At 38.3% G+C, this 55,970-nt stretch overlaps 5 protein-coding genes across 6 annotated transcripts in view; 2 read left to right on the plus strand and 3 right to left on the minus strand.

The window, feature by feature from the left end:
- Window positions 1–13,308: 13,308 nt before the first annotated feature.
- LOC107585134 (intermediate filament protein ON3-like) lies at window positions 13,309–18,219 on the plus strand. Its single transcript, XM_016272013.1, has 9 exons — window positions 13,309–13,854; window positions 15,489–15,697; window positions 15,790–15,850; window positions 15,954–16,049; window positions 16,148–16,312; window positions 16,402–16,527; window positions 16,615–16,835; window positions 16,948–17,012; window positions 17,111–18,219. The coding sequence occupies exons 1-9, from the start codon at window positions 13,435–13,437 to the stop codon at window positions 17,245–17,247; spliced, it is 1,500 nt and encodes a 499-aa protein (XP_016127499.1). The 5' UTR covers window positions 13,309–13,434; the 3' UTR covers window positions 17,248–18,219.
- Window positions 18,220–18,456: 237 nt separating this feature from the next.
- LOC107585133 (uncharacterized) lies at window positions 18,457–22,951 on the minus strand. Its single transcript, XM_016272012.1, has 8 exons — window positions 22,909–22,951; window positions 22,352–22,402; window positions 21,061–21,393; window positions 20,659–20,970; window positions 20,115–20,450; window positions 19,676–19,803; window positions 19,375–19,555; window positions 18,457–18,832 (listed from the first exon to the last, which is right to left on the minus strand). Exons 1-8 carry the CDS (start codon window positions 22,928–22,930, stop codon window positions 18,642–18,644), a joined length of 1,554 nt encoding a protein of 517 aa, XP_016127498.1. The 5' UTR covers window positions 22,931–22,951; the 3' UTR covers window positions 18,457–18,641.
- Window positions 22,952–23,738: 787 nt separating this feature from the next.
- Window positions 23,739–28,280, minus strand: ankrd33ab (ankyrin repeat domain 33Ab). Its single transcript, XM_016272014.1, has 5 exons — window positions 28,093–28,280; window positions 27,136–27,555; window positions 26,467–26,596; window positions 26,058–26,198; window positions 23,739–25,717 (listed from the first exon to the last, which is right to left on the minus strand). The coding sequence occupies exons 2-5, from the start codon at window positions 27,406–27,408 to the stop codon at window positions 24,891–24,893; spliced, it is 1,371 nt and encodes a 456-aa protein (XP_016127500.1). The 5' UTR covers window positions 27,409–27,555; window positions 28,093–28,280; the 3' UTR covers window positions 23,739–24,890.
- A 1,453-nt stretch (window positions 28,281–29,733) lies between these two features.
- On the plus strand, window positions 29,734–38,942 carry arhgef25b (Rho guanine nucleotide exchange factor (GEF) 25b). Its single transcript, XM_016272011.1, has 16 exons — window positions 29,734–29,829; window positions 31,400–31,526; window positions 34,485–34,828; window positions 35,298–35,372; window positions 35,462–35,586; window positions 35,688–35,754; window positions 35,832–35,935; window positions 36,025–36,094; window positions 36,224–36,313; window positions 36,404–36,496; window positions 37,488–37,538; window positions 37,636–37,713; window positions 37,928–38,119; window positions 38,193–38,373; window positions 38,477–38,661; window positions 38,825–38,942. Exons 1-15 carry the CDS (start codon window positions 29,734–29,736, stop codon window positions 38,656–38,658), a joined length of 1,875 nt encoding a protein of 624 aa, XP_016127497.1. The 3' UTR covers window positions 38,659–38,661; window positions 38,825–38,942.
- Window positions 38,943–43,952: 5,010 nt separating this feature from the next.
- Window positions 43,953–55,970, minus strand: part of LOC107585207 (beta-1,4 N-acetylgalactosaminyltransferase 1-like) — a 39,822-nt gene continuing 27,804 nt past the window's right edge. For both annotated transcript variants that reach the window (XM_016272117.1, XM_016272116.1), the window contains exons 9-12: window positions 54,700–54,887; window positions 54,470–54,610; window positions 46,996–47,233; window positions 43,953–44,594 (exon numbers count right to left, since the gene is read on the minus strand). In XM_016272117.1, coding sequence (XP_016127603.1) covers window positions 44,380–44,594; window positions 46,996–47,233; window positions 54,470–54,610; window positions 54,700–54,887 — 782 coding nt within the window. In that variant the 3' untranslated portion in view covers window positions 43,953–44,379. The remainder of the gene's footprint in view (window positions 44,595–46,995; window positions 47,234–54,469; window positions 54,611–54,699; window positions 54,888–55,970) is intronic.

A 55,970-nucleotide genomic window follows, 5' to 3' on the forward strand; every position in this document is an offset into this window, starting at 1 on the left:
CCTGGGCTGAACTGGGGATCGGGAGCCCTTCCTGGGCTCCATTCGTAATCGGGAGCCATTCCTGGGCTCGACTGGGGATCGGGAGCCATTCCGAGGCTCGACAGGGGATCGAGAGCCATTCCGAGGCTCGACAGGGGATCCAGAGCCATTCCGAGGCTCGACAGGGGATCCGGAGCCCTCCCTGGGCTAAACTGAGGATTCCGAGGTCTCTCGGACACTGAACTCCCTCCTTGTTCTGGCCCTTATGTTCCGCTATAGTCAGCTCACCCTCAGCCATGATGCAGGGGGAGGAGCTCCTCTCCGCGCTCCCACCGTCCACGGCTTGCTCCCTCGTGGTGGGCACTATCACCGGCTCTCGCACCTGGTCTGACGGGTTGGGCTCAACATCCGAGGCGATCCTCCTCTCAGTCGCTTGGTTTCGCTCTGGCTCATGGATCGCGTGGTCCCGTATAAACGTAGAGGACTCAATGACTTTGCTACTACTTCCATTTGAATACTTCCTGCATTACTTACCTCCTGTGTTCCTCCTAGTGTCTCCTCGTCTCCAAGTGTCTCCTGTTCCTCCTTGTTCCCGGATCGCTGAGGTGTGTGCTCCTCCTGCCTGCATTCCACCTCCTGCACAGCCAAAGGCCCGGATTACCCCGATCACCATATCCTTCGAACCATTCCCTCACCATCACATCCTCTGAACCCTACCCCAGTACTCTCTGTGACCCAATAAACCAATTTGATTTATATTAACCTGTTGCGTCAGACCTCTTCCGTTACAGTCTGTATGCACGTACAAATAATTAACTGCACTTGAACCTTTCATCTGGTCTGACGGGTTGGGCTCAACATCCGAGGCGATCCTCCTCTCAGTCGCTTGGTTTCGCTCTGGCTCATGGATCGCGGCGGGAAATGGCTCTCCGTCATCGGTGGGCTCAGGCTGATGCTCCGTACCGCGGGGAAATAGTGGGCTGGGCTCTGGGTCCGAAGTGGCTCCGGCGAGATCATCCACGGGGGCCGATGGTGAGTGGCGACCCGTTTCTCGCCAGAGTCCACTCCACGAAGGCAGCAAATTCCTCCCGAGGACCATCTTCGGACGACCGCGTTGTCCGGATAGCTGGTGACGTTAGCGACCATCAGGAACAGTCTGGTATGGTGCTCGAGAGTCCTGCCCTCCTGCTCCAGCAGGAGAAGGAGGAATTCGGGGTGCGTGAAGGGATCCATGGGGTAAACACAACGGAGAGAAAAACACTGAGGAAAAACTGGAAAACAAACAGAGGGGAGAAAACTAACGTGACCTGCCAGAACTAAAGCTACGCTTGATGTTTATACGTGAAATTCCGGAGGGGACGTCGGATGGCGTCACGTAGGGACGTAATGACGTGTGCCATTAATCAAACTACTATAACATGTAAAACGGGAACATAAAAGGAATATTCTAAAAGCAACTCATCTAAACACAATTGTCACGGTCTTGCTGTGCGAGAGAACAGGCAGGACGACGAGGATGCAGGATACAAGAACAATTTATTAAAGTCACAATAGGAGCGCACGCACAGGGTAACATTCACAATAACTGACAAACCGTAACAATGGACAGGAACTGTTAAACTGTTTTTGGGTCGGTTATTCTGTCACGGGCAGGGTGTTCAAGAGAGCAGGCAAGATGACGAAGATGACGAAACCAATAACATTTAATAAATTGACAACGGGACATCCAGACAGGGTAGACATCAAACATGTAAAACGGGAACATAAAAGGAATATTCTAAAAGCAACTCATCTAAACACAATTGTCACGGTCTTGCTGTGCGAGAGAACAGGCAGGACGACGAGGATGCAGGATACAAGAACAATTTATTAAAGTCACAATAGGAGCGCACGCACAGGGTAACATTCACAATAACTGACAAACCGTAACAATGGACAGGAACTGATATAGGGTGGATAACGAGGGGCAGACAGGTGAGCACAATGAGGTGATTAACTAATAATGAGAACAGGAACAACCAAATAAGAACACAGAGGGAGAAACCACAATCTACCATCCACAGGGGTGTGACAATAATCATAATATTGGCTTATTTAGAATTTATTTATTTATTCAGTAATGTCCTAACTAATAAGAAAAATGTGTGTGCACAAATAGAAGTGCAACAGATTAGACAGAGTACAACAGCTAACAAACAGCAGATGCTTCAGTGGCATTGGGCAAGAAAAGCTCGAGTTTGTATGTTCCACTGTGAGGTTGCTATGGTGAAAGTGCTTGGCATATGTTACCAAGGGCAGAGTGTATGTGAATTGTGACTGTATGTCACCATGGAAATAGAAGACAACTTGAATCATTGGTTTTAGATACACATAATTCACCACACATTAATGCACTAGTAACAGAAAAAAACCTACAAGTGAGCTAATGTCTGTTTTTTCCCTTGCGTAGTTCTAGCAGGAAGCCCACCCCCTTTAACAGAAGAAGGTGGAGCTAGAAGGCTGTAGTTACATAACAAAACGTCAGCAGTAGTGTACTACTGTTACCTAATTTTCTCTATATGTATATTACTTATGAAAACCACAATTGAAATACATAATTTATTTTAAATTATGCCTCTATATTGCAAAAGCGAGTCAAAATGTTTAAAAAGTGCAGTTCACTACTGTTTTTAGACTTATGAATGGAACACATGAAGTGAATTAAATGAAGAGGACGACTGAATCATAGCTCACTGTAGTAGGGCAGTTGCTAGGCACTGTAAAAACAAAAAGCAACAGCAGTTAATGTTACAAGAATACCGTCTTCTGACTGTTCTGAGACAAGTCCGATCTAAGATATTTTATCCTTTGTAAACAAATGTGATCTCACTGCTTTATGCTAACACTTCAAAATAGGAATCCAAAACTAATTTTAGAATAGACCAGCACTTCCATGGGAAAAACACTCTGTGGTCATGTTACTGTTAGCTGCTAGATTAAAGGGGCATTACCATAATATGGGAAAATATGACTATCCGCTAATGATGTAGAAATGAACAATTGTACACCACCCAGCCGCCCTTCTCTGACTTCATCTCTCTGACTCTGTCACTGCCTAAAAGACTATCAGGACTAGTCAATACAGCTTGGGTAGTCTCCTAGGGTTTAGCTGGTTAGCATCTGCTGGTTGATGACGTAGCTACCATCTGGGTGTAAAAGCTTTTCTGAATTGACAGCCTTTAAAGTCATTAGAAAAATAATATTTTTTGCAAGCAAAATCCATCCATCCATTTTCAAAACTGCTTGTTAACTGCTATGTAGATTTGTGGAACGCTGGAACCTAGTGTTGCATTTAACATAAATTGTAAATATCTCATTGTTCAAAAATTAATGTTTGCTTTATGGATGTTTGTGATCGACAGATTGTGACAGAAATGTTCAAGCTGAATTCAATTCAATATTAGTATTTTAAAATATTTAAATGTTTTTATTACCTAGGCTATGTAAAAAATGAAAACTATGAAAACACATGATTTTATAAAAAATAGTAAATAATCAGGTAATTTAATTATAGCCAAAAATTGTGGTTATTTGCTTAAAGGTAGGTTAGGCGATTTCGGAAAGGCTAGAAATAGAAAGCTAAAGTAAGATCCCACCTTCCCTGCATAGCTAATCACTCTGCAAAGCCACGCCTCCTCCAAAACACATGGATCTGGAGATTTGAATGCAACGCTGTCAGATTACCTTATGTCTCATTCACCGGTGAGAAAACATTACAGTAGCCTACAAAGCGCATAATATTACAATAATAACGTCTTCCACTCGGTCTGCAATAGCGTAGGCCTAATGAACCACGCTGATGACGTATTATGTCTGCGCGAACAGGTTGCCCAGAGTTATGTAAATACATACATGCAGGTAAAACAGCCTATCGTAATGTTCGGAACGAATTATTTACTTGGTCAAACAACTTGGTCCTACACCTTCCACAGATGATATACATTTAGACCACTTAACTAATTGATTGCTATATAGGGATGTTAAGCTACTTAACAAAGATGTTTTTGAACCAAATCACCTACCCTGTCTTTAAAATCTCGGTGGAGTTTTCACTGAAACTTTATAGGTCATAGAGAGCATATTAGCCTACTCAACATTGGTAATTGTGTGCTGATCAGTACCGCCGCTCCCTACGCAGTTTGCGTAGGGCACCAACTCCCAGTTGCTAAAAAAATCTAATAAATAAATACGTGACTCGCCAAGTGCCATTCCGCATCCGCACTCGCGACCGCTCGCACCTCATGTCTGCAGCTGAATGCAAATGATCATATTTGATGGACAACTATGCCCATGAAAAGACATCGGCAATCTGGCGCCAAGAAAAGAAAAAAAAAGTGAAAACGAAGCCCATGCATCACTTTCAGGCACATTCATAAGCCTGTGAAACTTTTTTGGCTGTTGACGTTAATAACGTGTTTTAAAGGGGTCCTATTATGCTTTTCCACTTTTTTAATTTTAGTCAGTGTGTAGTGTGTATGTTTGGGAATAAAAAAGATCTAGAAAGTTACAAATCTCAAAGTCCACTCCAAAGGGAGATATTTAGTTTAAAAAAAATCCCTTTTCAAGAACTACAACGAACGGCTCGTTTGGACTACAGCGTTGGTTTCCGGGCTTTGTGATATCACAAAGCGGCCCATTAGAATATCATTAAAAATAATTCTCGCCTACAGAAATTCGAATGGTTGGGGGGTGGGGAGGCGCGAGGTTGTGGTTAGAACGCTTGGTTGAGTGAGTGCATCAGACGAGATGACGAAGAAGAAGTGCTGCTGCAGAGTTAGTGCTTCAGAGAAAACGAAGAAGAAGAGCTGCTGTGCTGTAGCTTCAAATTTTCGGCATGTCTAGAACAATTCTTACAAGTACAACACGACGTAGCTGGGTGCCACGGAGAGACGCCGATGTGCCTACACTCATAGAAAATAATGTATTTGAATTTTGAAGATGTGGCGACGCTGCGCTTCTCGTCCGGTATGCCTGAAACACTGTTTTTTTCACCTCCGTGCCCAAACGTCTTTGTTTGGGCTTCCGAAAGCGGATGATGTCAGGAAACAGTGGTTGCAATTTATTTTTTAACTCTGTCCCTGAGCATTATAACCCCAATTTGCTATTGTGTGCTGCGCATTTTACTGAGGACAGCTTCCACAACATGAGGGAGTACAGTGCCTGCCGGATTCGTCAAAAAGCTTTTGTTGAAAGACAGAGCAAGGGGCGTGGCAGTATTGAAACACCGTCTAAGCTGTTCGCCAATCACAACGCACTGGGACAGCTAACCAGTCACAACACATTTTGTTTTTCGGAAGACGGACCTTCATCAAAGCCGGAACTAATCGAGCCGTTTGTGCCAGAATGGGGAGAAAGGTATTTTAATAATGTAAATTATGTGAAAAATAATGCGTTTTTCGAACCACCAAGCATGAGAGCATGTTCTAGTACACTCCCAAAACAAAATCAAGACTTTGTAAAAGAGCATAATAGGACCCCTTTAATGTCGATAATAATTTAACCACCAACAACGAATCTAATATTCTACCTGAGTTTCCATGTTCCCTTACGAAAATTAACCATGGTTTTAACAGGAATAAAACCAAAAATCATGGTTCTTGTAGCCATGGTAACCACAAATAACCATGGTTTTGTTACTTCAAATAATAATTTACAAAGAAGTATTAAGATGATAATTTTTTTGAGGTAATAAAAACAGACCTAAGCCAACAATAGCCTTTCAAATGCCTAAAAATGCATTATATAAAAACAATGAGGCAATAATGATGGTTAATTAATAATTATATGGTTTCATTGAATAACACTGTTAAAATCTATAATGTAATACAAAATAAACAATTGATATACATTACATGTTATTACAAATGCCTGCTAAGGGAGCCAAAGGCCATGTAATTGCTGCTGCTACACATACAGGGTGATCAAATCCTTGTTTAATAGGCTATTGACCAAACATTTAATTTAAATATCCACTTAATCTTACATTTTTGGCCACCTTTTTGCTATATACAGATGACACAGCCTCTATAATTTCTTCAACAAAAAACATGTGGACATCACAACCCTTACAAAAATTAACCATGGTTTTTTATCATAGTAAAACTGCTTAATTTTCTTTTGCATGATTTCTGAATGCTTGAGACTATAAAATCAATCAGACAACTGTATTAATAAAATCATAACCATAGGTAACTGTCTAGATTTGTAATTTGTAAATAATACAATTTATTTACTTTTATATTTCATTAAAGTTATATTTTGACCCCTATAGTAGGTTTTTTTTTTTTTTTACTGCCATAATATTTGAGGGAGGGGGGCACAACAATACAATCCTGCTTAGGGCACCCATTTGACCAGCAGTGGCCCTGGTGCTGATGCCTTGAGCTACTGTATGTGTTTAATTAATGTCTGCTTCACACCAGCGGATCACACCTGCTGTCAAGTGTGTTTTTAAAGCTCTTAGTTCATTCAAAGTTTAAGTATTATGTTTTATTACTTAATTTTTTTAACTGCACCTTTTTAGGCTTACACTTGTCGAACTATCATAATATGGACAGCTCTGAACCTGTTTCATTTGGAAAAAGAACTGACTTTATGAATGAGTAATTGCTCAACATGATGTTGAACAAGTAGGTAATTGCTGTCTGTAGTAATGATATCCGAATGAGTAGTAAATGGCCATGAGCAACTGGCAATGAACTGATGTATCTGCCGTATTAAAGCCTTTCATTCACAAAGTCTTAATGTCCTGCCTGGAGCTGCAATAATATTCAAGCACCCATAAATCTCCATCTCGCTTTTTAAAATCCTGCTCTTCCTAGTGTCTGTCTTGTACATTTTTATAGAATGAATCACATATTGTGAAAAAAGTTAACCTTGTCACGTAATGTCTTTTGGTCAGATTTTGTTGCTTAACCATTCCAGCTGTTTTTAATTCAGTGGTCTTTTGAAATGGTGTATAAATGTCAGAAATGCTCATAAAATAAAGAAAAAAGTCCTGCATTTTTAAGGGTAGATTTACGCAGTTTCTGTATTCTGTACTTTAAAGCCTAAAAACTTTATTGTGCAGAGGAATAATTAAACAAATGTTGACGGGACATGTTATCACATTCATGTGGCAAGTTGTCACAATTGGAAAATGCATTTTTGATCATTATTTTAAATAGTTTTAATACAGAATGTGCAATTTAGTACAGAAGTCCTCAAATATCTCTTTTAATGGATTGTCATTAATATTTAAGCAGAAAACACACAAAACTGCATTAAATAGTTATGATTAACATAAATGATAATTACTGAATTGCATGAAATAGCACAATATAAAACATATAACAACTTGCCCCTGACATTTTTGCTTCTGTTTTTTTCACCTCCGTGCCCAAACGTCTTTGTTTGGGCTTCCGAAAGCGGATGATGTCAGGAAACAGTGGTTGCAATTTATTTTTTAACTCTGTCCCTGAGCATTATAACCCCAATTTGCTATTGTGTGCTGCGCATTTTACTGAGGACAGCTTCCACAACATGAGGGAGTACAGTGCCTGCCGGATTCGTCAAAAAGCTTTTGTTGAAAGACAGAGCAAGGGGCGTGGCAGTATTGAAACACCGTCTAAGCTGTTCGCCAATCACAACGCACTGGGACAGCTAACCAGTCACAACACATTTTGTTTTTCGGAAGACGGACCTTCATCAAAGCCGGAACTAATCGAGCCGTTTGTGCCAGAATGGGGAGAAAGGTATTTTAATAATGTAAATTATGTGAAAAATAATGCGTTTTTCGAACCACCAAGCATGAGAGCATGTTCTAGTACACTCCCAAAACAAAATCAAGACTTTGTAAAAGAGCATAATAGGACCCCTTTAATGTCGATAATAATTTAACCACCAACAACGAATCTAATATTCTACCTGAGTTTCCATGTTCCCTTACGAAAATTAACCATGGTTTTAACAGGAATAAAACCAAAAATCATGGTTCTTGTAGCCATGGTAACCACAAATAACCATGGTTTTGTTACTTCAAATAATAATTTACAAAGAAGTATTAAGATGATAATTTTTTTGAGGTAATAAAAACAGACCTAAGCCAACAATAGCCTTTCAAATGCCTAAAAATGCATTATATAAAAACAATGAGGCAATAATGATGGTTAATTAATAATTATATGGTTTCATTGAATAACACTGTTAAAATCTATAATGTAATACAAAATAAACAATTGATATACATTACATGTTATTACAAATGCCTGCTAAGGGAGCCAAAGGCCATGTAATTGCTGCTGCTACACATACAGGGTGATCAAATCCTTGTTTAATAGGCTATTGACCAAACATTTAATTTAAATATCCACTTAATCTTACATTTTTGGCCACCTTTTTGCTATATACAGATGACACAGCCTCTATAATTTCTTCAACAAAAAACATGTGGACATCACAACCCTTACAAAAATTAACCATGGTTTTTTATCATAGTAAAACTGCTTAATTTTCTTTTGCATGATTTCTGAATGCTTGAGACTATAAAATCAATCAGACAACTGTATTAATAAAATCATAACCATAGGTAACTGTCTAGATTTGTAATTTGTAAATAATACAATTTATTTACTTTTATATTTCATTAAAGTTATATTTTGACCCCTATAGTAGGTTTTTTTTTTTTTTTACTGCCATAATATTTGAGGGAGGGGGGCACAACAATACAATCCTGCTTAGGGCACCCATTTGACCAGCAGTGGCCCTGGTGCTGATGCCTTGAGCTACTGTATGTGTTTAATTAATGTCTGCTTCACACCAGCGGATCACACCTGCTGTCAAGTGTGTTTTTAAAGCTCTTAGTTCATTCAAAGTTTAAGTATTATGTTTTATTACTTAATTTTTTTAACTGCACCTTTTTAGGCTTACACTTGTCGAACTATCATAATATGGACAGCTCTGAACCTGTTTCATTTGGAAAAAGAACTGACTTTATGAATGAGTAATTGCTCAACATGATGTTGAACAAGTAGGTAATTGCTGTCTGTAGTAATGATATCCGAATGAGTAGTAAATGGCCATGAGCAACTGGCAATGAACTGATGTATCTGCCGTATTAAAGCCTTTCATTCACAAAGTCTTAATGTCCTGCCTGGAGCTGCAATAATATTCAAGCACCCATAAATCTCCATCTCGCTTTTTAAAATCCTGCTCTTCCTAGTGTCTGTCTTGTACATTTTTATAGAATGAATCACATATTGTGAAAAAAGTTAACCTTGTCACGTAATGTCTTTTGGTCAGATTTTGTTGCTTAACCATTCCAGCTGTTTTTAATTCAGTGGTCTTTTGAAATGGTGTATAAATGTCAGAAATGCTCATAAAATAAAGAAAAAAGTCCTGCATTTTTAAGGGTAGATTTACGCAGTTTCTGTATTCTGTACTTTAAAGCCTAAAAACTTTATTGTGCAGAGGAATAATTAAACAAATGTTGACGGGACATGTTATCACATTCATGTGGCAAGTTGTCACAATTGGAAAATGCATTTTTGATCATTATTTTAAATAGTTTTAATACAGAATGTGCAATTTAGTACAGAAGTCCTCAAATATCTCTTTTAATGGATTGTCATTAATATTTAAGCAGAAAACACACAAAACTGCATTAAATAGTTATGATTAACATAAATGATAATTACTGAATTGCATGAAATAGCACAATATAAAACATATAACAACTTGCCCCTGACATTTTTGCTTAAAATCCACCTTCAAAATATAGCTGAACCTGGCTTCCCCAGTCTGTATGTGTGTGTGCATTTTTATTTCTATTGAGTTCAGTAGTAAATCTGTTAAAATTATGGGTGTGCCTGAAACACATAAAAAGCGGCTCTGTGAATTGGCACACTAAGAGGTATGATAGCAGCTGTTTATATATGAGCACCCTCATTGTTAGAAGGTATTCTCCATTGGTTCACAGCATTTTCAGAAGTTGCCAACTCACTGACAGTAAATAATAAGATACTCGAGTGAGTTTCTCTAAGTTCTTTAAGCCAACAACCTATTCACTATAAGAAGGCATACTCATGTTATGAGGTAGGAGAAGGAGGAGAAAAAAGGCATGTAGAGACAGAGCCGTTTATACACTTCTTCCACTCCTTGGCCTTTGAAACAAAAAACAAATCAAGGAAGAACGGAAAATAAACAAAAGTATCTGGCTCAGTGCTGCACACATAATCATAATAACCAAGTTTTTCTGCAGTCGCTGTTGTCGTTAAAAGAATTTAATGGCATGACATCTGATAAAAATAAAAAAAGTTTAATTAATTAAATAAATAAAAAAAGATAACCACAACCTAAAAGTTCCATCTAATTTTTTGTTGTGTGAAAAATCAGAGGTGATTTAATGAAGTTTTTAGGGTGTTTCTGGATCCACCTATTACACATTGATGGTCACGATGAGTGTTGTAAGAAAAGGCCTGCCTGTGCAGATGCAATTAAGATTTACTTTTGTATAAGTGTTGCTTGTGTGTCTTGTGCATGGAATATCTGGTACATATCTTGATCACCTTCAAGAGAAAAAGTTAGACAATAGCAACTTTGGGTGGATGGAATGTGTTTAATTTGTGACATTCAATTTTTATTTGTTGCTTCTTAAGAAGGCAAGTTCTGCCGAACTGGGACGGGTGTAGCACATCATGGGAGCGGGCTTCAGTCCACCATAGTCTGGAAATACAAACCCGACTGGTTTCATTCTCCTGAATTCTTAGAATTGAGTTAATTGAGTCTCTTCTCTTAAAACCTGGGCTTGTTTATTGGGTAAGAAGATTTACTTCACGCAGTAAATGTGAGTTGGAGCCAGTTTGTTGAGGCAGGCCTTCCTTCTTAAGAAGCCCCTTTCTTTTCTAGTCTCAAACATGTCTTTACAAAACAATGTCATTTTGGCATGATACTGTCTAAATTTCAACATACCTCATTTACCAAATACAAGACGTATAAAACCTGCTGATCCTGGCCTGGAAGCTTCAAGGCAGTCTTACACGCAAAACAGACATACCACAGCAAAGTCTGTGCCTCTAAAAGGCATGTTAATCCAGGTGTGCAACATTTAGCAGTAGATGATCTCGTTGTTTAGTGATCAGTTTTAAAAATGTGAAAGATCTAATTGTAGAGTTTTAAAGTAATTATTTCTGTATATTGCTGCAAATGCTTAATGTGAAAGAACACCTAAAATAACGATTCCTTTTCAAAGTGGTTTGAAATGGAAATACTGAATGTATCGTCAATGAAAAGGACAATGAAAAAGTAATAACAATCCCATCCCCCCATGCATTATAAAAAATTCTAATTAATGAATGTACTGTTCAGTTGTGGTTTTCTTCTGTTGACTTTTGTTTTGCATGCTTTTAAAATGCAAACAGCTGTTTAGTATGTTTCTCTTGTTAATCCCCTTCAGAGATACTACTCTAACTGGGCTAAATTGGATTAAAAACAAGATTTCAGCTTCATTCTATCACATCTAGACTATTGGGTACCATTAAAATACATATCAGAAGATGTTCTGTTCTTCACCGCCACTGTTTGATCTGCAAATACGGTGCAAAAATGATTCCACCGTCGTGACTGACAGGTGGCCTGGCCGCATACCTTAGTCTTTTTTTTGTGTGTGAAGAATGTGACAAAGTAGATCTGAACTGCTCTTACTCAAATAAAACCGCATTGGAAAAAGTATTCAAGTGTGGGTCCAGTCAGTTTTTAGTATTTTAAAGCATCATTTCAAAGGTTTTTTTCAGTGAGGTAAGTCAGTTGATGATCCAAATAAAGGGTGTGTCCGTTCTTGTCATCAGTTCTTAAACTAGGAATGTGCCAGACGCTACAGATCTTTATCTCTCATCATCAAACCTGCACTGAAAAAAATTATTCATTGAATTTACAAATTTTTTTAAGGTAAGTGGTTGCAATCAATTTCTTTTAGCTACATTTAAATAAACTAATTTAAATGACTAACTCAACAAAATTTGTTTATTTAAACTGATTGCAACCACTTAAATTGTTGTTAGGAGCAAATTACATACACTTTGGAAAATACGCATAATACACCTTAACATCAGATCAGATAAACTCAGATACAAAAACATGCATGCACCCTAATATGTGTGCACATGAATAATGCCCAAAATCATACTGCAGACACTCCGGCCAAATCCCTTGCCAAATCCTTATCTGATTACTGTAATGGTTTGCTGCAGTAAACCCTCTCCACAATGTCCCGGAGATCCAGCCCAGACATGCATTTTCTTGCCTTTCCTTCCCTTGTATGTCTGACGTCTTTAAAGGAGCTTGTGCACGCCATTACTAGAGACATAGCTGGAGCTTATTACTTATCACAAACACTCATCACAAACATACAAAGTGATGATTGCCGTGCAATGATCTCACACCTTTCACACCTGCTTTATACTATCATAGTGTCATGATAGTTGTAGATGCTTGTGTAATACTATGAATACCCATCAGCGCTGGCTTTGACACCCAGCAGTTGGCTTATCATGTTGACTTGAACTGCAAATAAGAAATGGTCTGACTATGCAGGACGTGGAAAGAATCCTGAAGAAGTTTCCAGGTAGAGCTAAGTGTACTGTATTTTTGTGGCAACGTTTCTCGTTGTTTTTCCACAGCTCTATCACACCATTTTGCTCCACCTCAAACACACATATGTACACATGTATGGTGGAGTTTAGTGCCATAGAACACATTATCTGCGTTAGCTACTTTGCAGAAGTGTGTGTGCACATTTTCCAACATCAGTACAGACGGAAACTGAGTTGCCTGTTCTTTTTTCCCCTTGTTAATCTCAACAATGCAACTCTTCAGATCTTGGGGGGTGGGGGGAAGGGTGAAGCCCTGCTTGTTCCAAACACTGGCAAAAGTAGATGGAAAAAAGCCATTCATAAATGTGAAATTTGCTTCAATCCCCACCCTGCTGAAAAGAGCAGAGGTTAACTCGCTCTCTATGGCTGCTCAGCCAACCAGATACTGAGGCAGAAACACACCCGCTGGCAGCCTGTGAGAGCTACACTGTCTTCTCTTAATTTTTCTACGGAGTTTCTACTAAAATGTCTGTCTTCAAGTCTCTGCCTCTCCTCCTGTTTTCTCACTCCACCTGAGGCGAAGCCCGGGGCTGGGTGTGACACCATTTATCTTGCCACTTTTTCTCTGTACCTGTCTAACAGGTAGGGTGTGAGTCAGAGTGCATCTGTATGCGAGTGTATGTGTGTGAGCAGGCGGCTCCACCTCCTGAGCGTGTGTATAAAACGGGTCAGCCAGCTGCAGAGAGACACGCAGAGGGAATTTGACTCTCCTTTGTGAGCAACCTCCTCCACTCCTCTCTCAGAGAGCACTCTCGTACCTCCTTCTCAGCAACTCAAAGACACAGGCACCATGTCAAGCACCAGGTCTATCAGCTACAACATCGGTGGTGGTGGTGGTGGCTCCATCAGGAAGTCTGGCTACTCCAGCCAGTCAGCCTACGCACTTCCCGCCGGCTCTAGCAGGGTCAGCACTGTGTCCAGTGTCAGGAGATCTGGTGTGGGTGCCGGTCCAGGCTTCGGTGCAGGATTCGGTGCTGGAGGTGGCAGCTACAACTTCAGCAGCAGCAGCATGAGTGGAGGCTACGGTGGTGGTCTTGGTGGAGGTCTCGGTGGTGGCTTCATTCCACCTCCCATCACCGCTGTAACCGTCAACCAGAGCCTGTTGGCCCCCCTCAACCTGGAAATTGACCCCACGATTCAGGCTGTCCGCACTCAGGAGAAAGAGCAGATCAAGACCCTTAACAACCGCTTCGCCTCCTTCATTGACAAAGTGAGTATTCGAGTCTCTCTTAAAATAACACTGACTTTTACATATCATGCAAATATGCATAATGATATTGCTGTGCACTCTGCCTGTAGTGCATTCAAATACAGAGTTCTCATTTTATTACTAGGTATGACCTTTGAACGAGTGACTCTTAACACTGGATGCCTTTAGTATTACTACACACTATAATAGCTTGCAGCTGTAAAAAACTGAGTGACACTTAAAAATGTGTTCTCTTGCACAACAGCTTTCTTTCAGCATATCTGCAAGCTAAGTATTTTTCATAGATGTAAAAGTTTCATCTGATAACACCAGAGCTAGTATCTTTACTAATCAGGCAGTACAAGCAAAACAGTAGTAATAGGCTAATCAGCTAAAGTAAATGTTAAATCATTTGTACTAGATCTTTCTAAGTATGGCTTTAGCCTTGGAAAAAAGTCCTCAGAAACCCATGACTGAGGCTATCCAAATATGGGTGGAGTTTAATAACCTAGCAACCATGTGAGTCATAGATACACACATATTGTATATAGAGTGTGCTAGATGAATCCAGTGAGTGTAGTCCAAAGTCTAGAATTTATTACGCCACAAAAATTGCACACAAAATTGAAATTGTCATTCATATCCATTTGTGTCATATATTTTTTATTTCATTCTCTTTAAAAAAAAAAAAACCTTAGTCAACTGTATGTTACACCCATATTTGGCTGCAAACAAACACTTCACAACTTTCTGAGCAAATGTGGACAGAATACACACCCTGAAGGCCATGCAGTCAGCACATACACACACACACACACCTTTATTTTTTATTGCCTGTGGAAGAATTTGCAGTAGGCAGTGTGTGACCAGAATGAGTCATCAGGACCATAGCCACCAGACGCTCCAAACTTTTACTCTGCTTTATAACTTTCTAGCAGCTTACAGGTCAAAGACTATGCCAATAAATGCCTTTGAACTTTTTCTGAGGTTTAAGATAACAGGGAAATGTAAATCATTGTTAATGTAAGATAATTAAATGAAGAAGTCTTAAGGAAAAGTGCACTAATATTTCCATGGTACATCAAGGTTGCATACATCAAAAAAAAAATGTATGAAGACAAGTTTAGTAGATTATGAGCTAGACAGGTGCTGTCATATATGGCTGATCTCCAAAGACCACACACAAAACCTGCCTTAAGGTGTTACAGGTATGTTTTGTTTCTCTGATGTTGTTGCTCTGTTTTATCTGTGAAGCAATGCAGGTTTGGGGCGAGGCCATTACTGGAAGTTTTTTCCAGTCTAGGAGTTTGTAGCTTGTGCGCAGCACTGCCACACCCAGTCAGTCCACTTTCACCTTCCCTTCCCCCCTTCCCTCACTCCACCCTGCAGAACAATGCCTGCTAAAATGACTCATGGTCATTTGTATTCCCTTAAACAATGCTTCCAGAGAGAGAGCACAAAGAGACTTAAAGAGCTAGGACTACAAAGGAGTCATACAAGACAGACAAAACCATCAATCCACTTCATTTATTCATTCATTCGCTACTTTTTTTTTTCAAAATGCAGTCTTACTCAACTACATTGTTAACCTCCAAGGAGCTTGAAAATGAAAATCTTCAAATAAAAAACACAAAATTCTTTCTTTGTTTCCATAGGTGCGTTTCCTGGAACAGCAGAACAAGATGCTGGAGACCAAATGGAGTCTCCTCCAGGAACAGACCACCACCCGCTCCAACATCGACGCTATGTTTGAGGCCTACATTTCTAACCTGCGCAGACAGCTAGATGGCCTGGGAAATGAGAAGATGAAGCTGGAAGGAGAGCTGAGGAACATGCAGGGCCTGGTTGAGGACTTCAAGAACAAGTGAGTTGTAATTTTGAAATTGAATGATCTGATGGAAAACAAACCCCACTGAAAACAGAATAGATTTACTCACATTTCCTTTCTTTAAACAGGTACGAAGATGAGATCAACAAGCGCGCTTCAGTAGAGAATGATTTTGTTCTGCTCAAGAAGGTGAAAACCATTTAGCTTTTTTTTTTAAAAGACTTACCTTTTTCACTCCATTAAGGTTTTTTGTAACAGCAATAGGGTATAATGTCCTCTCATTTTCTTTTAGGATGTTGATGCAGCCTACATGAACAAGGTTGAGCTTGAGGCCAAGGTTGATGCTCTTCAGGATGAGATCAACTTCCTCAGGGCAGTCTATGAGACTGTAAGTTCAATTCTGTTGTGTTTGGCCAACCAAAATTTGTTAGTAGTGCTGCTTTGTAAGGGTAGGTAATTTATTGATTGTTTGGTCTGCATTTGCAGGAACTGCGTGAGCTCCAGTCTCAGATCAAGGACACATCAGTTATTGTGGAGATGGACAACAGCAGAAACCTGGACATGGACTCCATTGTGGCTGAAGTTCGTGCTCAGTATGAGGACATCGCCAACCGCAGCCGTGCCGAAGCAGAGAGCTGGTACAAACAGAAAGTCAGTCAAGCTCTCATAGCTTCAACTCTTGAAGATCACCTCATCTGTGGCCATGCAAGTGCTCATTTGTGTCAATATTTATGTTACAGTTTGAGGAGATGCAGTCCTCTGCTGGTCAGTACGGAGAGGACCTCCGCTCAACCAAGTCTGAGATTGCAGAACTCACCCGCATGATCGCCCGCCTGCAGAACGAGATTGATGCCGTCAAGGGACAGGTAATGATGAGCAAGGGTTGACACATAAATGGTTCACATACTGTTTATGTAAAGAGGCTGACTTTATGTATGTTATTGTCACTTTAGCGTGCCAACTTGGAGGCTCAAATCGCTGAGGCTGAGGAGCGTGGAGAACTGGCAGTGAAGGACGCCAAGCTCCGTATCAGAGAGCTCGAGGAAGCCCTCCAGAGGGCCAAGCAAGACATGGCCCGCCAGGTGCGTGAGTACCAGGAGCTCATGAACGTCAAACTTGCCCTGGACATTGAAATTGCCACCTACAGAAAGCTGCTGGAAGGAGAGGAGAGCAGGTAGGAAGTTTTAAAAGAATATTTCATTGATATTTACACTCTCAAATCTTTTCGACAAACCTTAAGGTTTGAAAAAACATCACTAAGCAAATCTGTTGTCTTCTTTACTCAGACTGTCCAGCGGTGGAGCTTCAGCCACCATTCATGTACAGCAGACCTCTGGAGGTCTCTCGTCTGGTAAATAACTCTCTCTGTTTCTCTGAATCTCTCATCTTTTTAGAATCTCATTCTCCAGGTCTTGTTGGATACGTGTCTAAACTTTCTTTCTCCTGCAGGTTTCTCTGGTAGCGGCGCTGGATTCGGCTATGGCGGTGGTTACGGTGGTACTTCAGGATTTGGTGGTGGATCAGGATACGGTGGTAGCTCCATCAGCAAAACCAGCGTCACCAGTGTCAGCAGTAAACGCTATTAAGGAGAAGCGCCCCCAACTCAACCCGGCATCCTATCTTCCTTACCTGCAACTAGATCACTCTGAACCTTCTTACAACTCAAACAATCTATGGTGCTATATTCTAGCCAGACAGATTTCCCCTGTTAAAGAGGAGATGAGGACAATGATTTCTTAAACATAAAATAAGTTTTAGGTTGCTCTCTGCGTTGATGGTAGATACACATAACATACATCTCTTGTCTGGTGGCATCACTGCCATTTTAATCATCAACCCAACTACACTAAAATGACACCAGAAAGAATGTAACGGAGAATATGTGCTCCCAGTCACTGAATTGTTTTATTTCTGCACTGATATGTATGGGGAAGTGAGACTTGAGTGAACTATATACACATAGAAACCACTGAAGCCATTTAGGCCCTTCACAACAATAGGATTTCAGTCTCATTAGCATAACCACAAGCAGTACCATGGTTTCACTGGATCAGGGATGTGCTATACAGGTCCTGAAATTCCTGGTTGAATGTTTTGTGTCGTTACAAGCTCCCTGCTGTATTTTTGTTGACGAATATGACTTTTGTCATTATGCAATGGCTGTCAGTGTTAGTTTACCTATTTGCTGTAAAAAGTACAATACTGTCAGCCTGTAACTGATGACAATGACTTGTGGGCTTCCAATGTCCAGTTACCTCACATTCAAGGGAGATCTGTTACAGCAAAAAAACAGGCACAATGGCATTTCCATGGACCATCCCTCCTAAACTTTGTGTACTTGACCAGTTGAAAGAGAAGAGCTTCATTTACTGTGTGGTGACTGTACTACCTTATACTTTCCCCTTTATTCAAACTGCTTCCAAAGTGTATTTCACAGTCCCTTTTATAAATGGCAAAAAAAAAGCTACAAAAATGAAACCATGTTCAACCAGATTTATATTGTATTGATTGACTTGACACCAACTTAATACCTGAATACAATAAATCTGAGACTACAAGTTTTGTCTTGATTTGTCTTTGTTGCTTGAAATGTTGAAATGTTTTCACCAATTATGGGCAATTTTATTATCAAAGAACTACATCTGGATAAAAAAATAGACAATGGAACCACAAGAGAAACTAAAGACAGATAAAAAGAATTTTTTGGATTAAAACAGATACATTTAATATAATAATTACAATAAAGTTGATCCACTTCATGCAGAACTCCCTTATTCTTAATTATCTTATAACACTACAGTAGGTTAGTTAATTTTCATCATACAATTTTAGTTGCATTACCTTTGATATCTAAATATTCTCTTCTCATGAACATTTTCAGTACAACCGCATTGCAAAATTAATTCACCTTTTGGCCTTTTTCAATATTTATCAAACATTATATTTACTGTGGAAGGTTGTTGGGAAGAATTTAAACAGATTAAATTTCTTTGGCTTGCAGTTGTTGAGGTGGGTAGCTGGCATTGTTATCTGGATTTTCAGCATTGGTCTGTGGAAATTCATTGGGCTGTACCTCTTGTGCCGCGGTTCTGTATTTACAGATATACACCAGAATTGCTAACCCAAGAGCAGTTGTGAGAACACCTGCAACAATTGGCACTGGATTGTATACTGCAAAATACAAACACAAATGGACATCAGTTAAATAAAAAAAAATATATATATATATTTAGGGGCACAGTCAAAGTTCAGTTTTAAGGACCTTGATCTTTGTAATATGGCGGACATGAGTATTGTGTCAATAAGAAAACATTGCTAATGCGGCTTCAACATATCTTGGTTTACCAAGACAAAGCAAATAGTATTTCAGCTTGTCCTTTGATCTTAACATGTCAGTTCTTAAGAGGTGACCTGCTCCATTTAAAATAAACATTTAATTTGGCTACTAATATGACAGTGGTCTATTCTTTCTTTAGGGGTAATTTTTTAATGATGTAAAAATGATGTCATTAAAAGTGCAAAATGCACTAAAGTGTGTCTCAAATGCAAAGTAGTAGCTCAGCACTGTCCCCTGGCGTTTGTTCTTTAAAATTCTGCATTAAACAATAGATAAGAGGTAAAGAGTACTATGACTTAATGCAAAAATGTGCTGTAACAGAGTCATTTATCTTAGTTATAATGCATCAAAAATTTAGTTGTTTATAGGAACTCACTGTAAATGAAGACTGAATTGCTGGGCTGAGACGTTAGTTTCATTTTTGAAGACGTAAGATGGAATACACATTCATACTCTCCTTGAGGCACTGGGGCATACTGTGTGATAGACTCGGGGAAGCCTGGTGTGCTGTAACTTTGACTCAAATAAGCACCGTCCCTTCTAAACTCTAAGTACCCCTAAACAGGAAGGAAAGGCTGTTTAAAAGACGCCTGCTGTATATGTACCAAAAACATTATTTGAAATGTAATTACAAAACAATTCAGTGTAACAGCAAAAGTGTGAATGGGGTGATTTACATAGTCGTTTGATTTTAAATAAGCGGAGTCGATGGAGCAGGAGATTTTCACATTTTCTTTGTCCCTGACATACAGTTTGGGGTTAGGGCCATACGTATCCACATACAGTTTAGGACGGGGCAATGCATCTGGCAAAGTGGAGAGTGAAAGGAAGACATTTATTAAAAAGATAAAAAGCATGAGGGAATTAGTCAGATCCCATGAAATAAAACAGACACATTTTAAAACTTTCTCTTCAAATAAGAAGGAAGGTTGAGGAGTAATTTTGCACTACACTGATTTTTGTCATTTTCCCCCCTAATAGTACCGGGAGCTGACTACTAAGTAAACAAATCATGGTTAATTAAAATGCATTAGGTCATTTCATGGGGCCTTTAAAACATTTTCTGGTAATATGTCATTGCAATAATTTTGTACAATTAACCTCAAACTGTCTCACCTGAGCAAATAATATAGAGCATGCCTCTCTGTTTGCAGGCTTCAATTTCCTCCATTGGACAATCTTTGATCTTTTTTTCTTTCCCAATGCATCGGATACCCCCAACTGTCTGTGTGAACTGTCGTCTGTCATCCAAAAGCCTTTCCCACTTCAGCACATGCCCACATCCCAGTTCCCTACACACCACTTCAGCCGTGGCAGCAGCAGTAGATGAATCGGCTTCAGTATCGACTTCCTTCTGACAAACAGGTTCCCACTTGCCTTTGAGAGTGACATCCAGATATCCTAGGCAGCTCTCTCCACGTTCCTGCTCCCAGAGCCGAACCGGAAGCTCTTCTAACGGAGCACAAGGGAAGAAAATATACATACACACTTTACTTGTATCACAAATCCGATGCCAATTGTTTCTTCTAGATATCAATGAAATAAAAATTCTCAGATTTGGTACTGTATATATGCTGAATATATTTTCATTTAATTAATGAAAGGACACACATAAACACTACAATTTCCACATAAAAGGGAATGCATTGCTCTTCTGTACCTGGGATGGCTTGCTCACTTTTGGACAGAGATGAATGTAAGACTTTTCCATTGTACAACATCTCCATACTGCAGGCAAACTCTATTGGGACAACGGCATTCGTCTGTCTTAAAACGATACTAGTGTGATTTGTGAGAAACAGTGAACCAGCGAAGGTCCAGTTGGTGCCAGGGCTGACAGGGAGGATGCGGTAATACAGACTCAATGTGAAGTTTGTGGCTAGGTTATAGGCTGATTCACACTGTACAGTGTAATTTTCACCCTTACGAAAAAGATAGGGGTACACAGTCACTTTGGGATCAGAGAGGGCAGCTGGGAAAAAGAGAGAAAGAAACAGAGTGACATTTCAGTAGAAAATGTCTAATACATAATACATTAAGTCATATGCTTAATGAAACGTACATACGACTAAGGTAATAGGGCTGCTTAATTCAGAATATGGATTCTTTGAGTCAGTTCGAGTGGATTTGTACCAGCACACAATCTTTCCTTCATACTTGGCCGTCGCAGGGATTGTGAAATATATTGTATCTGATCGACTGATGACCTCAGATGTCACCCAGGCTTCTGTGGTTTCTGGGGTCTGCGAGGGGCTTTCCAACTTGCCCACAGACACAGTTATGGGATACGGAGCACTCCAAGTGGTGCCACAAGCAACCTCTACTATAGAGTTTAGCTCAATATTACTTTCATTTATTCTGAATCGATAGCCGAATGTAGGGGCTGGAGCATATGCTGGAGGTGAGAGACAGAATAAGATGGAACAGAAAAAGAAAAGGAAGGACAACACTTATTATCAACAGCAACGTTGGATCAGCATTTCTGCAGCAGCTTTTCATTTAGTTTACTATGTGCTTGTTCATTTCAAATCGATTATTATAGTCAGCAAATCCTATAAGCAACACTAAATGAAAGCAAATCATAACAGGCAATTTGCAGTCACACAGTATCAAACATGAATTCTTGAGTAAAACTTTTTGGCTTAAAACAAATGTATTTTGTATTATGCTTTAAATAAATGTATATTTTGAATAAGCAAGGACACATTAAATTGGTCAAAAGTGACAGTAAACACATTTATAATGTTCTAAAATATTCATATTTCAAATAAGTTCTGTTCTTTCTATTCAGCAAAGAATATGCATCATGGTTTCCAAATACAAAGCAGTGCAACATTGATAATAATATGAAAAGTGTCATGAGCACTAATTGAGCATATTAGAATGATTTCTGAAGGATCATATGTGACACTGAAGATTGGAGTATTGGTTGCTGAATTAAAAATTCAGCTTTGCCATCACAGGAATAAATTACCTTTTAAAATAAATTAAAATACAAAGCAGCTATTATAAAAAATCATAATACAGACTTCTTTCAAAAACATTAAAAAACATGTTACGTTACTGCAGGCATGATGAGCTGATTATTATTATTGCACATCCGATTTAATGACTATTCATGTTTTTACAGACACAGTATATATACTTTTTTTAAAGAATCCCAACAATCTTTATTAACCTTTAGTTAATGTATTTTTATGAACAGGACAGGTTAGTGAGAATACTTCTACAAACAACATGACAGATACATGTAATATGACCCTGAAAAAAAAGCTGCACTTCTTTCTTCATACTACTGACCTGACCATATGTGTGTATCAGCTTATGTACAGGAGTAGATGAATGATTCTTACCCTGAGATGCTGTGTTTCTCACACACATTATCCAGCACACCACAGCTAGCGCTATGAAGAAAGAGTGATTGCAATATACTGTGAAAAACAGGATTTCCCCAAATTAAAGTACATGAAATATGCATGTTGCAGTGTGCAACATGTAAGACATTAAACTCAGATATATACTAAAACAATATGTTTATATTTTACAGTTTTAAGGCCTGCTGTTTACAAATACATTTGAACTTTACAAACATGTATTATTGTGAATTAAATTAACTCAAGATTTGGAAAAGTAATGTTTTCTACATTTCTACACTGGCCAGACTGACCTGTCTAAATCTGATCAGTCCTGCTTACTCTATGTTCTATGTTTAGAAACAATAATAGTGATATAAATACTTTTTTTCTCTCACTGTGAAGAACTGGGTACCCTGATTCACACCTTCTAATTTATACTGTTAGTTGCAATTTACTGTAAATATAATTAACTGAAGAAAGTTAATTGGAATTCAGAGTAGCCAGCTATACTCCAATAAGTTTAAAAACATCAGGTAAATTAAATCAACCCTTACCTCCTATGTTGGGAAGAATCATCCTGACACCAGTGAATGAAACTGCAGCACTACAAGAATGAAAACTGCTTAAATTCACAACAAAGCAGAGCTGAACTTTCCAACTGGTGAAACACTGCATTACCTAACAGGAAGTTAATTGACCTCAAAAAAGGATGTAATTTTTTTCTTTTAGTCCACTATATTATGTGTACACAATTTCAATGAATTTTTTTGATGTATTTTTTTTTATTTTGTTTTGTATTAGGCTGATAAAAGCTTAAATTAAGCTCCTCAATATTTTTATTTGCACACTTCATATATCTTTTTTTCTAATACAATTAACTTGTTTTTCTAATTGGCCTTAATTTATTGTGACACACCTCTGTCCATACATTAGAAATCTTAAAGAAATATCTAACCATTTTTATTTTAAATTTATTAGGTGTGAATTCCTTAATTCTAAAATGTTATGTTGTCTTTTATGGCCACTCAGTTAATTTCAGATCTAGTCGTTATGTTTTGTAACATTGGATGCACAGAATTTATCTCTCCTTGCTAATATACATCTTATCACTACAAAAGTGATGCTAGAGCATGTCCTTTAGTAGCCATGGCTAATGATCCCAAACTTAGCCAGAGACCTCTGCTTAACCTGAGTGACGCGGCTAGCTCTCTAATCCGGCATGGTTTTACTGCTGCTCTCCACATGGTTGTGTTGCATAATTGTGAGAGAGCAGATTACTGACTGTTCAGCCTCACGTCTGTCCCTGCAGTGCTGTCAGAGATGATACACAGGTGGGAGAGAGGGTAAGAGAAAGCCAATAAGATCTTTGTGTACTACGGCATACATAGTTTATTAAATCATATTTACAGTATGTTACAATGGATCATACATATTTACAAACATAATACATTGTCGTTATTATTTGTATGTCTTCCTTCTTTAACACACCTGATTCAGATCTTCAGCTCATTAGGAGAGAATCCATCAACTGAACTGAGTGTGTTAGACAAGAGAGACATACAAATGATCTCTTCAGGAACAGAGTTGAGGACCACTGCCTCTACAAGAATGTACTTTATAGCTGTACTTACCCCAGTGAAAGCATTGTACTTTTTCTGAGAGTACAGTTGCTGCAAAAAATGGTTAATTTTTTTTAGCAGGTGAACAGGGTATATGTTGTCACCTGACCAAACCGCAAAACAGGTCTCATCGCATCTGCTTGTCAAGAAAGTATTAATAGCAGTATGAACGGATAGTGATATCTATGGACTTTTAAGATAGCCAAGCTATTTGTTTTTATTGCTGGAATTTATTCAGTTTTAATATCCAAATGTTAGTGAGAAGAAGAAAAATATAAATTTTTACATAGCAAGCTGCATTTGTGATTGACATTGGTTATGGTTGGTATCTGCTTTGAAGGCATCTTGAGTAAAAAAAAAAGCTCCATATTTAATGAAGCACATACAAAAAATCTGACCTGGAAATGATGCAACCTGCTTTACAGAATACAGAAGTTTGTTGCACATAACCCTAATTGCTGTGGGATACAGTAGTTTTGTTTTGTAAGTAAACTGTGGTTAATGTAATAGTTTTGCAAATAAACTTGTGCTTTTTTCAGTGACTATAAGTAATCAATTAGTTAACTATGACCTGTAATAATTTTGGTTAAGCACAATTAAGTTCTGATGATGCCTGTGATTATTTACATGCAGCATTCATTCAGGAATTATTCTACATGTAAGTCATTCAATCAGAGACCTTAAAGCCTATAAGGCTGACTGAAATGGTCATAGATAAATTGCCCCGATAGGAAGTTGGAAGTGATTTTCATGAGACAGGAATGCACCACTGAGGTTTCAAAATGCGTTTCCTCTTTTCAGGGCCCATGCGTTCTTCACTGCATTGCTTCACCGATTCTGTCATCAAACATTTCCCCACACACAATTACACTGAAGGCATCTACAACCTTATTGAGGGTTCAGAAAGCCCATCTTAGTCATCCTTTATCCTTGTCTTTGCTTTTCTTCTCCTTTTCTTTCTCTTCCTTTTCCTTCAACACTTTCTTCTCTTTCTTCTTCTCATCCTTGGCCTCCTTATATTTCCACTTTGGAGGCTCCAGGTAACCTTTCTGCTTTTTATTTTTCTTCCCCTTTTTTGGGGTGGGCTCAGAGGATTTAGTAACTTTAATCTGTGGGATACAGCCAGATGGGAAGACGCTATTGCGCCTTGACGCCACACTACGAGGAATGAATGTGCGCATTCCAGACTGAGCAATGGACAGCACACTGCCTCGTCTCTCTGTATTGACACAGCAGGACAAAGAGACAGACTCAGCCGACCGGACAGAAGGAGAAATGGAGGAGATGGAGCTGTTACGATGGCACAGTGAACTCTCCTCCAGCTGCTTCTGTGAGTGCTTCTGCATCAGCTCAGCCACAGCAAGCCGACGTTTACCCATCTGCGGAGGGCTGCTTGGGCACAGCGGCCGTGTGGCCATGGCTATGAACGGGCTGCGTAGGCTGGTGGTCATTCGCACCATGTGATCCATGACACCATTGTCCTGCGGATCACGTGGGAAACTGAAACCAAAAGTACTCTTGAGATGATGAGTCAGCTTCTGGCTGGCACTCTTATTGGCTGTTGCTTTGCTGACCAGCACCTTCAGGTTGGGCCACTCTGGGACGTAGGTGTCACAGAACTGTTCAGCTGTGGGATGAAGCGCAAGGTGGCGCAGACGATTCAGCGTGTCAAAGCGACCTGTTTTCAGTGCCCAGTCACATGCACATTTACCACGGTTGGAGTCTACAGCATTTACATCAGCACCTAAAACAGAACAATACAGAGAATTGAATAAATTGTATATCGGAAGGATGCTGGAGGAATATACTTCTAAAAATAAAGAATGCTGTGTAAGAAATCACTTTGTCTGTCTAGTCATGTTGTGCCTTCCACAGATCTTTTGCTTGGCTGCCTAATCCCTTAATTCATCTTATGAATGCTACTGAGGCAAACTGATTCAATGCCAGCTACGCTATTCTTGATTGGCTATGTGGGTCATTTGGTGACTTCTTGTCTCTCCCTAGTGATGTGATGAATATAAGCAATGCCAAAATAGTGAAGGACCATTTTCAGCATATCAGCATGTGTGTGTTCAACTACTAACCGTGCATTATAAGAGCTGCCACCACATCATTCCTGCCCTGTATGGCCGCTTTAATGAGGGCAGTGAATCCTCTGTTGTCTCTGATCTCTGTCTCTGCTCCAGGGAAGTAATTCATGATGTAGTTACATATGGAGACATGACCTGTGTACAGAAAGATTTAAAGCTTTTTTACTTTGTATTTTTGAACATATACAAAATGAAGAAATGGGGTACATTCATTAAACTCAAATAGTATTTAACATGAAGTCTTTGTCATTCCTTACTTCTATGTAAATTAGAGTTATTGCATCATATTCACAAAAATCTACACTATTTGCCTGGAACACTATTATTGCCAGCAGAGTCCAGGCACCAGTTCATCTCATTTTCATCAAGACAGTGAACTGCCATCACACATGCAACAACTGACCAGCTTGAGCTGCGATCATTAAAGCAGTGTTGCCGTCATTGTCTTGGTGGTTAATATCCAGATGTGGACAGCCGTGCAACTCGTAAACAATTGGAAGAAAGCCTTTATATGCAGCCACCATCAGTCCATTCTACAAGAAAGAATCATGGTGTGTTACAATACCTCCATCAATATAATTCTTAAACAGGTGAAAAGGTAAATAGATATAGAAAATATATATATATATGGACACTTTACATCAACAGGTAACTATTTAATAATCAACCAAACAGTAATAACCCTGCAGCACTACTAAAATGATCTAAAACTGTTCTGAGAGGTTTTTTTTCCCAGAGGCATTGGTTTCCTCAGGAATTTCCCATGATGTACAATATATGTTAACATTACTTATAAAGACTTTCTCATGCTGTTAAGTTACAAGTGCATGTAGCCATGCCTCAAACATGAATTTTGAAAGTGTTAACAAGTTGCTACATAAAGACTACGTAGTTCGATTAAAATAGTTAAAAAGTAGTTAAAAATATTTACATTTCTCAAAGGAAACCAAAATAGCGATGACCTATTTATATAAAACAAAAATGTAAAAGTAATTTAAAATGTACTTATTTTTATTGCATGATTTTTCTCTGATTAGTCTGTTTCATGCTCTCTAATACTAATCTGTCTTACCCTGCCATTAATGTCAACTTCCATGACCTCATCATAGGTCACACCTCGTTCCAACATTCTCTTCAGTGCCTCTGGGTCATTTTGGACGCAAGCTTCATATAGTGTGTTGGCAGTTCCTTTTTTCCTTTCATCTTGTTCATAATCCGGGAGAACAGAATCATCAGACAGCAAGCTTCCAGAGTCAGACTCTTCATCCAACAATGAGATTTCATCCCCATCCGGGCCTGACCCCAGATTTGGGTCCTCAAAGGCAGTGCTTTGAATTGCTGCCATGCCTCCAGAGTTCAATCTTGCCTACACCATCTTTGCTGGCATTTGAGGAAAGTGTTCCAACATTGTTGTAGTGGGTCAGCAACCTGAGATGAAGGAATGCACTCCAAGTGTTTATGGCCCCTTGTCTCTCTAACTAAGTGAAAGAACCTTCAAATAGATAAATAAACAAACAAATAAAGCACTGTCAGTGATGGCAACCATTACCATTCAATTGACTGAAAAGCTTCTGATGCAAGAAAGTAAGGAGTTTTCATAGCTCCAGATTTAGCCTGGGACAGCTGTGCTTTAATTGCCAGTGCTAAATCTGGCCTGGTCAGGCTTAAAATACACAGATATCTGTAAACAGGCTTATATACGGTACACTCTAAAAACACACGTTACCTCAATTAACTCTACTATTTATATGTGTATATGTTGATACAACAATTTTAGGTTGTGAAACATATTCAGTTAAGTTACCAAACTGGTATTTCTATTAATTAATTAAACATTTATCTGGTTGTGCGTGTCATATAAAAATTAACTATAAAAAGTTTACAACAATAAAGCAAAAACATTCTCTTTAGTGCTCTAATGAACAATTGAGAAAACAGCCAGATGCTCTTAAATGCTTACTGACATTCTGGCAATACATTTTAAACTATATTTAAAATAGAGATTTCAAAAATATGGAGTATAGCTCACCTGTGTTCACACTTCAGAAGAAAAGAGGTGTATTCAGTGAATGCTGCCAATGCCTTAAAAAACGTTCACAAGTCATTATCAGAAACCTTAGCTTGCAGAAAATACAACCATCAGCTTGACGTCTTCATCATAGTGTGTCTAGTAGTATGTGATGTGAACACAGAGCGGTGTATACATGCTCCGTAACACCTCAGGTCATTAGACTGACTAATGCCTTTCAGGATCAGAAAAGACCCAAGGCTTTCGGAGCATAATCACCTTTCACACACACATACTCAAAATGGTCTCTGTTTCTTTCTCTCCGTCTCATACTGACAAACAAACCCAATCATACTCTCACTTGTTCATTAGAGTGTAAGTATTAAAGATCATGCATTCAATAATGCTGATGAAGTTTAACATACAGTGGGTGTGTTTCAGGGCTTTGGTTGTTTTATGTCACAGGGACCCTGATTTTAGCTCAGAGGATTATATGACCAACAACACCAACGTCAGTAGTACAACAACCTAAAAATATTTTGTGCTTAATAACTGAACATGCAGGCTCAAAACAAGATTTTGCGCAAAAAAAATAAAAAAATAAAAATAACCTACAATAAAATCTCAAGCAAATTTGCACTCATTCTTGCAATTCTGAACGAACTGATAAAAATATAAAAACTCCTTTACCATCAGGTCTTCACAAAACAACACAAGTACCTAATTTAAGCTCATATTAAGTTAATGCTCCTGTATCCCAGCAGCACTTAAGGAAGTGAGTGATCCTTGTTACACACACATGTGACCCAGGACCACAAAACCAGTCATAAGGGTCCATTTTTTAATTGAATTTGTTTTAATTGAATTTTAATTGAGATGAATAAATAAGCTTTCCATTGATGTATTGTTTGTTAGGATAGGACAATATTTGGCTGAGATACAACTATTTGAAAATCTGGAATCTGATGGTGCAAAAAAAATCTAAATATTGAGAAAATCGCCTTTAAAGTTGTTCAAATGAAGTTCTTAGCAATGAATATTACTAATCAAAAATTAAGTTTTGATATATTTATGGTAGGAAATTTACAAAATATCTTCAAGAAACATCTTTTCTTAACATCCTAATGATTTCTGGCATTAAAAAATATCAATAATTTGATTACAATGAATATTGTTGACGATACAATGTATTGTTGGCTATTGCTACAAATATACTTGTGCTACTTACGACTGGTTTTGGGGTCCAGGGTTACATATACAAAACATGTTGCTGTTTTGTTTTTTTTAGAAGTACATTAGACTAACCCTAAGAAAAAAACCTAATTATAATGACCTGTACATGCCAAATAAGACTTTATTTAATTCCTTTATTTATGGAGATTGGAGGCTTGTAGGATAGCATTCTCAATCTTTCTAATTTTTTTTCTTTCTCGTTGCACTCTCTCTCTCTCTGGCCCAGGGAGTTCAGGATGGAGCAAGAGGGTGTTGGAGAAGAGGGAGGGAATGGGTGGTGGACAGCAGAGGGAGAGAAGATAAGAATGTGTGTCTGTGAGTAAGGAAGGGCTGAGTGGGGATTAAGCACTGAGGGACAGCACTGAGAAGACACAACAAAACATACAACCTAAATTTTCCTTCATCAATCTGGAGACAGAGAAAGAGAAGATGAAGAGTTTGGCCAAACTTCAGGGAAACACAGAGCAACTGCTGATGTCTCTATCAAACACTCTCCCATCCTTGGCCCTGAGTAATCAGCACTGGGTGAGCAAACACACACATACATGTCAACTTTCAAATTGTTCTATTGATTTTTAATAAAATTCTCATTTTAATTACAACAACAACAACAACAACTCTAACGGGAACCATCAACATGCATTTTTGCATATTTAAAATTATTCATTTTTAGGCCACGTTTGGAGACCACATTCCACCAAACTTTAGTGTAAAGTATCTATATCAGTAAAAGTTGAAAGTGGACTCTTCATGTGAATATGCATATATAGCATACTAAATAATGTGTGTTCTTGTGATAATGTACATTAATGTCTTTTACATCAATGTTTATTAAACCCCCTCACAGACAGATTTCTATGTAAATTCAGTGTCTGTATATTACAGTTCCCTATATAGATCTCAAAAATATGCATTAGCAAAGTGTAATGTTTTAGCTGGAGTACACAGCAGCATATCACACCCCAGGACATGTCAACTACCCTTATGCTGACTGTTCTAATCAGTACACTACACTATAATATTATTATTCGTTTTTACCTTTCTTAAAGTATAGTATTTTCTCTCTTGTGCTGGTGTAAATAACTTGGATGCTTTAGCAATACCGTAATAATGTACAATCATGCCAACAACACTTTGTTAACTCAGACCCACACAGTCTGTGTCTCTTTTCTTATGCCTAGGGATGCATGTTTTCTGTTTACCAGCAACACAATCAGCAAAAATTACATGATCCGCATGAAAATCTGTCTCAAGTATTTTTAGTGAGTCTTTTTAGTTGCTGTCTTTTTGAAAGACTGTTTGGGCTTCTTTGAACTTCTCTAAACAGAAAATGATTACTTCATAGACTTAAAGCCTTCAGTAGAAATTTGCCAAACTTGTCACAACAAGTTATCAGCTCAATACTGAGATTGCTCCAACTAGGCCAACCTGCCAAATGTTTACTGCAAACGAAGGAAGCAAGTACAGATAAGGCCTCCGGCACACTGTAATTTGGATGTATTCCTACAATAGATACAGTAGGCATAATACACTTGTTCATTCTAGCTTAACGTGCATTGTCTGGATGGTCTAATAATAGAAAGACATGTAAAGACTGTACATCCCAACAAAATGAAATGCCGTAGGCAAATGCATGATTTTAAACAATTTGGATTGTCATCATATCCATATATTTACGTTCTCATAGAAAGGCAAATCTCAAGACACCACACTCTAAAAATGCTGGGTACTTGGGTTGTTTTGACCCAGCGGTTGGGTTAAATGTTTAACCCAATCTTCTGGGTAGTAACCCAACCACTGGGTCAAAACAACCCAATTGCTGGGTTTGTCCCTATTTTACCCAGCACTGGGTTATATTTAACCCAGCATTTTTTAGAGTGCAGGGTCATATTTCACCCAAAATCCAAAATGTTTTCTCGAGACTTACATTGTCTTGTTAGTCTAGTTTGAGGAGGTATGCATTTTTTAAGGGTCATATGAATTTGCTCAGATATGGACATGTACTGTATTTCATAGCTGTTGTGATAATAAAGCTGGTTACAACTCTGCCCTTTCAGAGCTTGAGGATAACGCTAAATTTTATGACCTGTTTCAGATGCAAGAACACACCGAAGAGAGTGTTTTACTGCAAGACAAGCAGGGTTGTTCAAAGAAGGGTACAGAATGGGAAAATGGAGAACAAAGCTGGAGCTCAAGACCCAAACACATACCTGAGGGCAAAGGTGAGGGGTCAAACATAGCCTACCCTTTCAAAATGATTTGGGGAGGTCTTCTTTCCACTTTCTCAGTCTCTAACAAATTACATGGAGATGCCCAAAACAAGAACAAGAATCCTTATATGGTTTATCTTCAGGTGAATATTTCATTCTGTACAGATATAGCCTACATTATTCCAAGAAGCCAAAATAAGTGTTTTAGTAGCATATCATGAACGAGAAAGAGGAACTCTTTATAGAAAATGTTTCCTGATGTTTCACCATAAGATGGCAATATTGGGTTGTTTTTAATCTATGGAGTGAGTCGTAGTAGGTTACCTGAAGAGAGATATAAAGCCTGTGGTGCAACAATGACTCGATTAGGCAAGTGACAATTCTGTCGTCTGTCCCGAAACCCGAGCAAATGTCTTGTATCGCAGCGTGCAGTAGTGCAGACGAGATGCGCTGTTGTGAAGCCGCTTTGAGAGTGAGAGAAGACGCGGTACAGCTTTCTAAGTTTTTTGAAAGTTTTCAAATTTCATGACTTTTCAATTTTTTCATGACCGTAAGAAGATGCACGCTGTTAATCACGTAAGCTGGTCCTCCATTGCGCGAATGCTCCGTTACCTCTCCCTCCTCTAATCATACTGGATCCGTCACCCCACTTTGTTCCGCGATTTACAAATTAAGCACTGGCAACACCACATCTAAAAAACAATTAACAACTGATGCAACCAAGTCCCCGACCTACATTTTTTCTTTTTCAATAATGTGTTACACTTACTTGGATATACGTCACATAACATAGAAATATATATTTCAGTGTTTCCATTTCATTGTGACTTTAAGAAACTTGTTTGGAAATGGTCATTGTTTTTGCAGTTCCTTTTGGTGCTTCTAGACGTGCACAGTTTACAGAAACTACGCAAAGGTGGAGTGTACACTGCAAGTGGAGAACACATGAGGAGCCCAAGACATTAACCATAACATCCTCTTTCTCTGCCTCCCTCTCTCACACACCAACTGTCAGTACAGTAGTAATAAAGTAGGATCACTGTTTTTAAATCCCCCTCCCTATCTCATTATTTCACTTTCTGAGCCTCCTCATTGCCTCCTGAAGGTGAAGAGGCAGTCTACAGAAAGAATATCTTTTTGAACCCAGGCATGATGTGATGTGGGTCTATGTGGATAAGAGCAGAGGGATTATACAGATGTTGCGTGTAAATTCAGACCTCAGGATTACCTCTGAACCGAGAGTAGGAGAGTAGGAGTAAACATCGGCACAGTGGCATGCTGCAGGGTGGTACAGCAGTTTACCCGGCTGGTATGAAGGGGCGTCGTGGCCCAGGGGTGTGTGGCTGTGCACACTTCTGTCAGAAAGTTTTGGCCAGGTGTGAGTGCTGCTTCAGACAGCAAGGTAAGAGATCCATTAGTAGCTTTTTCACTTTTTATATTTGTACCTTGAGTGTATTTGCACATTGGTAGGCTTTGCATTTTTTCAGGATTAACATTCTGAATATGTTCCCAGAAAACTTGATTAGACCAAAAAGATTGATTAACAATAAGATCTTAATTTATATATTACACATTTTAGAGCTTGAAAAATATTACTTGCATGTAAACTGAGTGTAATTCATTATTACCATTGTTCTTTTGCTTCATAATAATACGTGCATTCGACCTGTAGCTTGTAGAAATGCTGAACCATTATTGTTATTTTGTTAGTGTTATTTTTCATGGATTATCTATAGAAATGTATTATTGCTGATGTATTATGTGTGTGTGTGGGTGCGTGTGTGTGTGTGTGAATGGTTGTTGCAGGATTATGGTTATGTGGCCTTTAAGAATTAGCTAATCCATATTTCACACAGAAATGGTAGAATACCTTCTGTTCTGTACCTCATTCTCTCTCTCAGAGTCTTTCTTTCCCTTCATGCCCTTCAGATAGGGCATGTTTCCCCCATTTTGCACTGTAAAGCTTTTAAATCGTGGGGAGAAAAAAAACAAATAATTTTAAGCTGTATCATCTGCTTATAAGGCAGAATCTCTTCCATGTGCTGCCAGTTATATTTATATTCCACCTTTCATGACTATGTGGAAAATTCAGCAAAAATAACTGCAAGATGAATATTAGTGATGGAGTTGGAAATTCCCTTGCGATATATAAACCATATAGCTCTCTGTCTCATCCTCATTCTCATACATGACCATTTTACCTACCACATTACCATTACATTAGTTGATTGTTTGATTGATTGATTGATTGATTGATTGATTGATTGAAAGAAATTAATACTTTTATTCAGCAAGGATATGCATGAAATTGATCAAAAGAAGTGACAGTAAAGACTTTTACGTTGTTGCAAAAATATTCTATTTAAAATAAATGCTGTTCTTTTTTAGTCATCATGATTTACACAAAAATATTAAGCATGGTTATGGTTATAACAAGAAATGTTTCTTGAACACAAATAAGCAAATGGCACTTTGCAGATGTGTCAGTTGAGATTTTTTTTAGCACAGTCCGAAAAAAAAAAATTTCTGTAAAGTACTTTAAACTATGTTTTAATTGATAATTTATGATGCAATTATTTTATAGTAAAATATTTTTAAGCCATAATATTTTAATAGACAAAAGATTAACTTTAATGGTAAAATAATGTTTAAATGATTAATAAATAAAGAATAATAAATTAAAAAACATGAAAAAAAGCTTATCACTTATTTAAGGCTGACCAGAGGTAATGGAAAGTAAAGGTAATTTCTACATCGTCTGTAATATTTGTAGTCAACTAAAAATGCCATCCAATAATTTGTCAAATGCTGCAACAATATATATTTTAGCAAAATTCTGATAATCACAGCTGCCATTTTTTTCTTCAGTGTAAATATGAAGGCTGTTTTTTCTTTAGTTTTTTTGGAAATGTTGTTTTAAAGATCTTCTTCTGCATTTCTTTTCCCTCTCGGTCTCTCTGTCTATTGTAGAGGCATACACATTGACAGGGCTCAGCGATGTCTCCTTGCCTCCTGATACACCTTCAACCTCCATCTCTATTGATGACCTTTCTCCAATCTCACCCAGCAACCATCAGCCTCTTCCCACTAGACAACCATCTACCACACCCAAACGCTCCATCAAAGCCCTCAAGAGATGGTTGAGCAGCCCAGTTCGAAGGTTTAGTCTGGGCGGAGGTGGCAAGAGTCAGAGCTCAAAGGCCATTCAGAGCCCAGACGGGTCATCCTATATGTTTCTCCCTCTCTCACCTGCTCAAAACCCATTGAGCCCAATAGAGAAGTCCAAAAAACTTCCCTGCTCCTACAGATCTCTGGTATGGACATAATTTACTCTATACTGTTCAAAAGTTTGTGGTCAGTTAGATAGTAATACTTTTCTTCAGCAAGTATGCTTTAAATTAAACAAAAATGACAGTACAGACTTTTACTTTGTTACAAATTCATCAAAGGATCCTGAAAAAGTATCACTGTTTATCACGTTTATCACAAAATATTAAACAGTTTTCAAAATCCGCATATTACAGTTATTTCTGAATGGTCATGTGGACATTTTAAAATATTTTAAAGTAGAAAACAGTTATTTTAAATTGTAGTAATATATCACAATATTACTCTCTTTAACAAGCAAATGCAGCCTTGGTGTTTTTCTTTCAAAAACATAAAAAATCTTACCAACCCCAAACTTTTGAATGGTTCTGTTTATTACAGAGACAGGGGGGATTTTCTGTTATTTTGATATATTATGCCAAAACTGTACACGCTTTCTCTGTCTGTGGCATACAGGAGTGTGCTGAACTTTCAAGGCCAACATCTCCTGACAGTCCCTATTACCCAAGATACCTAAATGATCTCTTGCAGGTGCACAACACTGAGTACTAGACCTTAATAAGTATTTTTATACATAATTGCTAATTTGTGCTTGTGATGGCTAATGAATCCAATTTCAGAGGCATCAGTCTTGCGATGTGCATTCCGGGGAGAGAGATCTCAACTTCACTGACAAGACACAGGTACAATCACAGAGTCCAGAGGATGATGAGCAGGAGAGAAGAACTGCCTTAGAGAAAAGCATGTAGGTATTTGATTGATGGTGACCCAAACCCATGGTTTCTGGAATAAGATATTGTTAATAATCCTTCTCCGAATCTGGCATACCTTATGTCTCACTTATAGATATGTGCTGACAGAGCTGGTAGAAACAGAGAAGCTGTATGTGGAGGATCTGGGGCTTGTGGTGGAGGTAACATATAAATGCATTCAGTTAGTAGATCTTACTCATTCTTTTTTTTTTTAACTCTCATTTCCTCCCTTCTCCAGGGTTATATGGCCACAATGAGTAGTGTTGGCTTGCCCGAGTATTTGGCGGGAAAGGATAAAATTGTGTTTGGGAACATTCATCAGATCTACGACTGGCACAAAGAGTAGGTCACCTATTGATAGGAATGTGCCTATTGAGGTGTGTAAACCTGACCTTCTTACAGCAGCTACCATTATTTTTCTTTTGTCTCAGCTATTTTCTTGGAGAGTTGGAGAAATGTGTGTGTGAACCTGACCTGCTGGCACAACTGTTTATCAAACATGTAAGCCTATGTTTTATTTCCTTCTTGCAAGTTAAATTGCTGGAGATATAGTAAACATTAAATGCAGTAAACCATCTTGCATAAATTAAAAAAGATGTTAAGAATTCAATATCTCTGTGTATTTTCCAGGAGAGGCGGCTCAACATGTATGTGGTTTATTGTCAGAACAAGCCAACATCAGAGCACATTGTCTCAGAGTACATTGAAACCTATTTTGAGGTAAAATCTGAATATATTTATAAGGCAATGTTTGCTTGTTGGTGTATGAGGTCAAGGTCTATGACTGTCCTGTGCTCTTTCTCCATGTAGGAACTGAGGCAACATCTGGGTCACAGACTGCAGTTAAATGACCTGCTCATCAAACCTGTTCAGAGAATCATGAAATATCAGCTGCTGCTGAAGGTGTGTTTGTGTAAGCTTGTGCAAAAATACATGCTCTTTATTCTTTTTTTTCTTCAAATGATTTAAAAACAAATTATGTATTAAAATGAGTCTCCAAAATTAGTTCATTCTCTATTTCCCTCCTCTGTCAGCCTAATCTTTTGATGCTGTTTTGAGCCATAGTTGGACTCCAAAAGGGGAGCTTTAGCTACCTGGGTGTTTTTACCCAAATATACTATCCTTTTACTCATTTAGATGTTACAGAAAAATCTTACAATTATTTATCAGCTTAAAAAAATCTTTAAATAGACTACTGTACAAAACTTTTGGGTCGGTAATATTTTTAAAGTTTTTGAAATGAGTCTCTTATGCTCACCAAGGCTTCATTTATTCAATCAAAAATACAGTAAAAAAAAAGAAAGTTCAAATATTATAATAATTTAAAATCACTGTTTTCTATTTAATGTATTTTCAAATGTCATTTATTCTTGTGATGGCAATGCTGAAATTCAGCAGTCATTTCTCAAGTCTTTAGTCACGATCCTTCAGAAATCATTCTAAAATGCTGATTTGGTGCTTAAGTAACATTTCTTCTTATTATCAATGTTAAAAACTCATTTTTTTCCCACAATTCTCTGATGAGTAGAATGTTAAACCCCCAAATTTTTGAATGGTAGTGTATGTATTCCAGGGATTATCCTCAAACTTGTTTAGTCATTGTTATAAATCTTTCATAGTACATAGCAACAAACAGGTATTTAGGAAAGTATTATGATGGCTTTTGTTGCTATATAGTGATTTGTAAGAAAATAAAATTGGCCATGCCTTGTTGAACCCTGTTATATAGATAAAACTGGATTTGATAAAAAAAAAACAGGAACTTTTAAGCCATTTCCTAAATTTTCCATACATATTCTTGTCATTCTTTATAAATTAAGGAGCTGAGCTAAAATCCATATGCCTGTTCATCTAATATCCTCCCTATTCTGTGTTTATGTGTGTTTATTTACAGGACTTCTTGAAGTACTACACTAAAGCAGGCAGACAAACAGAAGATCTTGAGGTAGGTACAGGCTTATAAGACTGAGCAAAAGAGAGGAAACTCATTATCAGGTGACACTGAATTATTATTCTGTCCTCTTTTTGTGTCCTTATCTCAGAGGGCAGTGGAAGTGATGTGTTTTGTTCCAAAGCGATGTAATGACATGATGAATGTTGGAAGACTACAGGGCTTTGAGGTAAGATGGCACACAAATGCACTGCAGAAATGGAAATGGTTTACTTCACCTTGGACTGCTCCAGTATCCAAAATGAGCACAGCACGAGTCCATCATTTATAAAATAATTATCTATTTATATAATTTATAGTTCCTTTATAGTTTTATTAGCACTCCTACCTATATATTAGACTAAAAATTCACACGGATCACCCATGATTGATTGGGTTCATAGGGCCAGCTGAGAGCACAAGGGAAACTCTTGCAACAGGACACCTTCACATTCATTGAGAATGAGAACAGCATTCTCTCCCGTCCCAAAGAGAGACGGGTGTTCCTCTTCGAGCAACTTGTCATCCTCAGTGAGCCAATCGACCGCAAGAAAGGCTTTTCCCTGCCAGGATACATCTTTAAAAACAGCATCAAGGTGAGAAGCAAAGGAGATAGTGGAAGATTGTAAGGCAAACAAATATTAGGGTAAATATTTGTATCTTTCATAGATTAGTTGTTTGGGCATTGAGGATCATTGCCCAGATGACCCATGTCGGATGGTGTTGACGTCTCGTAATATCGATGGAAGCATGCACCGATTCATTCTTCGTGCATTATCTCCAGAAATCAGAATGACCTGGGCAAATGACATCATACAGATGCTGGAGACACAGCGCAACTTCTTAAACGGTATCATCATCATACCTTCCATGACCTTTCTGTGACCTTGCCTTAGAGCACAATTCTTAATGGGCTCTGTTCTGTTTCTTCTCCTCTATCTCACCTGTCATAGCCCTGCAGTCTCCTATTGAATTCCAGAGAAAAGAAATTAAATCCCTTAACCTGGGAAAGAGCTTGACAACTTCCCCCTCACTGAACTCTGGCCTGCAACCCTATAGCTCTGCCTCCATAGACCACCAGGCTCTGCCCTGTCTGGGCTCCTGGAATTCTTCACAACCTTCTATGCCTCATTGAAAGGTTAGTGTTTGCTGGGTTGTGAAGTTGCATTATCATCATTTGTCCATTAAAAGCTCAAAAAATGGTCCAGAATTCCATCTGGTCTCATGGTGTTATATTTTGTAGAGTATTGATATTTCATTTAAAGACTAACATGATTTCACTCTTCTCCTATAATTTACAGCTTTCTGACATTCCTGAAAAGGCATTTTCTTATCTTCCTCTGACATCAACTCATAAAATGCCTGTCTGTTACCCTCAGGAGAACATTATAAGGAGATAAAGGAAGACTTAGTCCATTTTCGAGTTAATTATGTCAGATAAAAAAGGCTGAAGTGATTTAATCATTCATTAGAACTTAATTATTCTTCTACCTTCCATTTCAATATGATAATGCACACAAACTGAAAATCCATCACAACCTTCAGTATTTGACAATGGTAACAATCGGAGTATTTTGAACCTACAAGATTACATTTTTTGCTACCATAACAAATTGAAGGTATTGGACTGTATAAGCTAAACTTTATGTCACTGACAGGATATAATTCATGAAAGACTGAATATGATCATAAAGATTATATTTGTAGCTACTGCTAATTCTATATTGCTGAAATTGTGAATGAGGAGGTACAACCCCAATTCCAGAGAAGTTGGGACATTTTGTAAAAATGCAATAAAATCAAGAATCTGTGATTTGTTCACTCTCTTTAAATTTTATTTAATTAACAAAAGTACAAAGAAAATATTTCCAAAGTTTTCACTGACCAACATACATGTATTTTATAAATATGAACAAATTTTGATTTTGATGGCTGCAACACTCTCCAAAAAATTTGGGACAGAGGCACGTTTAACACTGTGTCACATCAACTTTCCTTTTAATTACAATGTTTCATTGTTTGGGAATTAAGGATACTAATTGTTAAAGTTTTGCGAGCAAAGTTTTTGTCCAGTCTCTCTTGAAACAAGGCTCCAGATGCTCAGCCGTCTGTGATTGTCGTTGTCTGATTCTCTTTTTCATGACTGGTCATACGTTTTCAGAGTCAGATCTGGACTGCAGGCAGGCCAGTCTAGCACATTCACTCTGAATCTACAAAACCATGCTGTTGTAGCACATGCAGAATGAGAGCTGGCATTGTCTTGATCAAATAACCATGGACTTCCCATGAAAGACATCATCTTGACGGCAGTATATTTCTCAGTACAACTCCCAATATATGCCTCCAATGGTTCCTTCACACATATGCAAGTCACCCATGCCGTTTGCACTGATGCACTCATATACTATGACAGATGTTTGCTTTTGCATCTGTCACTGATGAAAGTCTGGATGGTCCCTTTGGTCTTTGGGACTGAGAACTCAAAATCCATTTTTCCCAGAAACAAGTTGAAATGTGGACTCATCTGAGTACAGCACACCTTTCCACTGTCTTTTTGACTATCTGAGATGAGCTCTGGCCCAGAGAACCCAGCGGCATCACTGCATAGAATTGATGTATAGCTTTCTCCTAGAGTAACAGAGTTTCAAGTTGCTTTTCTTGATGCAGCAGCAGACTGTGTTACGTGACAGCAGTTTTCTGAAGTACTCCTGAGCCCATGTGGCTATATTTAACACAGCAGCATGATGGTTTCTTATGCAATGCCATCTGAGGGCTCAAAGGTCAATCACATTCAACTGAGGTTTCCTGCCTTGCCCTACATGTACTGTGATTTCTCTGGATTCCCTGAACCTTTTCACAATATTACGTGTGGTAGTTGGTGAAATTTGGCACAAAGTAATGAGCCATAATCCAGCTTTGCTTGCAAAGACTGAGATGCTCCTTTTATACCCAAACATGATACCTTGACCTATTACCAATTCACCTGCTTACTGTGTACTGTTTCAAAACAGTTTAAAGTGGATATTCTATAACCTTTTCACTTTTATTTTGCCTCTGTCCCAACTTTTTTGGAATGTGTTGCAGCCATCAAAATCAATCAGTTCATATTTACAAAATACATTTACGCTGGTCAGTGAAAAATTTTGGAAATCTTTTCTTTGTACTCTTGTCAATTAAATAAAAGTTAAAGAGAATGAACAAATCACAGATTCTTGATTTTATTGCATTTTTACAAAACGTCCCAACTTCTCTGGAATTGAGGTTGTGTAATGTGACACAAAGAACGGTTTTAGGCAGTTGCCATGTCGGGTACTGTAAATAAATATCAGGTGTGTACTTGATCCTTTTTGTAAAAAGACAGAATATCAGGCTATATCCAATGTGTTACTTTTTTATTTCAATTTAGACATTTTCATTAGCAGTGTATATTCACTGAATGACTCTGAGTTTCATTTAAAAAGCTGTCAATTAAAAGATTTTCAAGTTATCCCAGACATCTGTCTATATTCTATAACCAGATTTACTTTTTTCAGGAAAACAGAACAAAATGTTATCACCAAAGCCTTTATTTCATTCCATTTGACAACAAATGCTTTTTCTTACATTTACAAAAAAGGAAAAAACACAGTTTTTTTTCTTTCTTTTCCCCTTTTATATCTAAGGGACATTTGCATACTCCATTATGTTCTTTAAAAAAATTTATCAATAGGCAGCCACACTTTTTTGGGGGTCAGAGAATTAGTTACCTACTGGTAGAGATACAAAACACCAACAGAAATTAGGAGTCATGCAGACACAGTGAGAAATCCAGAGATGGGGAGACAGAATCATTGCAGTGAAGTGAGGAGGAAGCAGGGAGGTTTTTGAGAAATAGAATCATCAAAAAGTCAATCTCATCATTTAATACACAGCCAGAAAATCAGATAGTCAGCTTCCTATATCTGTTCAAGCTCCCATCACCTTAAGCTTATCTGAAACTAACCATAAGAGTCAAGTAGCCTTACACCAATGTTTTTACATGCTCCTTTTTGACATTGCGCTCATGCTTACACCTGAATATGCAGGGCAGATAAATGGATGCATTCTCCAAACAGAATCATAGCAGCTCTATACTTAGTATTGCAGGACTGCATCCTTCACCTGTTTTTTTCAGGACTAAAACAAGCTCAGTGACTGGAGAGCAATAAAGAACCATTTAAAATGATTTTATACCTTTTTTTTGCTTTGAGGAGCATCACATGGCATTCAAGATACAAAACAAGTGCACAAGAGTTAATTTTCAATTCCGTTTTACACCATTGCTTGTTATATTTAACCTGTGATTTTTATACTGAACCTCTCATTTTTTTCACACTGTGTTCTTTCACTTCCTTAACCTCTTTTAAGGCTTGCTGGACAGTCTTGCACTTATTTACTCCTGTATGGCACCGTTTTTAGACAGGATGTAACAGAAAGGTAGGGGGAAACTATCACATACTCACACTCACTTTGACAAGGCCATAATGTTGAACATTATTTGAAGAATTTGTGGTTCAATGGATAATGCAGCAAACAGTCATTAGGGCCTCATGCTGTTCATGAGGGACAATGTAAAGCCCACTTAATGTAGTTTAAAAAAACACTTATCTCTCTCTCTCTCACACACACACACACACACACACACATAAAACAAACATTATGCAGACAAACATAACTAAAATTATGCACGAGGATGCTGTACTGTACATTGGATTAGACAGCAATTACATTGGCTTCTTATGTGCTTTTACTCTACAGAAAGTGGCTGCATACAGCCCAGGTCATTTTTTAAATGATTTATTTCTATCAAATATAGAAATATTTGCAAATCAAGGTTTGAACACATTTAAATAGTTTATCATTACCATTCGATCTTAAAGATACATTTTTGTTGAGAAATATACATAGTGTCTGTTTATGAATGTCTTTTTAACACCTAATTTCTTAAAGAGTTTTTAATGGATTACTGGGCAGAGCTTAACTACTTTAAAGAAGCTAAAATATAGAATTTAATTTAGATTTTTTTTTTTTTAGATTTGACATTTTCATCACAAAATGTATCATAATATGTGGGAAATAATTAGAATGAATAAAGTATCAGGTGTGTCCATATTTTTGACTGCTGCTGTAAATATAGCCTAACATTTCATTAACCATTTTATTTGATAATATTTTTTTGTTATTTGCACATCTGTGTCATCTACTCTGAAAAGTCTATTAATGTTGCTTTTTTAAAATTTTAGTAAGGTTAATTATCTCAGCCATTCTGCATAGCAAAAACCACTGACTGGACTTTTCCCCCCAAAACTGGCTTTGGATGAAATCCAGCTCAAATAAAATAAATAAAGCTTTTACAGTAAGTGCCTTTGGAACAAATGCTTATGATGTGTGAATGCTAACTAAATTTATAAAAGCCAGCATTGGACATTGCTGCTTCACATCTGGCTGCTATTGAAACCAGGCTGCATGCTTCAGTACAATAGGATACAATCTTAGAAAGACCCCAGAATAAAGGAAATTAAAAAAAGTACAAACAATAAACAAGCCATACCAGGACAGTGATTAAGCCTTTGGCACAGTCACTCTTTAGAACAGAAAAATATCAAATTCAGATTTTACTGATGTACAATGAATCACCCCTCCATCTCTCACTGAGAAACATGACCCTGGACCACAAAACCAGTCGTAAGGGTAAATGTTTCGAATTTGAGATTTATACATCATCTGAAAGCTGAATGAATAAGCTTTGTTATGATGGGACAATATTTGGCCGAGATACAACTATTTGCAAATCTGGAATCTGAGGGTGCAAAAAAATCTAAATATTGAGAAAATCGCCTTTAAAGTTGTCCAGATGTAGTTCTTAGCAATGCATATTACTAACATATACCCCAGCGACTTAAGACTGGTTTTGTGGTCCAGGGTCACAAATCTGTCGAAGTGTGTAAGTGAGAGGGAGAGAGAGAGAATGAAAGTGATATGTTGGATTGTCTGTGGTTTTAGCTTGCCAATAATGTTCAGTCTGTTCCTTCTTTCAGTGACGCCGAGGGTCGGGTCTCTCCAATTGAAGTCCATTTGTTTTAGTGCAAACGTACAGAGAGATGACCCTCAATAAAATGCACACAGACACACATACACAAGTACACACATGATTAATGCCAGGCAGGGAGCTGATGTGACATTCCATGTGAATGTCCCAAAGAAGGTGTCTCCCTTTAACTGGATTTTAAAATTCTAAAAGTCATGGTTAAAAATGTTTACCTCCACAGTCTTCTCTTCATTCTTCAGTTTCAAAAGAAACTTCTTCTGTATTCTCATCAGTTAAAGGACTAGTTCACTCAAAAATGACAATTCTGTCATAATTTAAGGAGCTTGAACATCTCCTTAATATGTCTGAAACAACATCCGCGTGAGTAAATTATGACAGAATTCATTTTTGGTCTCACAATCCCTTTAAATGTGATACTGAAACATGATTGGCTGAGGAGAAAAAGATGACCGTGCATAATTTACGGAATGGTTTGATCTGTATCTAAAGAATTCTTCTGAACAAAAATAAAGCTAAAGAAAGGAGACACAAAAATACGACATCTTCAAGTATCAAAAAAATCTTAATCAGCCATCACTGAGCATCTCATCCGTCAGTCATGTTTGATCACATTATGACCCTTTCCAAAAGAAGAGGCCTATTTGAACTCCCCCATACTCACATGGGACCATATACAGTACATCCACAGCACACTTTCAGTGTCTTCACAGTCCCCTTTAGCTACTCAGGGAGAGAGTGTTTGTTTGAGGGAGGATGAGAGAAAGGGAAGAAGGCATAGTCATGGAGTGTTCAGTTGTGTGTTAGACACTGGAAGCGGTTTTTGAAGTACAAGAGGCCATTTTTGGTGTGTGTCGCATCGGATGAAGCAGGAGGGTAACGGAACTTCGCGTAAGTTTTGTCACTTTCCGACTGGCCCCACGGCAGCTTGATCTTGGTGGCGTGGTTCACGATGACATCATCACAAGACCCAACATGCAGGGAGCCGAGCCCATCAATAAAAAACTCTGTAAAACAAAATATTAAATGAGGAAATCAGCGTGTTTGTAATTTCTTATGGTAACTGCTGTCACTTTGAAAAAGCATATATATATATATATATATATATATATATATATATATATATATTCTGTATATATACAGTGCCTTGCGAAAGTATTTATACCCCATAATTTTTTCATGTTTTATGTTGCTGCCTTATGTTAAACTGCTTTAAAGTACTTTTTTCCACATCAATCTATACTCCATACACCATATTGACAAAGCAAAAACAGAATTGTCACAACTTCGTAATTTATTTAAAATAAAAAAACTGAAATAAGTACATTGCATAAGTATTAAATAACTAAATATTTAGCTGAAGCACCTTTACAGTCTCAAGTTTTTTTTGTTTGGTGTAACAAGCTTTGTTCATCAGCATTTGGCAATTATCTGTCATTCTTCTCCTCACTTCTCAAGCTCTGTCAGGTTGGATGGGGGCAGATGCACATTTTCAGGTTTCTCCAGAAATATTTGATTGAGTTCAAGCTAAGGCTCTGGCTGGGCAACTCAAGGACATTCACAGTTGTCTATAAGCCACTCTTGCTGTGTGCTTAGGGTCATTGTCCTGTTGGAAGGTGAACCTTCTGCCCAGTCTGAGGTTCTGAATGCTCTGGCCTGGGTTTTCATTAAGGCTATCTCAATATTTTGGTGCATTGAGCTTTTCTTCTACTCTGATGAGTCCCACAGTCCCTGCCGCTGAAAAACAGCCCCACAGCATAAGGCTGCTACCAACACACTTTAAATTTGGGATGGTACTCTGCAGGTGATGAGCAGAGCTGGTTTCCTTCAAACATGATGCTTAGAATTGAGGATCATCAGACCAGAGAATATTGTTTTTCACAGTCTGAGGGTCCTTTAGTTGTTTTTTTGCAAATTCCAAGTGTTTTCACTGAAGAGAGGATTGAGACTTGCCACACCGCTATAAATACCAGATCGGTGGAGTGTTGCAGCGATGTTTGTCTTTCTGTAGGTTTCACCTATCTTCACATATGATCATGAAGCTCAACTAGAGTGACCATCAGGTTCTTGATCACCACTCAAACCAAAGCCCTTCTCCATCAACTGCTTAGTTTGGCCAGAAGGCCAGTTCTACGAAGAGTCTTAGTTATTTCAAACTTCTTCCATTAAGGGTAACAGAGACTACATGCTTCTGTGACCCTTCAATGAAGCAGATTTTTTTTCTGAACTCTACCCCAGATGTATGGCTTGACGCAAACCTGTTTCTTTTGACCTCAGACTTGGTTTTTGCTCTGATATGCATTATCAGCTGTTAGACCTTTTATTAAGACATGTGTGCCTTTCCAAATCATACCCATTCAATTGAATTTGCCACAGGTTAACTTCACTCGAAGCGTAGTAACATCTACAAGCAATATGAATGCTCCTGTGCTACTTATACTTATACTTAAGTATAAGTATACTTAAGTATATACTTAGTACTTATGCAATGGAATCATTTACGTTTTTTATTTTTAATAAATTTGCAAAGATGTTAAAAACCTGTTTTTGCGTTCCAGTTATGGTGTATGGAGTGTATTGGAGTGATTGATGTGGGGGAAAAAAGTAATTTAAAGTAGCTTAACACAAGACAGCAACATAACAATACATGAAAAAGGGGTATGAATACTTTCGCAAGGCATTGTCTATATATATATATATATATATATATATATTCTTCAGTGTCACATGATCCCTCTGAAATCATTTAATATGCTGATTTTGTGGGGTTTTTTTATCATTGTTGAAAACAAATTTGTGCTGCTTAATATTTTTGTGGAAACTGTGATACATATTTTCAGGATTCTTTGATGAATAAAAAGTTTAACTGCATTTATTTGAAAGATTTTTTAACATTATAAATGTCTTTACTGTCACTTTTCAATTTAATGCATCCATGCTGAATAATTTATTTAATATTACTGAATATTTAATGAATAATTTAGGTATTTATTGCTTTCAAATGTTTTGAATAGTGGTGTGTGTGTGTATAAATGTGTGTGTGTGTGTATATATATATATATATATATATATATATATATATATATACATAAACACACACACACACACACACACACACACACACTAAAAATGTAATAACACTGTTAAATATAATCTTAGCAGATCTCTAAATAAAAACCTATAAAAATAAAATCAGAATGAAACTCACACTGTACAATTTTTTCATAAAATAGTACAGTTTTAATACTGGCCCAAACATAATTAGCAGCATAACACAAAACAATTATCAGCCTCAGAATGTAATATCGGTGCATCCCTAACAAATGAGCTCTTGGAAAATGTTGCTGCAAAACACACCACAATCCTAGAATCACCTACTTTTGTGTTTGGACTCCATTGAAAACTCACCCAAATGCGCAACACGGGCTAGTCGGGGGTCAAAGCCCACCTGCTGCACTTTATCTGTCCTGGCAAGAAAGAAATTGATGACTCCATCAGTGACAACACAGTGAGGAAAGCCCTGGATGATGTGATGGAAGCCTCTCCGCATGTGCAGACAGTCCCCGTCTTCCTCTCCAGCTTCAATTGAGATCGTCTGCCTGTAGGTGGCAGTGTAGCCTGTGGCTTCACGCACTGCTCCTCCAACCTAAACAAACAGCAGCCAAACACTAAGAACAACGCAGGGAAGATAAATTGAAATGGAGGTATCACTTCCTATTAAAACACATTTCATCTATTTTTGTCTCTTTCTCTTTATAAAAGCAGACGTGCTTGTCTCCGTCTCTAAGGCATGACTCCAGCTGAGTGTCTGTGAGCACAGAAGACTCGTTCACTGGAAAGGTTACATAGCTGACCCATTCCAGAGCAATAATCTGCCCTAGATCTGCTGCTGCCTAAAGCAAAATGTAATGCAAACTGCATTTATTGTACTCTTTCATATTTTGTGATTCAACAGAATCCAACTAAATAACCTTTACCATTCAAAACTCTTTTTCTGTAATCAGGGTACTAAAGATTGAACAACATTTTTAAAAATGTGTTGTTCTAAAAATATCTTCCATTGTTGGATCATTTTGACCTCAAAAGATTTGAACAACTGTTTCCTCTGTTTGAATTCCACAGCAATCAGTGCCAGAGACAGAGAGTAGGAAGGTCTCCCAAAGCCTGTTTCAGTAGTAAATACTGCTCAATCCGAAGGCCAGAGGGCGCTGAAACTCATATGCCCTACGGGGTTAGTCATGAATCGTATGAGTCATTTCATATCGTTAGTCATGAAACCCCCGATGCCAGGCCCAGTTGTAGGGTATACATATCTGTTGATTTCTTCAACGCAATGGCCAATCAGAAATGTTAAGAGTTTTCAGAATTCACTCACTGCTGAAAGCGCCAGAGTTTTGCACACTCGTGAATCATCTTATAAGTGCAGGACGTGATGTACAGTAAATAAGAGATTCATTGTGTAGTGATTATAACGGAACTTTGTGAGATCGCAATGAACTAAGATGAGTGATGCTTTTAGTGATAATAATGGAAGCGGATTGAAAGTGACAGTGTGCGGAAACAACTGCTCCGTGAGAAAAAACTCACCCTGGACTCAGTGGTCAATATATGTTTATTACATGAGCAGTCCGAAAAGAGCACAAAAGAACTGAAACACGAGGCTGAAGTATGTGCTATACAAGATCGCTGCATCAATTGCAACAGATACCACGACTCTGATAAACTTAAGTGCTTTGCTTTCAACAAAATGGAACCACTTTGCAAAGTGCTGCAGATCGGCTACATCACCCAAAACAGCACCACAGTTCCAAAGTCGTGATTACCATCCTAAGCGAACTACATCGCAATTCAGAGGCTCTAAGTCAAACCGAGTTAACATAACCCTGAATGCCCCTGAGGTTACTTTCTATTGTGAGACAGTGGATGATGTTTCTCAAAGTGGTGAAATATTCATAACACTACATCTGAAGCATGGATTTGACCAGTTAAAACTGAAAGTGGACACAGGTGCCAAATGCAAAGTTATATCCCCCCAACAGCTACCCTCAGCTCACATAAACACTAATGAAAAAGTGAATCTCATTGCATATGGTGGGCAAACTATCAACACTGAAGGCACCACAATATTAGGCTGTGAACAAGGCCAGCTCAAATTCCACATTGTATATCACAGTGTGAGACCACTGCTTGGATTGCAAGACAGCATAGCAATGGGTCTGATACAGTTAGGACCATGCAGTGCAAAACTAAGAGCCAGAGGTATGGGAATTTAGCGACTTGTTTGACACCACAGTGCTTGGTAAACTGCCTGTTGTTTATCACATGCAAATAGATGAGTCAGTAGCGCCCACTGTATGTGCACCCAAGAAAGGCCCATTGCAATGAAGGAGAAAGTCATAACTAAATTGTGCGTCATCTCCCCTGAAAACGATGCTACAGAATGGGTGTCTGCCATGGTCGCTGCCAAAAAGAAAGATGGCTCTATAAGGTTATGTATAGATCCAGTATACCTCAACAAAGCACTGCTGAGGCCACATCATCCATTAAAAACTATTGAACAGGTAATTGCTGACATGCCAGGGGGCAAGGTTTTCAGCATACTTGACGCAAAATGCGGATTTTGGCAAATCCCTTTAGATGAGGCTTCATCTAAGCCGACCACATTCATGACGCCTTTTGGCAGGTACAGACTCTTGCGCATGCCTTGCGGGATCTGCACCGGCAGTGAAGTATTCCAGCGAACCATAGAACATTTCTTTGATGGACAGCCATCTCAAATCGTGCTAGATGACATCCTTGTCTGGGGGCGCACACTACAGGAAAACTACAGGACTGAAACAGGAACTTCACAAAATCTGTGCATGTAACATGAAATTAAACCCTGATGAGTGCAAATTTCATGTTACCTCAGTTTCTTATGTAGGCCACCTCCTGACTGCTGACAGCATCAAACCTGACCCTGACAAGACTACAGCTGTCCGCCAAATGCCAAAACCTGAGGACAAACAGACCTTGCAACGGTTTCTTGGCATGACAAACTATTTATCAAAGTTCATTCCACACTATAGTGACGTCACTGGCCCTCTACGTGAACTGTTAAAACAAGATGCGGAATGGTCATGCAGGATTCTGCCTTCCAAAAGTTGAAAGATGCTTTGTATCCAGTCCCCCAGTTCTGCAATACTTCGATGTTACTAAACCCGTTGTCCTTTCAGCTAATGCATCCGAACATGGACTGGGCGCTGTGTGTCTTCAGCAGGGTGCCCCTGTTGCTTTTGCCTCATGCGCCTTAACACCCACCGAATCTCGGTATGCCCAAATCGAGAAAGAAATGTTAGCATTAGTATTTGCGACACAGAAGTTTCATGACTTTATCTACGGCCGACCTGTCACCGTGGAAACTGATCACCAGCCTCTCATTACAATCCTCAAAAAGCCATTGCATACTACCTCGGCACGTCTTCAAAGCATGATGCTCAAGCTCCAACGTTACAGTCTCAATGTGATTTACAAACGGGGCAAGGAACTCTTTGTCGCTGATGCTCTATCACGTGCTCATCTCTCGTCCACTGAGCCTCCTCTCACTGATTACTAGAGGTAATGACACTTCAAGTTCTCTCGTCGCAACGGACAGAAGAACTCCGATCTGTCGTTAAATCTGATCCTACATGCCAAAGACTTGACATGATAATGCATGGTTGGCCAAGCTCTTTCAAAGAGCATATCACATGAACTCCGCCCATTCTATGTAATGAGCGAGGAATTTGTTGTTGAGAACGGACTGATTTTTCGAGGACAGAGACTTCTGATATCATCATCGTTACAAAGTTACTATGTGACTCAGCTACATCAAGACCATCCAGGTCTGGCAGCCACACAATGCAGGGCAAAAGAAACAGTGTACTGGCCCATGATGTATGGTGATATAGAGAGAGCACTCTCTCGTTGTGCTTCTTGTAATGCCCTCAAGTCCCATCATTCAAGAGAACCCATGTATCCGCACAATGTTCCTGACCTTCCCTGTATGTGCACTGCTGCTGACATATTTGAATGGCATGGCAAAATGCACCTGGTTCTGGTGGACTCATTTTCTGTTTGGTTCAAGCTCGACCATCTGACATGAGGAGTGTCACCGTCACTGCAAAACTCAAGAGACACTTTGCAGTTCATGGCACTCCCCAGACGCTCATGACAGACAATTGGATTGGATTTTGAGCACATTCGGAGCAGCCCTCTATACCTGCAGTCCAATGGCCTTGCAGAGCGCGCAGTGCGATCTGCCAAACATCTGCTTGAGAAGTGTTACAGAGAGCACAGTGACATACAGGCTGCCTTACTCCATCTGTGTAATCTTTCACACGCTGACCTGCCATCTCCTGCCCAGCTCCTCTTCTCCAGGTGTACAAGAACTTTTCTTCCGGAGCTGAAAGACAGACTGAAGCCCTCTGTATGCCGTGACGTCAAGGCTGTGTTAACCAGGAGGAGAAAGGAGAGCAAAGCATACTATGACCGCAAAGCCCACACCCCTTCACCCTTACAACAGGGACAAACAGTAAGGATGCAGACAGCTCGGGGTTTCAACAAACTGGCAGTTGTACAGGGCCTGGCTTCTCAGCCTAACAGCTATGTGGTAACATCTCAGAGCAGACAGTACACAAGAAACCGACGTCTCCTTCTCCATGTACAAGAGCCTGCACCTACGGAATGTGCAGAGGATGATTATAGCCCCCTTTCACCAGCTTCACCTCCTACAACCCCCCTGTCATCTGCAGTGTTGCCGTCTCAGAGTGAAGCACCCACCACTGGCACTGCGGCACAGATTGCCCAGCCAATAGTGACTTGTTCAGGGAGTCAGTCGCCCCAACCCACGTTATCAGGACTATGTAACTGGTTAAGGACACTTATTCTTGTTTTTTTTTCTTATATACCACAATGTTACTATGTTTTGCATGCTAAGGGAAAGGATGTAGAGTTGTTAAATGTTGCATAGCCCTTTAAGGTTGGTGCCGTGCGTGATTGGGCGGGCAGTTCGGGTGTGGAGGGCAGGGACACAGGCTTAAGCAGATAGAGGTGCACCGAGTGAGTAATAAACTACAGGTTCTGTTGTGCAACTACATCCTGTATGGTATCAGTTCTTGACACAATCTACAGACACATAAACCAAAGCAATATATGGGACAAAAATGCCTCAGTTATTTATTCTTAACTTAAATTAACATCAGAAAAGCATGCACGTTTCTGGTTAAAAATGAAAGGTCGCTTAAAACGGGAAGCATCACCATTCAAATCAGCAACAAGAGTCAAAGCTCCATAGTTTAGTAAACGCAGGTGACCTCTTTAAGTTATTCTTGACTGTGCTGTATTGACTGCTTTGATGCCTGGTAGGGCATTGTTTTGATGCATACATCTGAAGAAGATTATTTTGCCTTTTTTACTATTATTATTAGTAGTAGTAGTAGTAGTAGTAGTAGTAGTATTATACTATATAGATATTAATCACGATATTCGTTTACCATTAATGGGGAAGGAAATGCTTTCCACATGTTTGTTAGACCTTGAGAATAAATGTAAACCCTAACTTGTTTATTCACAATTAAACTCCACAGAGTAGCTACCTAAGATACTGCACAACAGAACTGTATAAATGAAAACATGGATGAAAAAAATCTTGTTGGTATATTTAAAAAATGCTTATATTATTAATGTTGCTTTAAGAATTACATTTTAGTATACAATAGTAATATATTTGTCATAATTTCTTCAAGTTAAAGCTGCAGTCTGTAAGTTTTGCCTCTTTGTCGCCATCTCTGTTTGAAAACCTGCAAATGCAGTTATTTATGTAATTATCTTTATTACGTGGGTTGTGCGCTGGCACTGCTCCAGCGCGGATTAATCTATTGTTTTGAGGAGAATGTGTGGCTGTCAGTCACCGCACCGGTGTGGATACTGTAATTCAGAATCGCATATTCTAGCCTACCTCTTAGAATATATGACCCAAATATGAATTTTCACTGGATGTTGTCACCTGAACAAGTAACAAGTCTGCCACACTTGTTCTGACCAACTGAGGAAAAAATCATTACAATAAATCACGCTACCAATGGCGGTTAAATCTAACGATCGGTTAATTAGCTCATATCACATCAAACCGTGCAAATTATTATTGTTATGCTTTATTCTCAAATTGTTAATGTTAACAACATCAGCATTGCATGACTACATGTGTATTAGTGTGTAGATTTCAATTTCTGTACAGTCTAATCTAATTGTCATACTATTGAAATTTCATATTAAGAAATTATTTTAACCAAAAAGCAAATTATTCATCCTTCGAACTGGTTCTCTTTAAAATACAAATCCTGTGTAATCCCAGCTAGGCTATCGGTAATCAGATGCATATTTAAAACTGGAATATAATTTACTTTCAGTCACATGTGTTTCATAAACACATAATCCTTTCTGGTTTACAATCTGCCATCAAAATGATACATTTAATTATTCCAGCTGCTGTGAGAAAAGGCTATAAACGATCCACCACCTGCAGCATCCTCACGTGTGATGTAGTCTATTAGCCGGTGTGGACAACTTCTTTATGTTCTTTATGAGATGTGACATAATGACGTGGCAGCATGCTCAATTTTCCTGCGAATTCCTACCAGTACCACTAAAATTAGAAAACATTATTATAAGTTAACCGTTGTGAATCGGCGATAGTTTTGAACACTGGCTGGTTATGTACTTGCTCAAATATTGATTTCGAATAATTTTTAACCAAAAAAGTTACGGACTGCAGCTTTAAACTGCACTTTTATGTTTGGTAGGTTGTCGAGAAGATCTTTGAGCTTCAGTTTGTATTTGACGGTAGTTTTTCTCAAATGAAAGAGTAAAAAGCTTGTCAAGTGACTCTCAGAACAGTTCAGGAAATGAACTTCATGTGTTCATGTCCTCAGATACCGAGGTATCAGACGCTGAAATACCGCTAGCATCATGTATTTAAGTTTGTGCAGTAGACAAATCTACACCATTCATTCATGCAGACTTATTAGCAACATGAACTGACTGGCTGTAGTCATGTTTCTTCTGCTGTGTGATAGGCTGTTAGATTAATCTATATCGAGTAAAACAGTCCACAGTTCATAATCGTTTTCTACATAAATTGTATCAAAATGATAGTTTATCACCCAGCCACAGAAATAACATTTTCAATTATTTTTAACCAACTAGTGTTAGCAGGTGTTTGAAGTCAGTTCCCTTTATATTCGCAAATGTGTCCAAGAAAAACAACCACAAATTACTGATGAACATATTCCACACACAACCAGAAAGCGTCCAAATATATTTTTAAACAGTCTTTGTGCTATACTTCTTTATATAAATACCACTTCGTTGATATTTTGTTACATGATACAGTATCATTCATATAATTTAAGTGTGACAGATGCACAATTATATTTTGGTGCCACTGGATATATAGTAAAAAGAGATAGTAGGTAATTAAAAAAAATAATTAATTAACAGAGACTGAGCCTGTTGTTGTGGATATCGTGAGGTGGGACTGCGCCTTCTTGATTAAAGGTTTAACTGGGGACTGTGACTGTTCCAAAGGTGTAAGTTCCTTACCACAAGAGGGACCAGAAGAATCACCTTGCTTCCTGTGCAATGGAAAAAGTCCTCAAGGGGTTTTTAAGCTTTTGATACGCACCTGATCCACTCAACACATACAATGGCTCTGCAATGGCTCTTCAGTACATAAGACTGAATTATAAATGTACTGGTTGTTTTGTCTTTATTTGATGGACAATATTCACAGTGCTTAAGAAAACCCTTGCATTAATGAGAGTTGTCACATACTCTACATATCATGCTACATTTATTTTCTCACCAGGTCAAGTGTGGTTTTCTCCAGCACATCCACCAGTTTCTCCAGCTTTGTGTTGGCAGTAAAGATAAAGTCATCATCCACCCACAGCACATACTTGGTAGTGACCTGTGACACGGCCAGGTTACGACCAGCAAACCAGCCCTGAGACACAGACATACATATTCAGATCCCATCATACTGCATGAAAAACACAGACAGAAATGTGTCATACTCTCAATGAAGTGACCCACCTTTCCGAAGGGCATGATGTAATGTTCGATATAAGGGCCTGACACTGTTTTTGGGTGCTCACTGTCATCTGCTATCACTATTGTAACTGTTGGATAGTACTGTCGTATGCTGTCAACTAAATCTTGGAGCTTGTCATAGCGCAGGAAGGTTTTAGTTGCTATGGTCACGAGAGCACTGATGTTGTACTCTGAAATTGGACAAACAGAAAGGCAAATGTAAATGGAAACATGTGGCTTTGATTTCCTTACTATATAAATAACAAATAACACTAAAATCAGAGTGAAACATTGTTTTGCCATGAGCAAGTGTAAATCTGCTGACACATCTATTATAAAAAAGGATAAATGAAACTGTAGCAGCAAACAATAGCTTACTACATTATTGAATGTTAGACAGCGGTACCGGAACCACTTTCTGTAATCTGATTATAAATGGTGGCCGATAGTGAAATACGTAATTCTCTTGGCTTGCATTATAAGTACATTCCTAGTGTAGAATATTCTTTAGTATAATTTTGCCTCATATTGAGAAAACAAACACATACAAATCATACTTATCCCAGCATAGATTCAAGATCAAGAGCTTTATTGTCATATGTACTAGAGTACAATGAAATTCTTACTTTGTTTACTCCTCTCGAGAATGACAGGGTAGAAGGGGAACAAATATAACTTACAGTACAAAATACGTAAAAAAATATATAGAATATACAGGATCCTTTTATTGTATATGACCTGCAGTGAGGCGAGATCAGTCCCTGTGATTTTCTGGGCCAGCTTTATTCCTCTCTGTAAAGCCTTTCTGTCATGTGTTGTGCTGTTGCCAAACCACACAGCAATGCAGCAAGTTAACACACTCTCCACAGTGCTTCTGTAGAAGTTATGGAGAATCTGTGATGACATGCCAAATTTCCTTACTACTTTCCACTACTATTTCCACTACTTAAAAAATGTCCAGGCCGATAGGCTGCCAGATCTCTCCTGACAATGTTTAGTGGATGAGAAATCAGAATACATGCAGTGGTACTTATGGAAATTTCACTTTTTTTTACGTTTTTCAAAGAATATTAGAAATAAAAAATTTTTGCAATAATAAAAATGTCTTTACTGTCACTTTCAATTAATTTATGTTGATATTTTTTCGCATCAATAAAAATATCTTTACTGTCACTTTTAAATAATTTATTGCTTCCTTGCTAAATAAAAGTATTAATTTAAAATAAAAATAACAAACAAAAATCTTACTGTACTTTAACTGATTAACCAGGTTT

The sequence above is a fragment of the Sinocyclocheilus grahami genome, unplaced genomic scaffold (genome assembly GCF_001515645.1).
Source record: "Sinocyclocheilus grahami isolate Dianchi unplaced genomic scaffold, SAMN03320097.WGS_v1.1 scaffold67.1, whole genome shotgun sequence".
NCBI lineage: Eukaryota > Metazoa > Chordata > Actinopteri > Cypriniformes > Cyprinidae > Sinocyclocheilus > Sinocyclocheilus grahami.

Coding starts and splice junctions, on each gene's coding strand:
- LOC107585133 (XM_016272012.1), bottom strand. CDS start 22,930: ATGATTCTTCCCAACATAGGAG. Junction 22,403..22,908: donor GATTCTTCCCAACATAGGAG/GTAAGGGTTGAT, acceptor CTTTCTTCATAG/CGCTAGCTGTGGTGTGCTGG. Junction 18,833..19,374: donor CAATTCAGTCTTCATTTACA/GTGAGTTCCTAT, acceptor TGTATTTTGCAG/TATACAATCCAGTGCCAATT.
- LOC107585134 (XM_016272013.1), top strand. CDS start 13,435: ATGTCAAGCACCAGGTCTATCAGCTACAACATCGGTGGTGGTGGTGGT. Junction 15,698..15,789: donor GTTGAGGACTTCAAGAACAA/GTGAGTTGTAAT, acceptor TTCTTTAAACAG/GTACGAAGATGAGATCAACA. Junction 16,050..16,147: donor TCAGGGCAGTCTATGAGACT/GTAAGTTCAATT, acceptor CTGCATTTGCAG/GAACTGCGTGAGCTCCAGTC.
- arhgef25b (XM_016272011.1), top strand. CDS start 29,734: ATGAAGAGTTTGGCCAAACTTCAGGGAAACACAGAGCAACTGCTGATG. Junction 36,095..36,223: donor CACAACTGTTTATCAAACAT/GTAAGCCTATGT, acceptor TGTATTTTCCAG/GAGAGGCGGCTCAACATGTA. Junction 37,539..37,635: donor GACAAACAGAAGATCTTGAG/GTAGGTACAGGC, acceptor TCCTTATCTCAG/AGGGCAGTGGAAGTGATGTG.
- ankrd33ab (XM_016272014.1), bottom strand. CDS start 27,408: ATGGCAGCAATTCAAAGCACTGCCTTTGAGGACCCAAATCTGGGGTCA. Junction 26,597..27,135: donor AAGTTGACATTAATGGCAGG/GTAAGACAGATT, acceptor TCTTTCTTGTAG/AATGGACTGATGGTGGCTGC. Junction 25,718..26,057: donor GGCAGCTCTTATAATGCACG/GTTAGTAGTTGA, acceptor GTTCTGTTTTAG/GTGCTGATGTAAATGCTGTA.